The sequence below is a fragment of the Haliotis rubra genome, unplaced genomic scaffold (assembly GCF_003918875.1).
Source record: "Haliotis rubra isolate DU_JTF1 unplaced genomic scaffold, ASM391887v1 Scf716, whole genome shotgun sequence".
In the NCBI taxonomy this organism is placed as follows: Eukaryota; Metazoa; Mollusca; class Gastropoda; order Lepetellida; family Haliotidae; genus Haliotis; species Haliotis rubra.
Genome location: NW_025767431.1, coordinates 488,827 through 556,514, shown reverse-complemented (window position 1 = coordinate 556,514; position 67,688 = coordinate 488,827). Strand labels below are relative to the sequence as shown.

At 39.1% G+C, this 67,688-nt stretch overlaps 1 protein-coding gene and 2 long non-coding RNA genes across 3 annotated transcripts; 1 reads left to right on the top strand and 2 right to left on the bottom strand.

Moving 5' to 3' along the window:
- Positions 1–7,703: 7,703 nt before the first annotated feature.
- LOC124259269 lies at positions 7,704–9,539 on the top strand. The gene is made up of 4 exons (XR_006893803.1): positions 7,704–7,767; positions 8,068–8,197; positions 8,328–8,375; positions 9,469–9,539. It is a non-coding gene; the product is annotated as an uncharacterized LOC124259269 (long non-coding RNA).
- Positions 9,540–27,224: 17,685 nt separating this feature from the next.
- On the bottom strand, positions 27,225–27,977 carry LOC124259276. The gene has a single exon (XM_046693382.1). The coding sequence runs from the start codon at positions 27,975–27,977 to the stop codon at positions 27,225–27,227; it is 753 nt and encodes a 250-aa protein (XP_046549338.1).
- Positions 27,978–52,337: 24,360 nt separating this feature from the next.
- Positions 52,338–66,819, bottom strand: LOC124259297. The gene is made up of 3 exons (XR_006893818.1): positions 66,663–66,819; positions 66,414–66,521; positions 52,338–52,382 (listed from the first exon to the last, which is right to left on the bottom strand). It is a non-coding gene; the product is annotated as an uncharacterized LOC124259297 (long non-coding RNA).
- Positions 66,820–67,688: the final 869 nt, after the last annotated feature.

Genomic DNA, 67,688 nt, shown 5'->3' with positions numbered 1-67,688 from the left:
AACATCAAGGATTTTTACCTCGACCCAAAGGTCTAAACTTACGGGACTACCCAGTAGGCATCACTTGCTTGATAACGGTTTTAGCAGCTATGCCAGAGCAGTGGTGTCCCCAGTTTGCCAGCAGATATTGTTTAAAGGTTTCAGGTCACTGAACCATGCTAATCTCTTGAAACAACAGGTGATACACTTTTTAGTTACCCCTGGGCTGGTGAACACAGTTCACCTTACCACAGCGCTGAGCTCGTGAACAGAGTTCACCTGAACTGACACGAATACGAGTGAGTGATTGAATTAATGATTGATGTTATGTTTAAACTGAACACATCACTTATCTCGTTGACATATCAATCTGATAAGGTCACAACAGAACTACACAGAAATAACATTGATGCAGTTGCAGGGTGGTGGTTGTGTGAGACCTAAGAAGAACAAATATCGCCAGCTTGAAGAACGGCTAGACCGCCAGGATAGACTGTTGCAAGATGGTGTCTCACCTTGTGGGACTATGAATAATGATGTATGCTTGTGATATTGTGTATAATGTGATAGTTTGTAATAATGTATGTTTGTATCATGATGGTAGTACTAATATTGCCTAATAGTTGTATTTCATAATACTGTTGATGAGACTGATGATGATGATAATATGTATATTGAAATAAATGAATGAATGAAGTCACAGCGTCAATTTTATGGGCAGCCAAAATACCCTGGACCATATTACACACGGAACATGCCCTGCACGCTCATTCATGTGTGTCCTCTTATCCCAGGTAACCCCTGCTGCCTGTTGGGGGGTACACCGCCGAAACGCCGCTTACATTATAATAAAGAAGTTGTATATCCATATAACTTTCTCCGTTGTTCAAATTATCATGGTCTCAACAGATATTGCATTGTCATACGAATTCATGAGAGATTTTCAAGTTATTGTGTTGTCATCCACATGTTGATTTTGCTGGTTTCTTCCTCATTTCCAATTTCATCATTCTGAGTTTCACCTCGGTTGAGTATATCAGTGTGGCTCGCAAAGGCGAGGTCACGGAGCGGAACGATGACGTTTAGTGTGTCTCCGCGTTCAGTTACGTAATTTCCGCAAAGCGCCTGCGACAATTTGCGCCGAAAAAGTCGTTGTGTGCCATCCGTTGGTCTTGTGTATTGGAGTTAAACAGCCACGACTTTCAAGTGTATTTGGCTTTCCATATATACAATCCATTGATCACCCTGGGCTAGGTGTGAGATGTACAGGTGCTCGTGAGTGTGGTTTTTTTTATCGCGCAGCCAAATATCGTACATTCTAAGGAAATCTCGAATTGATTGTATTATAAGGTGTCGAAATGGTGTTAAATTCTCTTTTGTGCATTAACTTATTTGTCATGCAAAATTGGTGTGTATATATGTGTGATTGAACAACCCTGTTTACTGAGATAGGAATAGGAACTTTGACCTTTCTCAAGACGTGCACAGTTATGCGCGTATGCTCTTGAAAACCTTGTTTGGCAAGATGTGCCTTTCAATTTTGCTATTGTGTGCATGTTCATATTGTATTTCAATCTTGAACATATGCTTTAAACATATTTATATTCTCAGAGAATCTGGTTTGGTTGTATTAATACCTCACCGGTACATATATAATATAACAGAATACACAAGAACTGGACAAGAACGTCAAATTAATTCCTATCATAAGTACATAGTAGCAAACTGTCACTGACGCCTTCGGCTAGGTGGATAAAACGGGACGTCAAAATCCCCGTATACGCCGCATCACAATAGTAAACAGAAATTATCTTATCGAATGTTTAAAGACAGACAGATAGACATTGTTTTTTTAAAGTGTCCCATGTATGTGAACAAGAGATAAAATTCATATAAAATAAACACATAATGTTTTACATACATCCAGCCTTAACACTGTTATCTAGAGGGTCGAAATATACATCATAGAAAGATTTTTATAAAACCATATAAATACATAACCTTAGGCAAAAATATCTTAAATCTCTCTTCATGTAAATATTACATGAAATTCAGTCATATATTTCACTAACATGGTACTGACTAGTCGATTTGAACCACTGCTTCACGGTTCACTGACTGCCGTGGATGCATATTATCAAGGGTACAGCTTCATTAAGCCTTATGCAACCAACCATAAAATGTGCTGTTTTAAGCGGTCTGTCTTTTGGGAGGTCTATCGTATGGGAAGATACCGGTTTTTTCCATGGGGCGGGATATAAATGATTTATTCTGCCTAATGATTTGTACAACACCACCCAAGCAGTGCACAACCGTGCACCCGGCATACATTGTAATTTGTTCGGTTGTAGAAAAAAAGTCATGGAAAAAAGTCATAGATTGGGTAGGAATAACGTCATAGGAAAAAAGTCATAAACTCAAAAAAGGTCAGGATTGTAACAAGTCATAACAATATTATCATCAACAGCACTACCACATTTGAACCTAACTTATAAAATTAATGTAATCATTCAAGTAAAATATCATAACACTTTCATCTGCAACAGCACTACATCAGTCAGTTGTCCTAGCACATTTTATTTAACCATTTTATTTAACCGAATGTTCCAGCCAATGCCGTGAAGAGTTTGGATCACAGTCTTACGTCCAGCGTGTCTTATATTAGCTGCTACAAGGAAGCCATTTGAGTAAAAAGCATTAACTGATAATCCCATGAGTTCATTAATTGGTGTGATATCGTCAAGCTCAAAGCTAGTTAAACAAACAATCATGTGACTTGTGACTTTTAATCCCACAATCCGTTAAGAACTAACACTAGAAAAAAAATGGTCATATCCAAACATTTCCAATTTGGAAATATCATATATCCAAACATTTCCAAAATTGGAAATATGAGCTATCCAAAGCCTTGGAAATCTTTTGGATATATAGGAAGGATTTTACTGCTGCTTCGTTCAGTTCCTCCTTCAAAGGATCCCCATGAGCGTGTACGTTTAACGATATCATACATATTTTGTTCTGTTATAGTTCTTACTGTTGATCTACATAATGCATTTTGCATTTGACAAAATTTATTCATGGCGATTGCATGAATATGCCATCTTTGAGCTATCTATTTGTGCTTTATATTAATGTAACTGCATCTGACACGTGAAGAGATACTTCTTTTGAAAGTTGTGATCATGTTTAAAATAGGTGTTTTCTACTCGTCCTTCAACTAGGAACCAATCCTTTATATTAGTATAACTTCACTCATCTTCATCTTTCTTATTGTCAGTGTCAAAAATGTATATTGTCTGTTATATTTGCCCCAAGTAAAGGTACAATTTTCCAAAATACCGTTTTAAATGTATATTTTACTTGTTATCCACAAAAGCGGAAATATTTTTCCCAATTTGTATAAACACGAATTACATAGACCTACTTTACATCATGGATTAATTATAAGCCCTCTGTCTGCCAGGCTTAATGGGCTTATTGTGGTAGAATATACATTTAATTGGTACCCTCTAATTAGCACCTGCCACAAGAGGTGGACATTTTTAGTGGTGTATCATTGCGTAAAAAACAGTCAACTAACCATGAAATGTTGTTTTAAGACTGTGGGCTAATTTGGGTTTGTGGTCAGAGACTGTGTGGTACATGCCCGGGAAGGCTGAAATTGATGACCGGCCACATGCAAAAATGTAAATATGACTATTGACGGTGAGGACACATTTCAAGAATGTTTTGTGCATGGGCTTGTCTGTCACACTAGTACTCGAGTGTAAGACTTATCACCAGGTTTAGTTCATATATCTAAGATATATGTTTGTGCAAATGGCAACAAACTTCAACATTATCATTATTATTGTTTTAAAGATATAGGTTTATTATTATGTGTAATTATTGTATGTAAAATACCTATTAGCCTATTATATTGTGCTAATTATAGAAATAACCTAAATCACGATGCTTGTCGGTTTGGGGGTAGGAGCGTGTGCAGTTCAGTCTAGAATATTTTACCCATATATGATAATACAATATAGAAACCGGCTATAGATTGCCAACAACTGTAGATATAACACCATACTTGGGACCATGAGGACTTACAGTTCATTTGCTTCCTGCATGGCCTTGCTGGATTTACACTATCCCTTCAGCCGTTAGCAATTGAATATTCGAGTAAAAGTTGTTTACACAGAATATATACATATCACATATATATAATACATAATAATAAATAATATCTCTGCTCAATGGTTTAATTATTTCAATCGATAATTGGTTTACTTATCTAAAGATACTAACAAACCTTTGTTCGATATCTGAGATCTGACTTGCCAAAGAGTCCACCCATTCCTGTTTTGTTGTATGTTTCATACATCATTATAATAACTGACTGTATGTTTACAATACACAAACTATACACGACAGTTCAAACATTCAGAAACAACCGAAACACAACCTACCCATTGGTTAACGATATAACCAATCTCTGTTCATTCTGCTGAGTCACCAAATGTTCCTTCAGAAATTTAGGCCACGTCCATCACCTGTCACCTGTCCTTCCTATGTGACAGGTATATCATAAAAACGATTGGTCATACATAACAAATGATCAACCACTGTAATGAGCAATTGAGATAGTAAGGAGTCTTTCAGGAACGTGATCCAATCCCATCACATGACGCTTTGTATCAAGCGTTCACTCTGACTTAACCAGAGTCCCACCTAAAAGGTCTTGTTAAAACAACATTGCACTATGGCTAGGTGAGAGATGCGAGCCAGGTAATTAGCACTAGCCACCGAAGCGTGAGCCTTTGTTCAAGGGCTATAGTCTATATTATATCTACAGTGTGACAAGATTAAAGAAATATGCGAGTGTGCGTTTGTAATAATTGTAAAATCAAAATTTGGTTTTAACATATATTTATGTGTCTCCAGACAAAATAACATTTATGCGATTAACACGATTACAAAAGTACATGACATCATCTGGGTAATACCATACTGAGCATCAATAATACATATCAGTGTACATGTATCTCCCTTAAACACATTTCATGAACCACAAATATCACTAACTGAGCATTTTGTTAAAACAAACTATAACTCATATGGACGAAGTGTTATCAGAACTCTAACTCCAGTCAGCCAAACCCCACTCTGGCTTTGTGAGAGACCAGTTTTTACAGAATCTGGCTAAGGTGAGAGGACACCGTATCAAGTCAAGACAAGGAAAATGTATATGCATGGTAATATATGGTTTGCAGTGATGAAACAAAGTGACAAAGTATGAATCTGTTCCATCTTACTTCATATTCATATTGGTACTGTCCTTGAGATATATGCAATATTAATAGATGTTTTGTAAAATTAAACCTCACGCAAAGGTATGAGAGAGACAGTTTGTTTATGTATGTCTCGTGTCTTACATACAAGAAATACACACAAATGTTAATTACACATAAATGTTCGATTCGCCAAAAGGTCTACGGGAGAAACTTGCAATAAAATTACATATAACGTTGCAATATATGACAGCACACCTGCTATCTTTCAACATATACCTTTACGACACAGTTGAACAATCAAGACTTGTTTGAATGATTAGACAGTTTCCTGTTTAATCCCCTAGATGTGTAGAACACTAATTAGTCTCACCACAGCGAGCCAGGCAATCAGTGAGGGGCTCCAGGTGTTGAGCAGTGAAGCGACTCTCTGGCTTAATGAGTTCATGGTGGCAACACCAAATATATTATGTCATGAAACATCAAATTTCAACTCCAATCATGCCTGTTAAAACACACACTAGCCTTTTTATCATAAGACTTTGAAGGTAATAACCCCAATCTCATTACGGTGCTTTTTACAAACAGGGAAATAGTGTACATTCTCAATTAACACCTGTCGCAAACATTTGTGTTCATTAACAGTGTTATGCAACGGGTGTATTCACGAAATCTCATGCACTTTAACAGTAGATTTGTTGTGTTGTCAAAGATGCGAGGTTTGACAAATACTCAAATGAATTTCCTTTTAATAAATCACAGTGTAACTAAATTAATGTGACCATTTACAAGAATCATGTTACATGTTTCATTTTATATCAAATTAATTTCCATAGAAACCAGGACACAAAGTCACAGATGATTCCACAGACAGGCATACATTTGGAAGATAAGCATAACATAAGCAAACAAATGATACATATAACTTTGATAGAAATTTCACGAATCTCACTAATTGAGCTTTTTGTTGAAACAAACTATGAGACCAGTTTTACAGAATCTGACTTGGTGAGAGGGACACCGGGTGAAAGAGGAGATGTCCAAGCCAACAATGTCACAAGTGGACTCTCATTTGTCCTTTTATGTTAAACATGCATAAATCGATAAATTACTAATAATACATAAAACATAACATACATAACTGTGTGTATGTCACAATAATCAATGTCCCTGTGGCTTGTTATTAGAAGTTGGAAGTCAGATATGGCATGTCGGACATCCAAAAGTGAAACTCTGTATTTACGTTTATTTAATGATTGTTGTATTTGATATGCCATTCATATGATAGTTCATATGACGCCACATGCTTCAATTGAATTATGTATTACAAATTGTGTGGGACCGGTGTTCATATAAGTGTAAAAATTGTTCAAATTCATTTTTATGAATAATAATAAAAACGAAACAAAAAGCCCCACCCCTGAATACATGGAGATGTTTGGAGTTGTATGGAGAACTGCAATATAATTACTAAACAAAAACATTCCCTCAGTTGTGAAGGCCGTGCGATATTGGTATAAACAATCAAACAAGCCCAGTGGACCAAACCTCATAATCCATGACATACCCTTAAATAAACAACGTGCCTTACTGGCAAACAACGATACCATTTGTATGACATATATTTCTTTACTTGCTCCACAAATTGTTGTATGCACTGCCCATTGTATTTCTTCCAACAAATACAGTAGGGACATTCGTTAAGATTTGAGATGCGTTCACAAGGTGTGTATGCTAATAAATTTAAGAATCATGAGAAGAGGGTTTTAATTAGTGACATCGGACTGTTTCGAAATACAGTAACAGGTTATTCAAGCCAGATGAAACCAGCAGAAAGTTGGAGAAGCTGCAGATGGGAGGAGCAACTCATATGTAATTGGATGAACTCATGGTTCTGAATATATATATGAACACCCGATAGGAAAATGCAGTCCATTATCGCACATCAATATACTGAATTTTGTGCTATCGTAAATTTGAGATTTTGCATCTACGAAGCCGTCCAGAATGTCTGTCAGCGATATCTCTTTAGAAGACGCTATCAGCTCAGGTAAGTATATTATTGATTACACAAGATATCAGTAAGGCAATCCTGATGATGCAATGTGCTCCTTCAACAGTACAGTTGTTGAGAAATGTTACACTCAAGACTACCATACCAAATAATGACTATTTAGTATATTGAATCACAATTTGAAAACAAAAGTAACAGACCGACTAATTGGCTGTTCAAACCTTTAATGGATGTCATAAAAGTTCTCCTAAGGCTTGTCAGGATAGCAGGTTGAATATACTCCCTAATTAACACCGGCTATTTTTCTGTGGGACTGTACAGTGGCCAGAACGGTAAACCAAAGATCTGTATGTCGAATTGATATTTCAAAAATATGTCCCTATCCCTATTTTTGAATCGGGAGACAATACATTATCTTGTATGCTATGTTTGTGTTCCAGGAGTGAATACCAAATAGACACAGACCAAACTAGTACGACAGACTCTGCCAAAGGCAACCAGGTAATTACGGTGTCACAACTGCATATTCTTAACATGGTCAAATGCTACTTCTACCATGTATTACTTACTGTACTTACTGTCAGTGAAATCAAACCTCATTCTATCTCAACTAATGATAATCTTAATGTCCTGAAATAAGGGAAACATATATTCTGACTTCTCTGTCCAGACAACAGCAAACGTGTTCACTTTTTCTATCTGAGTCGATGAAAGAAAACTTGTGAAGGTATGACCAATATCCATTGTTTATTTCATTATCATGGTTCAAAATGTTGTATAAGAATGCAACTGAATTTTCAGAAATCCGGTCACCAATCACGTCCGCGAGCGACAAGAATGAAAATCAGACAACAGCGAGCAGCGGTGCCGTTCACGTCTACTCCTACGGCAACGGCCTGTGCAAATGCAGCAGCTTCATTCCTGTTATCAGGTACTTTCTCTCCGATGTTTCAATGGGTGTTCCCTCTGAATGTAGTTCCAGTAATTGTAATATAACGGCTTCTTTGATGGTTATGCATTTGATGTTTACGTGTGTCACAGGCTAATGTTTCTAATTACAGACTGCGAAACTGAAGACGATCATCAGTTTAACCTTGACAAGAGATGCTGTAAGTAGCGTTTATATATAGCAGGATTATACAAATTAGTTACTAATATAACAATATACTTCATCTTATCATTTTACGGGAAGTGCTTGGCTATAACAAAAATAGCGACGTACTTTCAGTCAACTGTCCTGATATAGAGTTTGCAAAATATTCCACGTTTTTAGAAGGTACAGTTTACACATGAACTGAAGTATCGTAAAACAAATTTGTAATGCCGAAAGGTTATTGTCAAGATTTCAAGAAACGAAGAAACTCCGTGAAATTCTTAAAGGTCACATGCAACGTAAAATACAACTTTGCAGATTCTGATACCTTTGGAATTACTGAAACAAGTCATCAAAATGCAAATTCAACTCATAAAAGTTGGAAAAAAATGCGATGAAAAAAGCCAGCTAAGTCGGAGTTCAAACGATTCACTAAATTTCCACTAGCGTTGGGGGAACAAGTGCTTTCAACAGCTGCGCTCATAACGCATGCGCAGTGAGCAGGTTCGCGGAGCTTGAAACACGATGCATATCAGGATTATATATATACAAACAAGTAAATAATATCCTCGTTGCATAAACAAAAAACATGTTGATTGTGGTAAGCAAACAAAACTCAATCTGCCTGCCTGTCTGCTCACGACAATATGCAACACACAATTTCAATGTCACTGACAACATGCAATTTGAACTTAACACCTATCGGGCTTATTACGCCATAAACAAAACCGAATGAGTGCATCAGCTAATGAACCAATAAAACGACCCCGTTACACATGAGGTGCAATCACACCCACGCTCTGACTGGGTTCGGTATGTTTGATTTTTTGGATGCATGTGAATTTTAACAAAACTTTGCACCAAAACGCAGCTGTTCTCATGCACGATATTTGCACACGATTTTCAGTTATTTGATGCATGATCCTCGTGCAATTCATCTGCATAAGGTTTGCAGTTGGTTCCCAAAGTTGTTGGAGAAATTCATCTTTGATGTAACATATATTCATATCATACAGTGAGTGCTTTATTTGAGTCTAAACTTTTGATGGGTAGTATATGACATCAGGACGACAAGGCAGTTCTTCAGCAAATAACTTTGAATTGTACAGTTTCAGAGAAGCAACACACGGAAGATATTCTACAGATAATGGAACGGAGGATGAAGCTGATGGAGGACAAATGTGGATTGCTATTGGTGCCCTGAGACGAGATGTCGCAATGAGAGATCGACAGGTATGGTGTAGCGCTAAATCACCGAGTTATAGTTATTTGTTTTTCTTTTGCGGTTATACACTTGTACATTATCTGAGTGTATGTTCCACTTGAACGAAGCTTCCGGAGAGGCCACCTGTCTATTACTTAAATAATCAACTAATCAACAGAGATCAAGGTTATTACATCCCTACGGCTTACGATCAACTAATCAAGCCTAATCAAGAATAACCCACCTTTCTCCACTGGCTTCAATCATCTCCTATCACAACAAGCCCCATGTCAACACACTGCATCAACCTCTACTGTATAAACACATACCCGTCATGTATATAATTCTCCTTGTGCATACATTGTGCATCATTTGCTTGATAACGGTGTTAGAATCTACACCGAAACGTCGCATCCACTGCAACAAAGAAGTTGTCATATCCATAAAAGTTCTTGATCCTCATCATACCAGCTTCTAAATGCCACTTAAAGAAGTAATCAAGGTGTGAACGTGGGGGCAGTTTTGGAAAATGTACTAGTTGTCAAAACAAAGAGTTACTCTGCAAAGAAAGTATGTCATTTTCAGTAATTTCATTTGCAGATTGCAGATATGCAAAACAACTGGAGAGACTGCAGAGAGGAAGGGATAGTCAAGAACCAGTGACTGGAAACAAACAGAAAGCAACTAACCATGCAAAGGTATTTCTGCTGCCATTTCAGTAACTTTTGGTAATGATTTTTAGACGATTCAGTGTTCTGACACACTTGAGTGAGTTAATATTTACTGTCACATCGGCAATATTGCAGCCATATCGTGCCGCTGACACGCAAGTCATATTTATCGGAATGTTGTATTTTTCCCCATAAATCTTTTACAGGCAACTGTGAGGCAGGCACTTCAGAATGCAGAGACTGCACTGGAGGGATGGCTCTAAATCCACAATACAAGTATGAATATACTATATATATATATATATACACACTAAATTCAAGAGTTTCAATGCATTAAACCGTTCAACAAATACAACTTCAGGTAGAATTACGACAATCTTGACTCTTAGTGATAACTTTGTCTTCCACAAGACAATAAATTTAGAACTTTAAATTCAGGTTGGAAGCAGAGCAGAACAAGGAAGTTGTGGACCATGCTTGGAACTTTTTCTAAGACAGCACTCCCTGCTATTCCGCGCCTGAATTTCAAAGGTATTGCAGTTTTGCTATACAGTTCTTAATCAGTTAATGATGCATTTACATGCGTCACTGCACAGCCATAAATAAGCAAGACCCACTATAATGTAATGATAATACTCATTTCTTGACTTTCCGAAAGTGATTTTTTGTTGCGTAGTACAAAAACCTGTTATGTTCATGGGCGATTTTATTTAACCATTGTATTTTGTGATGACTTCGTTAGATATGTAATATTCATGCGTTTTCTGCCACTGTATTGCATTTTTTTTGTTCAGTTGCTATGAAAAGATGTCTACAGACAAAGAAGGAAAGGGCCTCAAGACAGAAATGTGGCAGCCGAACAAAGCGGAATGATGACATGAGAAAATACTCCAGAAAATCTACAGTAAGTAAAAATAAAAACACAACAAGGTGTCCTAACTGACTTGACTCACTCATCAATTAACATGTTAATTGATGAACCTTAACTGACATGACTCACTCATCACTCAACAGGGATTAGGCCTTGTCAATTAGTGAATCTTAACTGAAATGACTCACTTATCAATTAACAAGGATTATGTATTGTTAAACATTGAGTTTTGTTAGAGGCTGAACATGTCCAATAAATATTAACTATTAACTGTGTTCAAATCCACTAAACATGCAACTATCGATATTACTGACCATAAGATTATCAGAATAGCCATTAATTCAATTATCACGTTGGTTTTACACTCACTTTACCTATATGGAAATATAAGTATGAGCATATTGGTTTGTTTTCTTCAGAAGAGTCGTAACAGAGTGAAGGGTATTCGAAAAGCTGACCTCCCAGCCACAAAAGACCAAGTATGAAGAGGCTTTGAAGAATGTTCAACTCATGTCATCGGAAGAAAGTGATATTGACGAAGGTGGCTTCAGATATTTTATTGTGCGACCGAAGGTCGAGTCACGAGAACTGATGTCAACAAAGAGGCTTGCTGATGAAACTTTTCAACAGTTGCAAGGTCAAGGGGCCATCCCAAAGGCAAGGCGTGTCCGTGGACCACCGTCAAAAACCAACATCCAAGAATGATTAATGATCTGTCATGGGTCAACACTGAGTATGGAATGTTTTAGATAAGTGGAGAAAGTTTACGTCGCTTTTAACAATGTTCCAGCAATAATTAATTAAGTTGACGTGTCTGGTGGCTGGTGTATAATATATAGTATAATATATCTTCTATAATATATATATTATATAGGATGAAATAGATCAGATCATTATAATAGCATAAATGACGCTTTAATGTATATATAATGCCATTATAATGATCTGATCTATTTCATCCTAAATGGTTTTCTTTCATCCAATGTTTTGAAGCTCAAATGATAACATGGAAGTGTTACTTATTCCAATCCATTCTTCAAATGGTCCAACAATATAGTCATTATGGTTACCACCGGCCTGCTGTTTAATTACATCAAGTTGGATGATATATTAAATTATGCGCACAAACCCACACAAAATATCTGTGATTTGTGAATTCTGTTTTGACAAGGAAATATAAGCATCATTATATAAACTATGTTCCCTCCCTCTGAGGAGAGCATGACATTATTTATTCATTTTTGATAATTTTATTTGCATAATAATGGGGCTATCAAAAATTGAAACAAACTCCTGTATACTACCATTGCGCCAATATTGCGATATTGACCATGGAACAATGTTAAAGGTCACATGCAACGTAAAATACAACTTTGCAGATTCTGATACCTTTTGGTATGGAGTTACCGAAACAAATCATAAAAATGCAAATTCAACTTATAAAGTTGTTAAAAACGCGATTAAAAAAGCCCGCGAAATCGGAGTTCAAACGATTCACTGAATTTCCCCGAAACTGGGGAAAACTGGTTTCAACAGCTGCGCTGCTCTCATAACGCATGCGCAGTGAATAGGTTCGCGGAGCTTGAAATAAGATGCATATATCCTGATTATATGTAGGCCTACACAAAGAAGTAAATAATGTACTCGTTACATAAAATAACATATTGATTGCAAACAAAACTCAATGTCTGTTTCATTAACACCTATATGTCTGCCTGCCTGCCTGTCTGCTAATGACAATATGCAATACACATCTTCAATCACTGACCACATGCAATTTGAACTTAACGCGTATCGGGCCATAAACACAGGTAAATGAGCCAATAAAATCATCTCCGTTACAGTTGAGTGCACGCACACTGGCTCAGACTGGGTTCGGTATCCCGGCTATCACTGACTGCTTCGTTTCGAGAGAAGTAAACCGAAGTATAAAATATTGCACTTTTGATTTGCGATTATGGGCTTATAATTTGTTTATTTGTTTTTCTTAAGCAGCAATGCATTGTATATATCATGAATAAGTGAAAACTGTGTTTTAATTATGTTCGATTTTTTGTTGCATGTGACCTTTAAGTTCAGTCGGTTAAAATGCCAGGTTCCTCGTTCACACATACATAGAAACTAAAACCTTATCACAAAACCAAATGCAAGATGTCCCTCGTTTAGAAAGCAAAGCGAATTTTAACAGATCAAGTCATCCTAAGATGGCAAGAAGATAAACGTTCCAGCCCTAAGGGGTTTCTATATTCAATATTTAAAAAACCCACTGTCTTTTGAAAATACCTTCTATTTCCAAAATCTATACATGACCCTATTTTGAAGTTTAGAACCTCAAATTTAAATCTTACAATCGAAACTGGCAGATGGCAGAACATACCGAGAGAAGAAAGATTATGTAGACTATGTAATTGCAACTTAGTTGGTGACGAATTTCATTATCTTTTTAAATGCACGTCACTTAATTCTTACAGAAAATCAAAGCTAAGCAAGCTAAGCAACTATTAGCAAGGTCATATCACCTGTCAATTTTAAACTTAGCAACTGTCTATCACTTTTTATCTCTCATTTGTATAAATTGTTACATAAATAACTCATCATCATGACGCATGTCCATATGTATACACATTTGTAAATATTGTATAGCTAAATGCTCTTGTACCACCGATGGTGGTTTTATGAGAATAAAGAAGTTGAAGTTGTAAGAGGCATATAAACTGGGAACTGGGTTATCCTTCCAGAGGCTGTTTTAACTGTTCACTTGCTAATTAACAAGACAGCAGGCCTTGTTAATTGGTGAATCTTAACGGCCTTGATAAGGTCGTTGGGCGTACATTTACCATCACCCATCGGTTATCTCCCCTTGTGGACATATAAAAATTGGAAATTAATCAACATACAACCAAGTTGAACCAACTTGTTTATGCTGAAAGATGTACATCGAAATGTATGCAATAATCAGGTATTGTTACCACATACGTGGTATGATGCCTTATGTATCCCCATACTGTTTAATGCAGTATAAGTGAAATCTGCTTCAGTGTGCCAATGACCGATCTATTGAAGTTTTACTTTAGTGAATGCTACCTAACAAAATGATCTGAGATTAAACGTCTCACTGAAAATTTGTGTAATCTTATCTCAGGTACTAAGAAATACTGAATGTTTACGTAATACATATAAATCTACCGGTACCAGGTTGATGTGTCTGGCCATGAGTAAACTAACAATGTCATAGTGATTATATAATTTTTAATTTCACCATTACATGAGTCATTAAAGCCTCATTTATGCCATTATAATGTTCTCTGATCCATTTCATCATAAATAGTAATTATTTCATTCAATGTTTAGAGGCGCAAATGATAACCTGAAAATGTTGCTGTTCAAGTTCATTTTGTAGCGTGATATTATTCAGTGGTCCAACCAGTATAGTCATAAAGGCTACAAACAGCCTGATTTTAATGACTATCAAGTTGTTAATTGGTTAATCTACGGCCTTGATTCGCTCATCAAGTAACGAGGGTCAGGTCTTTCGGCGTACATTTACCATCACCCACCAGTTATCTCCCCTTGTGCACATATCCAATAATTGGAAACGTATGGATATCTCATGTATCCATTTTGGATATGTCTTGGAAACATCATCTTTCCAAGATTGGAAATGTCTTGGAAACATCATCTTTCCAAGACATTTCCAAGCTTGGAAACATGCATTTTTTTTCCAGTGTAAACAAATAATAATCTGTTCATTTCTCCTGTTTTGATAAGATCCAATTGCTTACAGCGTCACACTAAAGGAATAATTAACTTGAAAGTGAAGTAGTATAAACAAAGTAAATAACTGGAGAACATGATGTTTTATAATAGTTATTTTTTCTATGACTTTTTTCCATGATCTTTTTCCGTCCACCATTTGTTCAAGGTCACGTGAATCAATCAGAGATAGACATTATTACATGAGGTAGGGTAAATGTGCATTGTACGTGCTTAGGAACCTTGAACTTGCAGTTACATTTCATTATTTGTGTACAGATATTGGTCTAGAATAATTTATCAATTCGTTTAGTCTTGAAGATGTATTGATGCAGGGACTCCATTATGTTCTTGTTGACATTGTTGGTAGCTAGAGGTGTTCCTAATTTTCACAGTTTGGAGTGAGTGAGCGAGTGAGTTTAGTTTTAGGCTGCACTCAACAATATTCCAGCTATATGGCGGCGGTCTGTAAATAATCGAGTCTGGACCAGACGATCCAGTGATCAACAGCATGAGCATCGATCTGAGCAGTTGGATGAGTGAGTTTAGTTTTACGCCACACTCAGCAATATTCCAAATATATGGCAGCGGTCTGTAAATAATCGAGCCTGGACCAGACAATCCAGTGATCAACAGCATGAGCATCGATCAGCGCAATTGGGAACCGATGCCATGTGTCAACCAAGCCAGCGAGCCTGACCACCCGATCCCGTTAGTCGCCTCTTACGATAAGCATGGGTTACTGAAGGCCAATTCTAACCCGGACCTTCACGGGTTTCACAGTTTTGTCTTCTTGAGAGGGTACGTAAGTCTCAAAACATTTGAAGTAAATTTAGATATACCAGGTTTATAATAGTAGGATACTTGTGTTTTTAAGTGATGGCTCAATTTGTGCACAATCGCCAACGTATGAAGGGACCATGTAAGTCCTTCTAGGGTGGGTGGGGTGAAGGGGTGGTATGGGAGCATTGATGGGGGCAAGGCAGGCTGAGCGAGGTTGAGAGGTGTGCGCGGACGTCGGAGAGGACAGTCACGCACATATGGTGAATTTGGAGTGACTGCATACCTAGCCGTGAAACAATTAAGTAATGAAATAATAGGCGAGAACTTTCAATACAACCGATCGCTCATGACAGGTAATTAATTAATGACAGATGGTCGGATTGGGGGGTGCTGATAGTTATAGCCCGGGAAAGCCACTTTTAAGAAAACAAGAGTTGAAAATGGTGTGGCTCAACCGGAAATGGGTATGGTTGAGTGATCGTGTGAATGTGGCCTCAGACCACAGTTACCCCCCTTAACTTTTACCATGACCCGGAAGTAAAATATGAGAATATAGTGCCTTGTTTAAATGGGCTGTTCTGCTTGTGCTGATTTTTTCAGGGTGACTTGTGATAGCTTAAATGAAAGGTAAGACATTGTACTTTATTGCAAAATTTTTTGGGTCCACAATCTACTCATGGTATTGACACCAGCCTTCCTTGATTTGACCCCAAGTTCAAGGCTGTCTGGTGTGTTTCGGCTCGTAACTTCCGGTGACCATTGTTTACAGTGGATACAGCAAAATCGACATGGTCGATCCAGGCTCATATTTTGCCGATTAAGTGACAAGTGGCAGGTTGGTGAGCATGCAACAGGAGAACAGCCTACGACCGATATTAATTATGGTGCACTGGCATGTCACTGTAGATAGCAAAGAAGGAAAATAATTGTGGTCTGAGGCCTGATATGGTGAAGGTAGTGCAAGTGTTTAATTTGCTATATGTCTGTTATTTTCAAAATATTCACTTGAAACTTTGCATATTTACTGCCAGGAGCATTTGAAATATGTATACATGTGTTTTCAACTGAAAATATTTTTTTACATTTTTATGAATTTATTTCAGTTTTCTGATTGCATATTGTTTTAGTGAGTGAGCGGACGCATCATATTTAGACATATTGGTTCAATTATGGTGAATGTATGTATCACTACACCGCACGTGCCTTATAGATGCATGTGATACCTAAAATGGCTAATATTCAAGCCTTTTTTCCAAAGATATAGAGCCAAGTTTGTGAAGAATTCAGTCCTCAGTGTGGAAAATGGCATATGTCATATGTGGACTGGAGCATGCAAGCACAGTGGGTATGGGGTGTTGCGGTATTTTTGCCCCATAGCCTACCAGTGGCGTACTACTCATGCTCACAGGCTGAGTTTTATAGTACACAGGGAAAACTTCGACATAGGTGATTACGACATCAGCCATTTGTGCCACAACAGTAAATGCACCTATGTCGAACACCTGTCTGCTGAACCACACAGCATAAATGCAGACAGAGTGGCCTGTGTAAAGGCCATGCACCTTTCCCAGATTGCCTTTTGGCATTGAAGTCATAGGAGAACAGAAAAACAAAGGCAAAGTATATGAAAAATACTATATCAAATAATATAGTAAAATTTTATTCATATTTCCTGATTTTCACCACAGTCACAGTTAGTTGTGACATAGCATTTATTCACAACACATAGCTTTAGAGACATTATTATGTATTTAAACTTAAAGTTACACAGTATCTGTCTTTAGGAAGTAATTAGCACATACAGTTCTGCAGCATCACTGCACATTTTCAATATTTTGAATAAGAATGTTCATGGTTTTTGCTGAAACACGGTACAGGGTCTAACTGACCCTTTCTGTAGTCCCCACTCTGCTTGTCAGTCTGTTTAGACTTCAAATGTTCACAGATCTTGCTTCCATGCTGTGTAAGTTTCCTTTTCACAACACTGGGGCTTTTCTGATAGTCTTTGTGATAGGTAGCCTCCTTGTCCATTTGTTCAAGTGACCGCACAGCTCGGCTTGAAAGTTTCACCCCAGAATGGTCGCACTTGTCGATTGCTGATGTCCCAGGGCCATTGTTGAGCCTGTGAATTGTGGAAGAAGCCCTCCCAATCATGTTCCTTGAAAAGTTTACATTCTTTGGCAAAGAAATACTCAGTGATCGATTGGCAGCTTCACATTTCTGTGTGTCTGTGTACAGTTTCATTTGTTCCACCACTTCTACACTTAACTTCATTTTGAGAATTTCATTAAGCAAGTGTTTATCATTGTCATCCATATTGAAATGAGTGATACTGTTGCAGCCGAGGAACATGGATCGCTGCCACCAGCTGTTTGTTACACCTCCTCTACACACAACTGAGTACCGGGCACACCTGGAGCAGTCGCCGCTGTAGCACTTGAGGGTTGCTTCGAGCACTCTTGGTAAGATACTACGAAGTGTTTTCATGTCACCTGCATGATCTTTCATGAGTTCTTTTAGTATCAGGCTGCACCGTGCTTTGACATCCTGGCTCAGCACCTTCTTTGCTTCCATTTTATGTGTACGAGTAGTGCCGGGGAACATATCTGGGTTAAAATCAGCTCTGTAACATTGTCGGAACTGTCCTTGAGCCAAGTGGGTTGGGTCAGCTAGCCTTTGCACCTTCCACATTGGGTCCAACACTTTGAGAGCTTTGTCTACTCCATCTGCAGACTTCGAATCCCCATCGGTTGTGGCATACTTTATGAGTACACCCTGTAGTGCGAGCTGATTACCAATGTCCTCTCCCATTTTGAACTCAGAGAATGGAGTGAAGGCCGACATGTTCGCAGTACAGTCTGGGTGCCCCCCCTGGACATTTCACATCCATGCCTTTTCCTTTCAGCCAGGCACCAGTCCAGCAGAGCTTATTCTGGAATGACGCACTGACAATGAACTTCTTGTCAGTAACAGTTTCGCAGGCGATGCCGATTGCTTGTGATGCATTCTGCCCTGGCTTCTTCCTGCTTGCTATTGTTGTCGAGTTGTATCGGCCATCCATAGCAATGTTCATCTCACACGGCTCAGTACCCCTCTTTCGATTAACTTCCTTCACTAACTCCACCTTTTCTGCCATATCCTTAGTGTTAAGTTCAGTTACAGCCTTAGCCACCTTGTTGGAGGTCCTCTGCATACTGCTCCTGCATGGGGGTGGAATGTCCATGTTGGCCATCAGTAACCTCGCTCTCGTATTTCCTATAGGTGTGTCCTGTAGACCCAAGGCAAGTCCCACGTTGGGTGCTGCTGGGTTTGGCCCAGGTTTACCCGTCTCGATTTCTTTGTATAACTTCATTTCAGGTGCTACAAAGTCACATGTGACACATTTCAGTGTTATTTTCCAGCATGCTCCCCATTTTCTCTCCTTGGCTATCTGCAGCTGAGGGTCGTCACAGTCACTGGATGTTGACCGATGCAGTCGCAGAGCTGTGTTCCATGCTTCGGCCACCTTTTCATTGTCGACTAGTCGCATACCCTCCAAGTCATCTTTGCTTGACTCTTGTTTCAGGTCATGCTTGCTCGTTGAAGTGGGACGCAGCAGCCTCACTGAAGTAGAGATGCCATCGCAGTCAGGTGTTGACAGCCCAGTGCCATCCAGCCTTGACTTGGTGACCAGGGAGAAGTCTTCTGCACTCAACCTAGTGACTGTCCTGGGTATCTGGGGTGGAGAGGCACTTTCCGACTCTTCCGATTCAAGGGTGAGACCTTTGTTCCAGGGAGTATGGCCTTTGCTGAACTGTGACTTGATTCTCTTGCGGTCGCCTTTCATCGTGATTGTGTCGAATAGAACTAATGAGCTCTGAGCACAGCATGTACTTATATATCCCATCTCTGTGTGTTGTCACTGGCACTGACAAGCAGGTATATGTATTAGAAAATGTATTGGAAACTCAAGACATACACATGTCTTGCGCCACTGGTGTAAATCGCAGTTGAGCCATACACACCTACTGACACTTTGTCGCGTATTGGCCAGGTGTCAGGTGAGAGTGGACATGCTTGGTGACTCGCTGCACTTGATTGGCTGTACTCAGCTGCTTGTGCAGCCAATCAATTTAACGAGGAAAGATAGGGCTTTCTAATGAATACAAATTTAACAGTTTCAATTTTCATTTTTGTTGAAAATATGAACTTTAATGGAATTATTTTAGTATAAAATGCATGTATGTATATAAAAATAGAAAAAATGAAAAAAATGCTTTAATGGACTGAAACAATTGTCCTTTGATAGCACATGCAATAACAAAGAGGAACACTTGATGTTTTGTCAATTTCCACCTGGTTATGGAGTTATAGACAAATTAGAATTGTGTTTGAAATTAATTCATGCCCAAAATTAACACTCAAATGCCAGAGATACAGCATGGAGTAAAAGCAGTATAAGTCAAGTTGTGTATGAGTTAGGGCTTTCAAATTTTCTGTGAGCCTTACATAGTGTCTGGGCTTAGTATTGATTAAGTTTTATTTAATTTGCAGACTTTTGGTGTCCTGATAGGCCTCAGACCACAGTTACCCCCTTAACTTTTACCATGACCCGGAAGTAAAATATGAGAATATAGTGCCTTGTTTAAATGGGCTGTTCTGCTTGTGCTGATTTTTTCAGGGTGACTTGTGATAGCTTAAATGAAAGGTAAGACATTGTACTTTATTGCAAAATTTTTTGGGTCCACAATCTACTCATGGTATTGACACCAGCCTTCCTTGATTTGACCCCAAGTTCAAGGCTGTCTGGTGTGTTTCGGCTCGTAACTTCCGGTGACCATTGTTTACAGTGGATACAGCAAAATCGACATGGTCGATCCAGGCTCATATTTTGCCGATTAAGTGACAAGTGGCAGGTTGGTGAGCATGCAACAGGAGAACAGCCTACGACCGATATTAATTATGGTGCACTGGCATGTCACTGTAGATAGCAAAGAAGGAAAATAATTGTGGTCTGAGGCCATGTGGGTCTCCCGGAAATGCGCTATTAGCTAATCCGTAAATAATGCAGATTTTTTAATATGGCTCTAAATTAGCCGAATTAAGTCAAAATGAATTGAAATTTGTGTCATGATGTTTATAAACATACGCTCATTCATTTACAACCTTCAAAACATGGAAAAACATGTATTGTGAGTAAGGGTCAATATTCTCGCCCATGGGCCAAAATGTTTTTCGCCCATGGGCGAGATTTTTAAATATCGCTCTAAATTAGTCGAAGTAAGTTAAAATGAGTTGAAATTTATGTCATGATGCTTACAAACATACACTCATTCATTTACAACCTCCAAAACATGAATTCTGATCGAAATTAAACATTTTCGCCCATGGGCGAGATTTTTTAATATCGCCCTATGTTAGTCGAATTAAGTCAAAATGAGTTGAAATTTGTGTCATGATGCTTATAAACATACACTCATTCATTTACAACCTCCAAAACATGAATTCTGAGCGAAATTAAACATTCTCGCCCATGGGCCAACATATTTTTCGCCTATGGGCGAGATTTTTTAATATCGCCCTATGTTAGTCGAATTAAGTCAAAATGAGTTGAAATTTGTGTCATGATGCTTATAAACATACACTCATTCATTTACAACCTCCAAAACATGAATTCTGATCGAAATTAAACATTCTCGCCCATGGGCCACTGTTCGCCCATGGGCAGGCCCATGGGCGAGCGAGTTTAAATTTAAAGTTTTCGATAACATTTTTTTTCATTTTTTCATCCTTGGCATATATTCATAACAACCGCATGTTTAATTTGGTCAAATCCCTTGTCAGAAAGTGCCCACAGTGCGGAGAGTTTCTGGACTTTTGTGAGTTCAGAATTAAATTGTGACGTGTTAGTGATAGTTAGCATTAGAAGCTGTTAGATATATTAATTTTCATTAATGTTTTATTTAAATATCCATATACTGATAAACCCTCAAACTGATACGGTTTATTTAAAATGAATAACATCAGAAACATTACTTCTGAGATGATTTCATCATGTGTTCGATTTTCAATTGAAAGTATATTACCTAACATGTACGTTAGCTATATGACAATATAACTGAACTGTACAGGCGCTTAACACAACTCAGATAATGGTTCCACGTGGTTTTAGTGTATATAGGATCGTTTGACGTAAATCGCAAAACACACACTGCTGATGGGTGCCTCGAACATCTTATCTTGTTCTAACCAATATGTTACGCTTCGTAGTCGTCACGTTCAAAGTCGTCACGTTCAAAGTCGTCACCTACAGGGTAAATTGTTGAATGGAACAGCTGATAACAACAAAAACGTGGAAAACCTACTTTTTGTAAATAAGAAAGTACAAAGTGCGATTTACTCTCCGATTATGAGCATGGCTATGTTATCGGTTATTTTATGTGAGTAATCATGCAGTTCTTGATCACATAAATGTCAATATACAAAGGGAATATAAATGGATCGAAGCTGAGAAACAGTAATGTATTGAAGCGCTCCGGATTTCCAAGATATAATCTGAACTCTATAATAACATTTTGGGTCAACCAGACACATTCACATCCATTCTTGAATAGCGGGAAAGGCACCTACTATTGGTTTATGTGGCTAACACTAAAACTACGTAAGATATATGACTCACCAGAAACCTGCGCGAACTACATACGGTTGATACAAGGAACATGTATGTCACAGTCTCAGTTCACAGTTAAGAAAGGCGTTTAGGGCGATAAGCAGCGCTGATGTTCTATGGTTGACTGTCATAAAGCAGAAAATCGAAAGATTACTCGCTGAGGAGTTAGTGACACAGAGCAAAACAAATACAAAGCAATTATGAAAAAAACCATTCGAAAAGCTAATCTGGAAATTGTGATCTTGTGGAATATTTCTGTGATTTAGCAAACCCGAGCGATATAACAGATGTAGGTGAGGTGAGGTGAAATTGGGTTTTACGTCGTGCTTGAGAATATTTCGCTCATATGACGACGTGCATGCGTGTGTATGTGTATGTGCGGCTGCTTGTACTAGCCCAGACTTAAGCTGGTTTTATAGTGCTAGCCCACTGAGATACCATGCCGCAGTGAAGCATGAATACCCCACTCAGACACATTGTACTGACTCCGAGCCGACCAGTCCTTATTGTACCCATTAATGACGAGCGCCAGACAGGGACCAAGAAGTACCATATTTTAACGTCTTTTGGTATGATGCGGTCGGGGATCGAACCCGCGACCTTCCACTCACCGGGCGGACGCTCTAACGACTACACCACGGAGGCGGTCTATAACAGATGTAGATGACAAGATGAAAGGTGATATGGGTAGTTCACACAAAGATAATATTATCCAATACTAGACAAAGAACTAGACTATAATATTTTATTGCACCAATCAATCGTGAACTGTCATTAAATGTAGTAAAACTCCTGGGTACAATAATGTCATTAATGGTTTTCTTAATACTAAAGGTAACCGTGAACGGTGATCCGGGTTAGAATTGATCATCAGTAACCCATGCTTGTCGTAAAAGGCGACTAACGGATCGGGTGGTCAGGCTAGCTGAATTGGTTGACACATGTCATCGTATCCCAATTACGCAGATCGATGCCCTTGCTGTTGATCACTGGATTGTCTGGTCTCGACTCGATTATTTACAGACCGCCGCCATATAGCTGGACTATTGCTGAGTGCGGCGTAAAACTAAACTCACTCACTCTTACTAATGGTATTGGTTTCTTTTTTTATTAGTGCTACGTAATTGCATATTATCAACAGGTTATTTCCAAGTGTCATATTTGTCATTCACCAGAAAGGCTCAAAATAAATTGACTATATTTATTGAAATACATGCTATTGATCTGCACAAGGTTTTCGATTATATCAACGGGGGTTGGAGCATTATGGTGAAAGCTTGATAATATGGGTGTCCAAAACTATTGATGTTACTAATATCATATCATGTAATATCATATGTATGGCGGTAGTAAGTCATGTGTAAAGAATTTAGATGGTATTTATGGAAAGATTTTCTGTCGTTCCATGGCTTTAGGCAGGTTGAAAATCTGTCACCTATAATATTTCCTTCTGATGGTTACAGGAATGATCAATATGTGAAAATCTAGGTGTCGTGATAGATAATAATTGTATATTACTCATACTAGTTGTAGACCATGTAGTACTTACAAAATAATCCATTCAGGTACTCCTACGAAATGCGCACCTCAGGACAACGGTGACAAGGGTGATATTCAGCAAGGGTGGTAGAATAGCAAAGAAAGAAAAATGGTTGTACAATGGAGGTATCTTGTGTCCTCATATAAATATCTAGGGAGTTTGTTTTCTCCAAGCGCTGTGACTCCACAGTGGGTTGTGACTATTTAAGTCTCCAAAAAGCAAGAGAGACAAGATTACCGAGACCGTTGAAGCATGTGGAATATGCAAACACAAAAGGGGTTTCACAAGCAAGTTTATACGGTCAGTAGCGAGTGTCTATTGATGCAAACTTGTCACATTCGCCTCATTGATGCCACTAAACGTCGATGAAAGTCCGTGGTAGGATCAATCCATATCTGAGGAAGGATTTGGCAGAGTTCATGCAGTGTTGTTTCAGGGTTCGGATGACAACGTAAACGTCACTCAGTTTCATCTCAGACGTGTTCAGTGAAAGACAAATTTGGAAATCGTGCGGGCCAGGGTAACGCATGAACATTGTTCTGATTAAAATGCTGCTGCATGACTCGAGCAACATGTGATCTGGCGTTATCTTGTTGAAACGTCACCCCAGAGCCGTTCTGTTGCAAAGCGGCCATTTGCAAAATCTCGCCTCAGCACCCAAGGATACAAAATGAAATTTCAACTGTCTCTTTCTTGGACCGGGGATCTGCTGTTAAAGTTTCTCGAACAATAGAAAAATATTGTGTTTAGGGCATTTCGTCCTTGCCATTAGCTTCATCCATAGGGGCGTGGCTCGCTTAGAAACAGCGTTAGGAGGACATATAGGTATATAGACCTATGAAGTAATAGGGTAGGGTCTATGTACATATATGCTTTTCTAACGCTGTTTCTAAGCGAGACACGCCCCTGTGATCTCATGTCTCTTCAAGAGAAGGAGAAAACTACATCAAAGATAAAATCAGGAACATACACCACAGTCACGTGGAAATATAAATATGCATAATATATGTTCCACATCCCCTGGTTGTCTTGTCAAAATTCGTAATTGGGCAAGTGGCACTACCTGAGGAACAGGAGGTGGGGTCATTATTTCAGTGATCTATTCACATAATGTTCACCGGTACTTTGTCTTTTACGCCCAGTGGAATAAGTTTTGGGAGATAGTTATTCACATTCTCTGGCATTAATGTTTGACAATAATTACCCTCACTGGAAACATTATATCTCGAACACGAATAGGTTTCACGCTGTACTACGGTTGGGCATAAGAACGGCGTATTCGTTGTGACGAGCCAACACGAATTCAACCCACTTGGTTTCCCCACTTCCGATTCCCTGCTGCCCTGTTGTATTCACGTTTATACAATAAACACTAAAAGCAATTATTCGAAACTATGTTTTTCTTTGTTCGCAACTAACTTACTTCCCTCGGAAGCTTTACAACAACGTTTTTCTACATTCCTCCTCGTGGGATTGGTAGTGTGCCATCACAGTCGACCAGCATAACACGGAAACCCGTAATATCAGAGCAGTTTACTAATGGCATGATGATCTGACCACATGTGAGTTATGGCGATTTGATAATGTTACAGAAATCCCATGAGCAAAAACATACATAATTTGATTACCTTGGGAAGTACGCTGTAGAATGTTAATAAATATCCTTCTATCAGTGACTGCTCCGAGAGTTGTTATGGCTACGAAGCCTGTTGTATCAATTATTAATACGTCGGGTAGAAATATGAGCCGCTTCAAAACTGGCTTTGCAGCCGTGCACATCGATATGCAAAATGTTAGTTATTGTCAACGGAACATGAATTTATGATGAGGTTGATATATAATGATAAAAGTAAAATGTAACAAACCTTAAACTCATGTACACGATGTTCACCTTTCGCCACACAATAGACGACAGGGTGTACTGAAATAGCATCAAGCAAGGGAATACATTTCCACGACTGGAAATATAAGATGATGTACTGACTTTGAACAACGCAGCATGAATAATTGATGTGATCAAAGTCGTGACGGAATTAAGTTACAAAATAGGTTCAAGCGTTGTATAGCTAACACACCATACGTCCAGGGACAAATGTGGCACTCTGAGAGTCACTTTCAAAAATCACTGTAGTGTTAGTTGTTCCACAGACATTTCAGTACAGTTCTTCGTGGTTTCATTGTTCATCATTTGTTGTGCTTTGCACAGAACACGGTGGTTTTAGGTGATGGATGGTATCTGGGGCTGATGTGCGGTCCTATATTTATGATACATAAACATTTATACATGCGTGCAGCCTAGTAATTATCTCTGTATGTTGTACTGTATCATCTATGGTTCTATATTTGTTTCAACCTACTGCTGACAGTTAAGATGGTATATTTAGGTGATAATTGTACTGTGTTTGACGAATTGGGGACGTATACCGTTGGTTATATATCCGCAAATTTAGTTATATCGCGCAAGACAATAATGACGTCATAAATCTTGTTTCTATAATCTAACAGTGTTGGTCAACAGCCCGTTGCGAGTTGTTTGAAGTAAACTTACAATTAAATTATAATACTGTTTCGACTTTTGTAGCACAAAGTCCATCCATTTTGCTATAATAGGGGAGTTAATTGAAGACCTAGGGCTTCTGCAAATGATAATGCCCAGAAAAACAGCGTTACCCCTTTCGTGTAGGGATACATTCAAAAGTGTTGGTGAATCGGTTTTCAAATTGCGACCTTATATGCTGATTATACGGTCGGAAATATATAGCATTGTCCGATCTGAAATTGTGTTACACACTAAGTTGAATTAGGATGTCCGTTAGCCTTGGTTTGATACTTGCTCTATCTTTGTCAACGAATTTAATCAATAATGTGAAAACGTATGCTTTAGCATATCATCGAAACCAGTGGTTGTACGAAGATCATATTTTCACTCTGGATATCGAGGTTACTTCCTAAACTTGACCACTGTTGCCGCTTTGTGAATATTATTGTCTCTGCCCTAAATGTCATTACCGCTGCCTTTTTGTTTTATTCTACCATTATATACAATTAATAATGAAGGGGATAGTCAATAAAAAGATGAAACTATACATACATACATACGTACATACCTACGTACATACCTACATACCTACATACATACATACATACATACATACATACATACATACATACATACATACATACATACATACATACATACATACATACATACATACATACATACATACATACATAATAATGATGGGGTTTTGTATCCCGCTAGATTCCATATTCTCGAGTATGCTCAAAGCGGCACATAGTTCAAAGGTCATAGTGTTCACGGAATAGGAAGGTCTTTAGTCGTGATCTGAAAGAGTCAAATGAAGGAGAGAGTTTAATGTTTAGAGGCAGTGTTTCAGAGTCTTGGGGCATGAACACAGAATGACTTATCACCAAACCTTGAGAAGTTGTACTGAGGAATAGACAGAAGGTGGAGGTTGTCTGAGCGCAGTGAACGTTGGGACTGGTGGTGATTGAGTAGACAGGATAGGTATGATGGAGTCAATCCATGGTAGCACTTGTACGTCAGGCACAGTCTGGCTTCTACAGGAAGCCAGTGTAGTGATTGAAGAACTGGTGTAATTGGGGAGAATTTGGACACCCTTGACACCATCCGTGCTGCAGTGTTCTGTACTTTCTGGAGCCTTTGTAGTAATGATTTCTTGATTCCAAAGAGGAGGCTATTGGCATAGTCTAGCCGTGAAAGGACAAGGGATTGGACCAAGATTTTTGTGGTTTCAGTGGTTAGAAGATGACGGATCTGGCGGATGCATCTCAGGTGAAAGTAGCATGTCCTGCAGAGACTGTCTACCTGCTTCTCCATGGTGAGCTGTGAGTCTAAATAGACACCAAGACTCTTCACTTCGTCCGAGAAATATATTTCAGCTTGTCCAATACTAAGATAAGCCTCATCCACTGACTGAAGTTGACGCTTAGACCCTATCAGTATAGCCTCGGTCTTGTCGTCATTAAGTTTGAGTTTCCTACCAGTCATCCAAGCCTTAATATCCGATGTACATGCTGTTGTGCGATCCAAAGCTTGACTTATGTTGCTTGGGTGAAAACTATCAATGAGCTGGGCATCATCAGCAAAAGACTGGTGTTTCATCCCATGTTGATCCGTGATATGAGCAAGATTTTTTGTGTAGATGACAAACAGCACAGGGCCGAAGACAGAGCCTTGTGGAACTAACACTAACACTAACATACATACATTCATGCATACATACATTTTCTTCTAATTCTTGCCAAAAATACCTACAAACACGTTATCGGAACAATGTCAAAAAGGTAATCCCTCTATGAGTGAAGTAAACATGTTATTCTTCATATCATAAATTTGAAAGGTGTCTTTCTTTCAGTCATGGGGCGGTTGGGTAGCCTAGTGGTTAAAGTGTTCGCACGTCACGCCGAAGACCCGGGTTCGAATCCCCACATGGGTACAATGAATGAAGCCCTTTTCTGGTGTCCCCGCCGAGATATTGCTGGAATATTGCTAAAAGCGGCGTGAAACCAAGCGCGGGTATTTACAATCGCCCTTAAACGAAAACGTATGCGTTACTCCATTCTGCAGGCTTTTATGTGGAAATCATTAGAATCATATTCCACACTTTGTTTAGTACGTGTATTTATCATCTAATGAAGGGTGTTATCGGTGCAATAAAGCAATCTGATAAACTTGGTATCCAAATCTGATAACTAATGCAAATTACGTCAATCCACGATACTTTCTCAAAACTCCATACATGCTGTGCGAATCTAAAAACGTTTAACATTTCATTGATGCACGTTAAATTATTGTCCTCCTGAGAGGGTACGTAAGTCCCAAAGCAGTTTAAAGTAAGTTATACTTGCCAATATTTAAAATATTTTTGTTATTTTAAAGTATGGCTAAATTTTCCTGCAATTGCCAGCGACCGGATAGATGATGTAAATCCAGCTAGGACCCATGCAGGTAGCAAATGCACTGTAAGTCTCCATGGTCACTAGTATGGTGATCTACCTTCAGTTGTTGGCGATTTATAGCCTGTTTTTATGTTGTACTGTCTTCGTAAATTCAATAGTTTTAGATTTACATTCTAGCTTTAGACACCATCCGTGATACTGGAGTTATTTTACAGTCCTTCGATGACTAGTTATTTAACAACTTATATTTATTGTGTATGGAAAACCTTTCTCGTCACTATATGGCTGAAATATTGCTGAGGTGACGTAAACTTTTAACTCACTCACTCACTCCAGCAGACCTACACCAAGAGGCTACAGGATTGATATACTGCGTATGCAGTATTGTAACATACCAGATTTGCCCATGAACCACCGGCTTTTGGCAATTATGGATTTGATTAATAAATAGTCAAAAAGTCACACAGGTCAATGAATTTCTAGCAAAATATACTTCAAAATATATTAGAAATATGCCAGTTTAGGAAAAACATTAAATTCCTAATACGCTAGCCAATGTGATCTCAAAGACTCAGGAATTATTACTTTTTATTATCACAATAGTTTAGGAAGAATGTCCAAATCTTAAAAGGCTTGAAAGGACGTCTGCACTTTCATCTTTTTATTTATCTATATAAAATGTGTCCGTCAATGTAGTGACAACCGAGATAAAGGAAATTACATATGTTTAGAACATGTTAAAACCCTGCATTGAGAACACGGCGCCAATGGTAACCCAATGCTTGTTTGATCGACATTCTTGAAGTACAGCTCTACAGAAGATAAAGTGTACTACACCCAGGTGATCAGAAGTACATGTGCATAGTATCTTCTTTGAGTGGCATTTTTAGAAGTTAGAGAGTCAGATAATGACAAACTTTGTGTCTTGACCATTGTTTTACATGTAGTGAATCAGATAAAGGGACCCCCTTCTGTCAACTTCCCTTACGACAAATCTGTTACTCTGTGTAAGGCACGAAAAGAGACGTGCCTATACAATATGTGTCATAGCTAAAACATTTTGTCAAAAAATATTATTTTCTAGAGAGCTTTTTTTTATTACAGCAGAAGTTCAATAACAAGATATAATAATAATTATTATACAAGCGAATACATTTCACGTTGAACCTACATGTATGTGGTATAAAAGACAAACACTCTCAATGCCATTTCGACATGTGCGGAACATGACATAATGTAAGCAATACTGTCATTTGTATCACTTTCAAACCCTGTTTGAAGCAGTTGAGGCGGTCCAGTGGTGATATATAATGCAGTTTGTAAGGCGTTGTGAAGCCGTATCCAAGAGCTACCGCCGGTGAAAGTTTCTGCTGGATATTAACACTGATCAATGCAACTCTGACATATACTTTTTAAACACAGTTACAACATGACATGTAAAACAGAAAATGCATTTATACATAGGCATTTCTTTTGTATCCATTCCATTGCAATGTATCAGGTAGAAGACTGGCACATGTAAATATAACGAGATGTGTTAACAATTGTCAGTGTCTTTACTTGCTGACGTCAGTATTACGAGTAATGTGTCTCTTTTACAGTTCAGGAGTAATTTGATACGGGAAGAAATCACACTCATGATATTCAATTACAGTCATCAGAAAAGCCCAAGGTTGCCCTGTATCCTGATGTTTGTCTTTCGCCTGTTGCCATAGAAATGTTATCGAAAATCAAATATCGGATTACTGTGCGAAGTGGTAAATTAATGTTATAGATTGTGGGGTGTGGTAAAACTATTATGACTCTTTAGATGAATTAGGAGACTTTGATTTTTTAGTAGCCAGTGTATATGAAACGTTACTGAAGTTTCGTTGGTCGTATTAACATATCCAAAGTATGGACGACCGTGACAGTTAAAAACCTTTGACAGTGAAATCCAACTTACTTGGACAATGCATCTATTATTATCAGGGCGGTGGGGTAGTCTTGTGGTTAAAGCGTTGGCTCGTCACGCCGAAGACCCGGGTTCGAATCCCCACATGGGTACAATGAGTGAAGCCCATTTCTGGTGTCCCCCGCCGTGATATTGCTGGAATATTGCTAAAAGCGGCGTAAAACCAAACTCAGTCAGTATTATTATCACGAAAAGGTATTTCTGTCACAAATGTTCAAAATATGCTATTTAATATAGGAAATGGAAATAGATTGGAGTTAAAGATATATCCTAAACGGTGGTATTATTTAAAATAGTCCCTTAAACATAGTATTTAAGCTTTCAAGAGATGTGTCCCGTCGAATATCGATAGTAGTATATATACTGCTATATGAATTTCGAATTCGTTGCAAATTTGTTCGTATGCCCGTCGATCGTACGGATTGTTCACTGCATCCCACGCTTTGTCCTGTGGAAGCGGAGCTCTGATTTCTTTGAGGATACGTCTTATCTGATAGTACACATGAAACATAAACACAGCCCGACCCAGCGGGCCACGTCGATTGTCGCACAACGCCAAGCCGCACCCCGTTGTAGCGCACCACACGGCGAAATTGAATTGATTCTGCCAGAACTGCACAGAGTTGTGCACCGTTTTCACATTCGCCACCGAAACCCTGTAAGTTTTAAACACATCAATAAACTGTGCTCTGAAATGTAAACCATCCGCATCGACCACGGTCTTCATGTTCGTGAAATCTATATCCATTTTAGGGTAAAACACTCCCGGTTTGTACATTTAAAAAAATATTATATAATGGGTATATATACTTTAATATGTACGTGACACTTCCAGGAATAACGAGCGGTGAGTCCGTTCAACTGATGCACGCAATCGATAACACGTCGGGTCAACTCGAAGTCGCACTCTGCGATATCACCTACCTACGGCGATGGACCAACATTAACAGCAGCAACAACAGGCTGTTCGTCAATGATAAACTTAACCACATAACGGACGGCTACTACAGCGTATGCTCTCTCAGCGATGAAGTCTTCGAACCCGTGGGAGTCGAACTCAAAATTAACGACTCGAACTGCACGGTCGTGTTAGCCAGCAACGGAAGAAACGTCTTGAGACTCAGCCGGACGTTGGCGAGAACATTCAGGTTGCCGTCGAGCGAAATACCCCCGACAAACACCGTCACAGGCATGGGATTACCCGACCTAGTTCCATACCGCGAACTGTGCATTCATCTCGACCAGCTGAACACTACGGACAACATTCAAGGTGAACGCTGCTGAGAGCCGTACCGGTGAAAACGGAAACGTACAACGACGGCAGAACCGAGTCGTTTTCGTCACGGCAGTACAAGAAATTAACGCGAGGTACCATCTCGGAATTGAAAGTATGTTTTTTAGATATAAAAAAACATCCTATTGATATAGGGTACCTCAGCATAACGCTGCACATACGATAATGACTAGCGCTCAAGGACCCGGGACGCGATTAGGAAAATGTTCCAACCTAGCGATCTCCGACCTCGGGGACACACGCGGGTTCTACGCCCCAGGAATAGACGGTAAACTGTACGCCTTGCAGCTTAAAAATAACATTTACAAACGCGTTGAAGTCCCCGCCGGGGGGTCCGACAGTAACTTAAGTGATATCGTTGATACCGCAGGAGCGAACAGCAACACTCGGTACGTCCTAGTACGCAGCGGTGGGGATAAATGGATGATATACCCAGCGTTCGGGGGCAAAGTGTTCGACCTTGACGACGTCTAGGCCATGGTCGTCGCTCGAAACAAGCAGTACAGCCTCGTCTTCACCGACGACGACAAATTTGGGTTGGTACAATCTCGAACCGACTGGTTTCTCAACATCACGCTCGGCTCTCCCTACGTGTTCACAGAAAACAAAGACCACTACCTAAACAAAGTCGTGAACGGAACCCTGGTCGTGGCTTACGTCCCGACAGAGAGGCGCAGTGTGATCATCAGCGCAGTCTCAAGTACGACTTCCCACATGCTATCGAGTAAACCCGGGGAGCAAAACGTGGGGGTGCAAATAGTGTCTGAATTCGAGGGCGTTGTCAACATCCTTGAAAATCTACCGGATAATTCCACGCTGGTCATCAAAGTCTACCTCGGTGAACCATCATCACCAGTCGAAATCGTGAAAGGAATCAAACTCCGATGGACCAAACAACAACAATACAACCTTTGATCTGTTTACGTGCGGGTTGACGTCGATTCCCACACCAGTCTGCAGGGGGTCACCGTGGCCGTGGAAGACACGATATCACTCACCAAACTTTTCCTACCCTACAACATACATTTCATGGGGTTGAAGTGCACACCTGAGAAATTATCAGAAAACCAATTGGAAACTATTTTAAAACATTTTATATAGACGGTGAACAATCATCTTCCCAACGTCACGCTTGGCGATCTAGGAGACACGGAGGGGTTCGATTGGCCCGGCGAGGAAAACGCCTTGTACGTCCTGCGTTTAATAGACAACTTGTACGAGCGGGTGTCTCTGGCAGACTTTAAAGAACCCAAATGGTTGATCAACATAACCTTCACCGCACCTTACATCTCTTTAAACAAAAATAGGCATTTCACCGAAATTAGGAACAACGGCGTCGTTCTCGCGTCTTTCATTCCGAATTCTGATGGTATAAGAGTTTCCCGAATACAACATCAAACACACCGTTTCAAACGGGGATTTAAATTTTAAGCTCCACTTACCCGTTTACCTATCAGATCTTATAACTATGAAACCAGACACCACACTCATCATAGAAGTCTTTCTCGGAGACGCTATGGGGGGTTCAACCCGGCAACTTTTTACATTGCGCAGACATACATTGGGCCCTACGTTGCCGTATCGTCATACAACCGGGATCGGAACCCTTACTGAGATTTATACCCCCCGTAGTAACCCTCTATGGGTTTCGTATAGACCAAGATTTACCTATTAGTCTTTACAGTATTTTCCTGTACGATGATCTAAACTTTATAAGCCTCAAATACATTGATCGACCATTAAATAAAACACAATTAAAAAATATCTTATAAAATACATATATATACACAGGAGGGGGCTGTACCCAGTCGTGGAAGAAGAAGCGAAAACACTGGAAACCATAGACGGATTTCGTTTGAGTCATTTATGTGACATAAAACGTCAACTGGAACAAGATCGCGACATACGGAAAGCATTATGTAAGACATACCATAGAGCTTTCAATGTCGTGGATGGGGTTGATGCCTCCCTTATGGCAGCCAGTATGGGGTTAGGTGCGGTAGGTGTCGGGTTATTGTCCACCATCGTGGCCGCACCCGTGGTGCTAGGCATCGAAATAACAGCTGGAGTGTCAGGGTTGGTGGGATTGGTGTTTAAGTTTGCATCCCGCATGTTACAACGTAAATCATTGAAACACGACGAGATCAGAGTTCTAGCTGAAGCAAAGTTAAACATGGTAAGTGACCATATCTCCACGGCACTCACTGACAGTAAAGTCTCAGAGGGTGAGTTTCGTTTGTTACTCTCTGAACTCGCCAAGTACGACAGAATGAAACAGGAGATCCGGACCAAGTCTCGTAAAAGCACCACCATCGGTGAAGACGAGAATTTTTTTTTCATAGAACAGGGTCGACAACAAATCATCACGAAGACCAGAAAAGTCATAGGAGATTCACGATAAACTGTTTTGCAGATATCATCATAACTGTACGGAAGCGCTGAAGGGACCTGATGAAATATAATTTATCTTGAGCGCACAAGTTAGTATATTGAGCGCACAAGTTAGTATCTTGAGCGCACAAGTTAATATCTTGAGCGCACAAATAAGTTATCTTGAGTGCACAAGTTAATATATTGGGCGCACAAGTTAGTATCTTGAGCGCACAAGTTAGAATCTTGAGCGCTCACGTTAGTATGTTGAGCGCTCACGTTAGTATGTTGAGCGCTCAACTTGGTATCTTGAGATACACTGCTCCCTAAGCAGTTCATGTTGAAGCAAGGAAGAGCGGGGACGCGAGCTGATTCATGCTTATTTCAGTCTTGGGTTCCAATACAAACACATAACACATCTTCTTGTCAAAAATCATGGTATAGTATAGTACGCCATTCGAAGCGTATTCTGAGGTGTATGTCCCTCTTTCGCACCAGATACCAGATTTGCTGATGTTACAGTGAGTGAGTGAGTACGGTAACACCGCTTTTAGCAATATTCCAGCAATATCACGGTGGGGAACACGAGAAATGGGCTGCACACATTGTACCTATGTGGGGAATCGAACCCAGGCGTGGCGAGCGGACGCTTTAACCAAGAGGCTACCCCACCGCCCCGCTGATGTTACATACTTTATTGCGGACAACTTCGACGATCTGCACAAAGACATGGTTATCATTGATGCATCAGAAATGTATCCATTGCGGTTTAATCGTGAAACAGGATACTGTACGGTCGTTGTTGGACCCGGATGGTGTTGAATTTCGCTCAGGACACTGTCTTCATCGACGTGTTTATTCTTCAACTTCCTGTGTTGTTAAAACACACACACGTATACATAAGAGATTGATACGGAAGAAGTGAAACGGGGAACACGGTATTATAGTAAGAAATAAAGTCGGTATATATGCTATACGTGCACATACTAATGGATCAAATAAATCAGGCGGGTTTATATGATATTGTACAGAGTTAAACTGTCATTGTACCCACGTTAGGAAACATTACTGATACATGCAAACCAAGACTACAGACTATAGTTCCCTGAAAGTGGTCGACTTTACTTCCAATACATCAGACATTAGCTTTATATTTAAGATAATGAAGTATAACACTCAATGTTTACATTTTTCATGGTCATGTAATACTATATATACATAATAAAGCCGTAGCACAAAACAAGTTATCCAAGCTTTAAGCTAGTGTTCATAATACTATGTACCAATATAAGAAGTAAGTAAAACCACTATTTACCCCTGCAATCAACTCCAACTCATGTTTATGTTTTAATTCTTATTATGACATTACACATACCTAGGTCTGCTTTATGTAATAAAGCAAAAAGTGGTAAAATCAGATACAAAGAATAGTATTGACAAGCATAAAGACGATGAACGTTTACATGATAAACATTATCAATGTTCATGATACATATGCATACTTTTACATAGTCTCATCATAAACACCTATAAACACCTATGTAGTTAACTCCGACTCTGCATCGTTTAAAATCTTCCAAAAAGGATATAAGTTTGTACATTTTAGCCAGCAGTCAAGTAAATGTGCGTTCCATTAATGCCATTAGATGCTAAACACAAAGTTGAGCGTTCATGATATTAACTTGTGCGCACAAGAGACTAACTTGTGCGCTCAAGATATTAACTTGTGCGCTCAAGATATTAACTTGTGCGCTCAAGATACTAACTTGTGCGCTCAAGATATTAACTTGAGCGCTCAAGATATTTACTTGTGCGCTCAAGATACTAACTTGTGCGCTCAAGATAACTAACTTGTGCGCTCAAGATAAGTAACTTGTGTGCTCAAGATATTAACTTGAGCGCTCAAGATAAGTAACTTGTGTGCTCAAGATATTAACTTGTGCGCGCTCAAGATACTAACTTGTGCGCTCAAGATAACTAACTTGAGCGCTCAAGATATTAACTTGTGCGCTCAAGATAATTTTTATTTCATGAGGTCCCTTCAGCGCTTCCGTATAACTGAGTAACCGAGGAAGCCAGAGGTATTAATCATACCCAACGGTACAATAGTGTCACGTGACCAGGAAAGTGTTGGCCCGCGGTCATAGTGACCAGGGCCCGGTTGTTCAAAATTCTTTTAACCAGCCGTTAAGTACATTTAACAGACCGTTAACTTATAACAGAGGGTTATCTTGTTGTTCAAAACCCTGTTAACTTTAAACAGGTTGTTAACGTGACGTTAAGTTAACACACCTAAGGACCGCCGCTAACTTTTTAACAGTGTGGTTAACTCGCAAATGGCGTTCATTGCTAACACTGCTTTCATGAGGCCAGTTCAGCAAAGAAAGGATAGGGTGTATCGTGGACTGGACTTCGATACTGGAAATTATTCTGACGAAGAGTTACATACGAAACTGTAAATATGCACTTCATAGGAACTAAAATACACGTTGTACAAGAACATGATGCCTACGTTTCATCTTTTAACACTTGTGTAAAGGTTTATATGTTTTACTACACTAAATGTGTGAATTTCTTCTGTAAATATTATTCAAACAAACACTTTTAAGGAATCAAACACGTACACCCTACACCCACGTATGATATGATATTGAACAAGACTAAATGTAGATAATTAAATTAGTTTCATGAACAAATATCCGAATGATTACATTATGATACTGAAAGTGTAATCTGCGGGATATGGTGATTGAGTATACTCTTATTCTACCGACCTTCACCTCAGAGAAATTGCCAAATATGTACAACAATGTTGACGTATGACATCGCTACCGTTGGGATTTCTTAAAAAATGGCGGCTGACATGGGTTTTGCGAGGACCCTTCCCTTGATTCAGGGATCGTTTGTACATAAATATGAGATGTAAGTAATCAGAATGATTCTGACTATCTGTGTATTGTTACATGTTTTTATCGTTTTCATTCTAAGAAAGAGAAGAAGCGGCCAGAAATGCCGATTATTACCGTTGTCGTTCTGCGTGATTTTGCGTCAGTCATGGCGTCACGCTGCACAGAAACTTAATTGACAGTTTCGTATAAACATATCACATTCCTGTATTGTATCTATTTTTAATTTCCTGTTTCTTGCTACTATGCTCTTTCCATGCAAATGGGTGTCTGAAAATTTGATACACAGTATAAAGTCTGAAATTTTCTTTGTTTACATTTCAAACAGGTGTTGTCTTTCGAGCACAGCATTTGTTTCCACCTCCAATATCTTTCGTTTCAGTTTATCTAGACACTTGGTATTGATGACAAAGACCAGTTGTAATTAGATTCTAAAATGTATGAGGAATTCAGTAGGGCTGGGACGAGTAGGAAAAAAAGGAATCGAGTACCCGCATGTACTTACCCGAATCGGAATCGAGTCCCCGGCAATGTAAGAAATACATTCGGGTCAACCTCTGAATATTCAATCACGATTTGACAGAGACTATGATAGAAAACTTGAAAAAGTGGTAATAAGACATTAAAACTAACCTCAAGCTATTTAATTTACGTCTGTTTAACCAATATAGAGTAACACCATTACTTACACTCCTCGTTATAACAACGAACGTTTCGTTCCTGCTGTACTGCTCATGCACAGATAAATTACAGTCATTAAAACTATGCTACATTAATCGGACAATACCAATGATGTAAAAACCCGTGAATTTCCGGGTTAGAATATTGATCTTCAGTAACCCATGCTTGTCGTAAGAGGCGACTAACGGGATCTGGTGGTCAGACTCGCTGACTTGGTTGACAGATGTCATCGTATCCCAATTGCACACATCGATGCTCATGTTGTTGATCACTGGATTGTCTGGTCCAGACTCGATTATTTACAGACCGCCGCCATATAGCTGGAATATTGCTGAGTGCGGCGTAAAAGTAAACTCACTCACTCACTCAATGATGTAAATGTATGTTACGTCAAAAACGAAAAAGACAAGCTATTGTCTGCCCTTGTCATTACAGAGCTCTCTCCCTTTCCGGGTACCCGATTCCTAGAAATAGGACTCGATTCCAGCTGTACCCGACCCGGATTCGAGTACCGTAGTACCCGTCCCAGCCTTAGAATTCAGTGATGCATTTGTCGCCGCTGAATATGAAATATATGTGATGTAATTAACGTCTCAATACCGGCCTTCGCGAGTGAGTGATATGCAGACTTCGTAGTCACTTTGATTAAATTTTATATTTGAATATCGAAACCCTTTTTGTCACAGCGAACACAACACTATCTCTTGTCATTTTACACGATAATGTTTGGAATTTTAAACTTATTTCATAACAATATCTGAATGCTAATGTTATACACTGATGTATTATATATAAGGAATACAATGGCACAATAGTATTTTTCTGCCGAATCGTTGCAGCGTTCTATAATACACTTATGAAATATAATACATGTTTTCCGTCCTTGAAGAAATTGAAAAGAACTATCTATGCATTTTCTATAGTCACTAAATGGAAGTTCATCTGATCAATGAGTATCGAGGAAATTATGTTCATCTACTACAGCGTTCTATAATACACTTATGAAATATGATACATGTTTTCCGACCTTGAAGTTATTAAAAAGAGTTATGCATTTTCTGCAGTCACTTGTGAATTGAACTAAATGAAGGGTCATCTGATTAATGAGTATCGAGGAAATTATGTTCATCTATAAATTAGACGCAGCTTCATGTTTTTCAAGACATCTTTCCGGAATATGCGTCTGTGAAGGCGTTCAGATAATGACGATATTGCACAGTTTTATTTATGAGATTCCTGTCAACGGTAAGGTCGAATAATATATCGATTGTATTCAGCAGTGTTGGCCCTGGGGCCTATAGTACAATTACAGTTTGATTACTTTCACGTGGTGCTAGTAACATATTAAATTTCTATTGGTATTCTATTTCAGATAAAAGGCTAATGGTATTATTGTCACAACATTTATATTGTTTGATGTTAAAAGCTTTGGCAATGTGTGTTCATACATTACAATTTTTGACAGACTTGGCAAATAATTAATAAATGATATTGATAGCATCTTAATGACTTGGCCATACAGTCATGACAATTTAAGGAGTGAAAACTGAGCGATAGGTCTTGTGGCAATTCAAAGATTCATTAAGACCATAGCCGTCTAAGCGTAACTCCTGTGTGTAATATTTGTAAATATTCTATCCACTGAAAACATGCTTCTACTATTAAAATTACATGTATTTTCATAGATTCATCATATTTTATCTAAAGCTGTGCTATAGTTTCTCATTAAAATGTCTTGTGTTCCAATTGTGTTCCAATACAAGCGTTCGTAGCGCTACGACATTCGCATGTCTATGATAAACTATAGAGTTGGTCTCAACCATTGACTGGATTGCATTCTCATCGTCAGCAGAGAAATTTCGACTTCTCCTTGGGGTGCAGGCGACATTTCGCGATTCCATTTTGGGTAATCCGGAAGTAAACAGAAAACGGAATTGTGGGATATATGAAAGCTAACCACATTCGTCACCACTCGCCCCTTTCCGTAACCTCCAAGAAGCGGTATTCGGTTTGTTCCGGAATAACACGAGTGGGTCACGAATGAGCTAACCAGTGACGTTAACCACACTATTAAACTTTGACGGCGACGTTAGCTAACGGCATGACTAACCCTGTTTTGAACTACGCATATTTAACGTTCGGTTAACTAACGGCCGGTTAAGGATTTAATCGTCCGTTAGGAGTTAACCGGCGGTTAAGATAACCGAGTATTGAACAACCGGGCCCAGGAAGTTTTGGGGCGAACAAAAAGTGGTTATATACAATAGCGGTACGAGATTAGGGCCTGATAAAAGGTTTATTTGATAAATAGAGGCTTATGTCAAAAGTGATCTCGTACCCCTAGTATATATACTACTATCGATCGATAATTAACGCAGAACTCTTTGTGGGCCATACGAAACAGAATAACTCAAGACTTTGGCACTTAAAGATCTAAATGATAATAAATTCCTTACACGGCCACTTGCAAGGTAACCCAGAATGGTAGGGCCCATTTGAATCGTTCGGCCTCGCGAAATACGGATTCAAACGGCCTTGGAAATAAACAGGTCATTCTATTGTTACGGTTTAGAAATAATTTAGATAAAAGGTTTGTGAGTCCCCGTTTGTGAGTTTGTGTGTACCGAACGTAGATCATTTAGGCCTTATTGGAAAGGTTCCAATCTCGACTTTTACCATTATCAGATGCGTCAGGCTAAACGTGTATGCAGAGCTGACAATAAATCTAAAAATAATACAGGTAATGCATACATGTACAGGCAATACAAGAAGACCAAATGTGTTTTAGACGGCAGAAACGTAGATCTGAGAGACATTGGTACAAAGAGAAGTATTGTGAGATCGATAAGGCTGCTGAAATGGACATAAATGAATTCTATCGAGTAGTTAAAAGACAAAGAAACACAAAAGTTCTCAGCTCAGATATGAAATACAAAGGCATAACTTCTAATTCAGACTTCTAATATGGGACGATTACTGCAGTGGTTTCTTTATCCCATTGTTCAACCCAGTCTATTATAAGACGTACGCGTATGTCAATAACATTGCGAACAGGCCTTCGAACATAAATCAAGATTCAACTGCGACTGCTGCATATATCTTGAAAAAGGTCATCGTCCACTACACTGAAAGGAACTGTACAGTTTACGCCTCTTTCTTAGATGTCTAAGCGTGAGTGAGTGATCGTTAACGAGGAAGCGTTTGATAGGATATGGCACAATGGTCTGATTAAGTTGTACGAACTTGGACACTCCTACCACAGTTCAACAGCATGTATTAAACATCAAAGGATGTACACGTCACGTCTTTTCTGTTCTTCAAGGTGTAGGACAGGGTTGGGTGCTTTAATCTTGGATGTTTTTGGTGTACTAGTATATATATGAAACTAAACTAATATGAATCCATATACTAAATGACTGTGGACTCATCATCGCAAGCGAGCTTGTTCCATCTGTTTTGCTGGCAGATGAGAGATTTGCCAATGCAAAAAAGAGTTGCAAACGTATCTTCCCAGCAGGTTCTAAACGTGGCAGTAGTTATGTGTTCAAAATCAATACAAATGGCATTCCTGTTTACGCAGAATGATACATAGACACTACGAAAATAGACAGTAGGACCAGGAAGGCATGTTTCAATGGAAGGAGAATCTGCGGTTCTCTTAAAGATATCGACTTAAAGGCTGGAGTCGTTAATCCCGTCTGTTTGTGTTAAGATCAGTAATGGAAATTGCTTCACAACTTTGGTTTCTGTTACAAAAAAATAGACTCAGGAAATAGACGTGCGCTGTGCGAGAGGTCTGATATTGTTCGACTAAGAAAACAATTCTTAAGCACAATACAGAACAAACGAAAAGAGGGTTACGAGCTTGTATACTTAGACGAAACATGGGTAAATGCTTCCAAACCACAGGGACACAATGGCTCGATAACACCTCTTCAGATTCCTGGTTTACAAGAATCGGCGATTCCTACCTGGCTGCTTCCTAGTCTTTAAGGCAAAATCCAAAGACGGGGTAGTGTGCCTAGAATAGGTACGAAATCAACTGGTACCAGTACTGCACACACCCCTTCTCTCTTCGGCAAATTCAAACTTCGGCATGTACAGAAAATTGTTCAACAATCAACAGACACCATCGCGCAGGAATTATGGCAAAAGTGCGTTGAGAAAGTTGAGAATGAAATAGAGAGACATTATTGGGAACAAAGTGGACTGAACCATGTCACCATCAAGCCAGTCATCATCAGGGTAGACTTTGACAGCAGTGACAACTATTCGGATCACAGCGACACCGATTCCGAATGCAGAATCACGGCTTCGGAAAGTAGCAACTCCGACGCCGAGTGAACATCCAAAGTGGTAACCAGAAAACGGCTTTTGAGATGACTCCCGTTTTCACTGCACACGCGTGTTGCCTACCTGGCTGTTCTACCAGCAAGTGATCCCCCCTCATCAAAATAACGAAAAGTAACAACAAAATAATGATCGTTTGTTAAACAACTTTTTACACGTCTCATCAGGTAACTGGCAGTTAGGACTATGACGTCGTCACTGACGTCGGAGTATTCACAATGTAAGTGACATCACTCCTTCATCGGGTAAATGAATCATTCACCTGATGAAGGAGTAAGGATATACTCCGAAAGGTTGTGTTCCTCATAATAAAGAAGTTGACATCCATACAAAACTCTCTTCCTCATGTATATCACTTCTAAATGCCATTCAAAGACAAGACATAAATATATTCTCATAGGGATGATAGTGAGTGAGTGAGTGAGTTTATTTAACGCCACACTCAGCAATATTCCAGCTATATGGCGGCGGTCTGTAAATAATCGAGTCTGGACCAGATAATCCAGTGATCAACAGCATGAACATCGATCTGCGCAATTGGGAGCCGATGACATGTGGCAACTAAGTCAGCTAGCCTGACCACCCGATCCCGTTAGTCGCCTCTTACGACATGCATGGGTTGCAGATGATCAATTCTAACCCGGATCTTCACTGGTATCAGGGTTTACGGCACATAAAGCTGAAAAGCTGATTTCTTGACGTTTGCAAATGTATCGTTATTCATAGAAATGCTCTCATTTCTAAGCATATTATGTTTGTTTTGTTTAATGCTGTACTCAATAATTTTCCAGCTGGATGCGGTCGGTAAATAATAGCGTCTGAACCAAATAATCCAGTTGGTTGTAAGTATACTAAATCATTTGGTTACATTTATGTGTAAGCCTAGTATATGTTATATTTAGGATTACACTTTCTCAGTAACGTAATTTTGTTGGCTTGAGTCCCATCTGGGATTCGAACCCACACCCTAAGAGCCAGGCACCTAATCGACAACACACAAGGCCAGCCGCCTAACCCGCTTAGCCACTGTAATCCCAAGTATAACATATGTTACATTTGACTACTTTCTAAATGGCAATATGTATTCATAGCCTAGTTTGTGTATGTTTAGAAATGTTGTGGAAATGCATTTACACCAGTGTCAATTCAACTCCATTATCCTGGCAAGTGTATTTTGTCATATATGCCATAGGGTAATAACACGTGGCCCGTGGCTAATAAAAATCCAGCCTGGCCAGTATATCTCCACAGTCACTGGCCCGAGTGGCTAGTGAATTTTCATGGGTTCATTTTCTAAATACATCACTCTCTCCAACTTGTTGAGTTTGATACACTTTTAAATCATGCAAGATTATAGCCTGATAAATGATGGTATTTTACCTTTCTGTAATATTTTGCTTAGTTTCTACATTCTGATTTCGGGCTTGTGAATTATTTTGTGGGCTAGTAACTCTCAGGCATAGCTAGCCCGACTGGCTAGCAAAATTTGGAAACGATTTCTTACACTGGTTATGACAGTGGACTAATCTATAAACTCTGAGGGGCAGTGGGGTAGCCAAATGGTTAAAGCGTCCGATCATCACGCCGAAGATCCGGGTTCGATTCCTTACATTGGTACAATGTGTGAATATTGCAAAAAGTGCTGTAACACTTAACTCACTCACTCACTCCATAAACTCAGGAGTCGTGGTCTCATTCAACCAATACCTAAGTCAAATACCAAGGACAACAGACCCTATTGCTTACCGGGGTATAACATTTGCATAATGTGTGTACAAAGAAGGGCAGAAGTACCGTTGATCATTTAAAAGATCTGACTAACATTATAGAAACAGAATAAAGAAGCTAACCCCTGCACCGCCTTCGTATGCTTGCCCTATGACTCTGTAGATAGAACTCGTCTGTGAGGACTATATACAGGAATTGTAGCGCTTGTCTAAAAGTGAATGGTTATGATTCTGAGCGGTTACATGCAAACAACAGGTGTGAAACAGGGATGTCTTGTATCCCCTCTGATGTTTAATATATTCCTAAACAACTTAATATTGGCATCCAGATTGACAATGAACTTAAAAATCTTCCTCTGAAGAAACGTGTGTCCCCCCCTGTGTATGAACCCCAGCACTGGAGACGAGATGCATGTATTGCTACATCGCCTGGTGTATGATGTCCTCACAGATTAGTTATACCAAGAAGCAAGTGCCATATTTCCGTGCAGCGTTTGCCCCAAACCCTTAAAAGCTGCAGGCCCTAAGGACCCAGAACCATAAAAGGTTGTGGGCCCTGATCAGAATGTGTAGGCCCTATATTTTGGCGACAATATAAGTAATTCACAGGAAACAGTGAGTGAGTGACTTAAGATTTAACGTCACATCGGCAATATTTCAGCCATATCGTGACATACTTGTCTTTCCTGTTGTTTCTGGTATTTCTGAAACTCAGGGACTAAATTTGATAAAGATGAATGCTTGGCGAGTGTTTCGCCAAGCTTATTGGCAATTTCGGCCTTATTCGTCAATGCATTGTCACCATCCTTCAGATGGTGGACACTGCATTTGGACCCTTTACCTTTAATCTTCTTCACAATATTCCATACCTTAGAAATAGGTGTACGTGAGTTAATTTTGGAAACATAGTGTAGCCATGACTGTCGTTTATTTTGTTTAAATGTACGACGAGCCTTTGCGTTTGAAATTTTAAACTGATTTAAGTAATGGACTGTTTGATGTCGACGGAAATATTTTTCTGCCTTCTTCCTAGCCTTTCTAGCTTGTTTGCATTCAATATTAAACCATGGCTTACGGATGTGTGGAACCATGGAGGACTTTGGAATACAATCATCAGCAGTCATATTTAATTCATCAGAAAACACCTGAATAGGATCAGACACATTTCGAAAGAATTCGGGTTTTAATCTGTTATTGCATAAGGTCTCAAATAAAGACCAATCTGCCTTGTTAAAGTTCCACCTTGACGATGGGGCGGCATCACTTGGGTTTATGGATGATAGAATAGTGGGAAAATGGTCACTTCCACAGAGGTCATCGTGGTCTGACCATTCAGATTCATTGTATAAAGTTGAATCCGCAACAGATATATCCAGAGAGGAGTATGAACTAATTGCAGGATGAAGATATGTGCTAGAACTATCATTAAAAATACATAAATCGGTATTTGTGAAGAAATCTTCGAGAATGTTTCCTTTTGTGTTGGTGTGATTACTGCCCCCAAAGCGGGTTATGACCATTTAAATCTCCCATGATAATGGGGAGTTGGTCATAAAGCATCTGAAGGTCAGACTGCTGCAGAGACGATGATGGCGCAATGTACAGTGAACACCAGGTGACAACAATATGCAGAGTAACACGAACCGCATCTGCCTGAAGAGGGGTATTGAGAGGAACAACGCTGTGAATAGTTCCATGATTAACTAAAACAGAAGATCCTCCAGTTGCCTTATCACCTTGAGACGAAAAACAATTGTAGGAATCATATTGCCTTAAATCAAACTTATCTGTGGATTTGAGGTTTCCTGCAAACATAATGCTGATGGTTTAAAGTCTTGAATTAAAAGTTGCAAATCATTAACATTGTTTATTAATCCTCTACAGTTCTACTGAAGAATATTAAAAGAACAGTTCATGGAGGCTTAACTGGAGATCGGGATCTTGGGGTAGATCATCTCCGTTGAGTGGACGGAGATGTATTTACTTCCATGTCCAAAGGTTCAAAGCTGTTATGAACCTCTATGGAGGATGTTAATGGGGAAGACACCTCAACATGTTTGAGGGATCTTAATTCTTTCTTTTTTAATTGTTTTCTTTCCTTACTGGTTAGTTTTACAGGCTTTTGTGATTTTTGTACTGTCTCAATTTCAGTTTCTGGTTCAGTCGAAGTCTGAGGCTCAGGGTGATATCAGTCTGTGATGCAGCTGATGGTAATTTGTTGACGTCTCGAGCAACTGAAGACATGGACTGCTTGTCTGTGATCCAGCAGATGTCTGTCTGACATGCTCTGTTAACTTTGGAGCGTGACGAAGAAACGACAGCAGAGTAAGAGATTGAGGATGGAGTAATATGAGTTTGTGTAGCCAGTAATTTAGTTGCTTCAGAAAAGGAAATAGTATTGGTATGCTTTAGTTTGAGTATCTGTGATTGTTTCTGGTAGAAAGGGCAAGATTTTGAGGAAGAAAAATGCTCACCGTTGCAGTTAGCACATCTAATCTCATCTGTACAGGTAGAACTGTCATGATCTTTGCTGCAACGGGAGCATACTGGAGATTTGTTGCACGACCTGGCCCCATGTCCAAACTTCAGGCAGTTATAACAGCGAAGTGGGTTAGGTATATAAACATTCACCTCAATGTTAAATAGCCAGCCTTGATTGAAGATGGAACTTTGGGGAGAGCAAAAGTGAGAAGATAGGTGGTTGTGGGAACAATTCTGTCTTGAGCCATCAACTCCATCGACCACTAGAAAACGTGGCCATGAGTCAACATTATCTTGTGAAGTGCTTTCATCATCATCAGAAGAAGTAGTATCAATGTCTAAATGCCTTATTTTATTGTTTGATCGAGAACCAGTATATCGTACGCGTAGTGTTGCCATGGTAATAGGAAAAATTCAACATCCCTGCTCCCCGCCCACCATGGAGTGTCAACAAGGACGGTGTCGAAGTGGAAACCGACTTCAAACACCAGGGTTACAGGGGTGCTATACTCCAGCAAAAGAGACACAGGTAGCTACAATAGTCAAACAGAGTAAAAGTAAGGCTGGTTCCGCCCTAGACAGTTACCTGAAGACCAATAGAACCCGGAGGTCAATTATGCCAGATTGGCCCATGAGCCACCACCTTCTGGCATAGGACTCTAGGCAATACAATGTCATGAATAATTTGAATTTAGAATAGCCAAAACCAAAATAATATATCAAATATGTGCAATAATATTCACTATGCACAGGGCCTGGCGTGACCAGCCGATTGATTGAACCGGGCCCATTCAACCACCCGTATAGGTGAAGTAAGGGGCGAAGTGGTGTGTTGGGCAGCAGGAACACCTGGTCCTGGTTCCAGTGCCCTCAACCACCAGACTCCCGTCCTCCACCGACACAGGGGAGCAACCCACGGCAAACAGGTTGCCCAATTCGGTCTTACGACCAGCAATTGGGTGCTGTGGACCAAATATACCCCCGGGTCCACACGGGGGATCGAAGAGATCTTAGCGTTACCCAGCACCCACCACGAGGAGGTGGCTCTTCAAGGGTGCCAGTGAGTGAGTGAGTTTTGTTTTACGTCGCTTTTAGCAATATTCCAGCATTATCACGGCGTGGGACACCAGAAATGGGCTTCACGCATTGGAATCGAACCCGGGTCTTCTGCGCAACGTGCGGACGCTTTAACGACTAGGTTACCCCACCGCCCCCTCACAGCAAACAAAAAATGTGACAACAAAAACAAAAGAGTTCAATTAGAAATGTTAACTAGAAGTTACTGAATGACATGTGTCAACCAATGTACTCTTAGTTATCGGGGCTGAAAAAGCTGTCGGTCATAAGGACCTGCAGGAAACAAAAGCTGTGGGTCCGAGTGGTTTTCAGTTATCTACGGGTCGAAGGACCGACGATAATTTCGAACGCTGTTTCCACGCGTAGTCAGATAGTGACAAGCTCTCAGCATTTTGTACCAATAATGATACATGTTTAAATGTGCAAAAACCTGTTTTAATATTCTCAGTAGACGTAAGTATCTATTATATAGTTTATATGTAGTTTACCCTTGTATTCTATGTGGTGTACTTACGTTTTATATTGTCGACACGAGACTCTCATAACTCTTACAAAGTGGTTCATGTATTATACCATTGTATTCCCATGTCCTTTTACGAGTAAATATGAGATGAGACTCAAATAAAGTATCTGCCTGTCCGTTTTTATACATCAGTTATGTTCATTTATCAAATCTCTTGAAAATCACAGGCCCAAACTGCGGATCAGAAAATCGATAAACTAAGCCCTGGTTTACTATCCAGCCCCCCTACTTTATAACATGTAAAGGTTCATCACAGAAATACTGTGACATGATCGAAAACCGGACAATTACGCACACGTCAATGAATATATCGTATTTTAAAGGTCTCACAAGTATCAAAAGCTCTTGTCCATATCTCCAATGTGTGTAGGGGGCATATATATGCGCTTTCCGTTGGGATGCATTTGATGGCTTTTATTAAATCGCCCAAGACCGAGTTGCTGTGCCGGAAGTATACAAAAATAGGTCGTCAGCGCTTGACTTCACTACCTCCGGCGATCTGATTGGCTAACACATCACACTGAATGAATGGATTATTATGTGTTTAATACAAAAAATTATTTGTATTCGTTTTTAAAATTATTCTTACCAAGATAAAACATCAGACCGTGACATCTTGGATGAAAGACGTTTGAGTTTCCCTCTCATTTTCCCAATTTGACTGCGCTGACGACCTAGTTTTGTATACTTCCGGCACAGCAACTGGCCTCAGACCACAATTATTTTCCCTATTGGCTATGTACAGTTACATGCCAGTCTACCATAATAAATATCGGTCGTAGGCTGTTTTCCTGTTGCATGCTGACCAACCTGCCACTTGTCACTTAACCAGCAAAATATCGGCCTGGGTCGACCACCTCAATTTTGCTGTATCCACTGTCAACAATGGTCACCGGAGGTTTCGAGCCGGAAAAACACTAAACAACCTTGAACTTGGGGTCAAATCATGGAAGGCTGGTGCCAATACCATGAGCAGAATTAAATTTATATTCATTAGAAAGCCCTATCTTTTCTCAATAAATTGATTGGCAGCTCAAGAAGCTGTGTACAGCCAGTCAAGTGCAGCGAGTCACCGGGCGTCACCACTCTCACCAGGCCAAAGCCAAAGTGTCAATCTGTGTGTATAGCTCAACTGCATTATGACGTCATAATGGTTTACAGTTATGACGTCATAATGCTAATACCCTATGACGTCATAATTGTAAACCATTATGATGTCATGCAGCTTGCAGTAAGCTGAGAATCATCACACTGTACACAGTTTCTATCATTAGTTCAGTTGAAGACAATCACCATGAAAGGTGACCGCAAGCGAATAAAGTCACATTTCAGCCAAGGCCATACTCCCTGGAACAAAGGTCTCACCCTTGAATCTGAAGAGTGTGAAAGTGCCTCTCCACCCAAGATACCCAGGACTGTGACTAGGTTCAGTGCAAAAGACTTCTCCCTGGTCACCAAGTCAAGGCTGGTTGGAACTCAGCTGTCAACGCCTGACTGCGAAGGTATATCTACTTCAGTGATGCTTCTGCGTCCCACTTCAGCCAGCAAGCTTGACCTGAAACAAGAGTATAGCAAACATGACTTGCAGGGTATGCGACTAGTCGACATTGAAAAGGTGGCCGAAGCATGGAACACAGCTCTGCGGCTGCATCGCTCAACATCAACTAACTGTAATGACCCTCAGCTGCACATAGCCAAGGAGAGAAAATGGGGTATGTGTTGGAAAATAACACTGAGATGTGCCATGTGTGACTTTGTAGAACCCGAAATGAAATTGTACAAGGAAATCCAGACGGGTAAACCTGGACCAAACCCAGCAGCACCTAACGTCGGACTTGCCTTGGGTCTACAAGACACACCCATAGGAAATAAGAGAGCGAGGCTGATTATGGCCAACATGGACATTCCACCTCCATGCAGGAGCAGTATGCAAAGGACCTCCAACACTGTGGCTAAGGCTGTAACTGAACTTAACACTAAGGATATGGCTGAAAAGGTGGAGTTAGTGAAGGATGTTAATCGAAAGAGGGGTACAAAGCCATGTGAAATGAACATTGCAATGGATGGCCGATACAACTCGACGACAATAGTAAGCAGGAAGAAGCCAGGGCAGAATGCATCACAAGCAATCGGCATCGCCTGCGAAACTGTAACCGACAATAAGTTTATAATCAGTGCATCATTCCAGAACAAGCTCTGCTGGACTTGTGCCTGGTTGAAAGGAAAGGGCATGGATGTGAAATGTCCAGGGGGGGCACCCAGACTGTACTGCAAACATGTCGGCTTTCACTCCATTGTCTGAGTTCAACATGGGACAAGACATTGGTTACCAACTTTGTGCAAATTTATGTTTAAATACATCTCTCAACTTTCCGCGAATCAAGTATAATACCATTGAAACGGAGGTATTATCATTAGTACATTAGTGTACCAATAAAAGTTTACTATATTATATGATACAGTATTTTTAACATACTTTGTCTTTGTTATTGTGTTCATCTATAGCTTCAATTCCAAAAGGCAATCCGGGAATGGTGCATGCCCTTTACACATACCCCTGTTTACACAGGCCACTCTGTCTGCATTGATGCTATGTTGTTCAGCAGACAGGTGTTCGACATAGGTGCATTTATTGTTGTGGCACAAATGGCTGATGTCGTAATCACCTATGTCGAAGTTTTCCCTGTGCACTATAAAACTAAGCCGGTGGGCATGTGTAGTACGCCACTGGTAGGCTATGGGGCAAAAATACCTCACTATCCCATACCCACTGCGCTTGCACGTGCAGTGTAGTGATACATACATTCACCATAATGGAACGAATATGACTAAATATGCACTATAAAAATAAGTTGGTTTCCGGAACACTGAAACTGAGAAGAAACGACATGGAAACCACCATTTCCAGTTGGTTTCCATGTAGTTCCCTGTAGTTTCATTGTGGTTTCCATGAAAACTGAAACTGAATTTTGCACCATTTCCGGCTGGTTTCCAGTGCGATTCATTACCCACCCCTCCAAGCAGGATCCAGCTGGTTTCCGTGTTTTCGTTTATTGTAGGTTTCAACCTGGTTTCCGTGTTTTCGTTTATTGTAGGTTTCAACCTGGTTTCCGTTTTTTCGTTAATTGTAGGTTTCAACCTGGTTTCCATGTTTTCGTTTATTGTAGGTTTCAACCTGGTTTCCATGTTTCCGTTTATTGTAGGTTTCAACCTGGTTTCCATGTTTTAGTTTGTTGTAGGTTTCAACCTGGTTTCCATGTTTAGTTTGTTGTAGGTTTCAACCTGGTTTCCAAGTTATAACCTAGTTTCCATTAAAACTGAAACTACATTTTGCACCAGTATCTGGATGGTATCCATGTCGGGACTTTACCCACTCGTCCATGGAGGCTCTTGCTGGTGCTTAGTTCATTGTTGTTTCCAACCTAGTTCCCAGCTTATAACCTGGTTTCCATGAAACTGAATCTGTTGTGCCGGCCCCTTACAGGCTCCTCCAAAGTGAGTGAGTCGGCAATATTTCAGCCATATAGTGACGAGAAATGTTTTACATAAACAAAACAAAATAATTGCTAAATAATCAGTCATCGAAGGACTGTAAAATAACTAGAGTATCACAGATGGAGTGTAAAACTAGCATGAACATGTAAAACTATTTTATTTATGAAGACAATACAATATAAAAACGGGCTATAGATAGCCAACAACTGAAGGTAGATCACCATACTAGGAACCATGCGCTCCTCCAGAAAAGAGGTTGTGTTTCATGCAACACACATACAAAATCAGGTATTTTATACAATTGCACAATGGTAAAACCATCAGGATGACAAATAAATAACAGAATAAAACACAAAGTCATGATAGGTTTATTTACATTCAACAATTTGCTGATAAACAAATGATATTTGGAATGTTCACATTAATAAATTCACATTTTCAAAATGCATAAATAGACTCATGCCAATAATGGTTGTCACCCCTTCAATTTGTTTAATTGGAGAGGGGTGTGGGTGTAATTGGGGGGGGGTGACAACCATTATTGGCATGAGTATAATTAAAAGCAATTTGGGAATAAATAGCAGTGAGTATTGAATGTTTTCCTTAAACTCATCAATGTAGATGAATCCATATTATTTGGTTTTCCAATTTGAGAAATGTTAACTCTTTCCCCAAGAGAGGAAGAACGTTCTGCTTCTTCTTCTCCGGCCAGTCAATCGTTGTCAGGACCTTCTTCCTGCTTTCCAGCTTCTGAAATTTAGAAAACAAAAAACAATCAGTACAAACAAGCATTCGTCAACAATTTCGCTAGCTGGAGAAAGGAAAACTGTCCAATGTTCCTTAAGCTTGAGGAAAAATAAACTGTAACCACTGTCCAATAAGCACGAAGTTCAATAAATCAAAACTGATCATTTGACCTGAAAAGTGATAAAAGTTTCAATCGCAGAAGAACTTAGTGAAATTTGTAAGAGTAGAGAGACAAGCGAGAGAAGGACATATTTCCTTAGCTTGGGTTGGACATTTGATGACTGACAAAAAAAGATTTTCTTTCACTAAATAACAGTTGTGACTTATAGAAAACATTGACATTGAATTAATAACATCTCTTAGGAATGCACACTAAATTCATACTATCATTGCCTATTTTTCCGAGAAATTCTTATGTGAAAGCTATAACTTATTTTCTGAATGTTACATACATTATGCTTTGATATCATATGTATAGAACTGCGAATTATCCATTATTTTGAAAATAATGTGAAAAGAAATTTTTGGGTTTAAAAAATAATGTGGGGTCATTCTGGCAGACAAGAAATTGAATGGGGTCAGAGGCGGACCTCCATAACTAATATCTCATACTGCTATTGACAATGTGTTTGCAGCTACTATTTAGTGGGGTGTTGTTAATAAATTGTTAATTGATGTGTGCAAGGTGAAATATGTCCAGACCAAAACATAATGTACATTGGCGCTTTACTATATACTATTTAAAACTCCTTTAGCTGCATATTTCTAATTATACATTGCACGTATTAAACAGTGTTTATTTTGAAAGCTCTTTGGAATATCAGTGTACATTTTCATGAAATTACATTAAAGATCACATATACTCTAGGGGGGTACAATAAATAAATCACTAACTGGCATCGCTATAAATGAAACCCCGTCATTAAAACTACTCACTTCGATCTTTAATCAACTTAAATCGACCTTTTTGACAACAGAGCACAATTCTAACCCGTGACCGAAATTTCAACCAATCAGAGCGGGGCGTCTCTGTGACGTCATATGAGGAATAGATATGAGGGCCGATGCAGAATTCATCTACTTTTCAGGGGGTAAATTATCTTGTTAACAGGTTTGTATAAACCTGAAATCGTGACAACTGTTTTGGAAAATGAAAGCTATATGTTCTCACAATCTTCTGTCATATAATTTTGTCTCCTGCTTTGCCTAGTTTCCGAGTTACAACTTGTTTTCATAGACGATTCTGTCAAAATCGCTTGGTGTCGTTAGGCCTTATTTGTATAATGACTGATCCAAATTGATCCCATTTCTGTTTTTTTTACCTCGATATTTAATCATGTCATGTAAAAATATGACGCCTATTACGCGTGATATTAAAAAATGACATTTGATTTATTTGAATCGGTAAACTAAACAACCCTATTTTGCCATTGCTAGAAGAATCTGAAATTTTACTTAGGTAAATAGGTACATACAGTTTTAGCACACAGCAAATGCTTATATGTATTTCTTATGCAACAAAGAAGTTCTGTTTGTATTCTCAAAACAGTTTCGGCCCATAAGTTTTCACATGCAATTAAAATTGCATGCAATACAGCAATTAATACTCCCTCGTTGTAACCCGTGTTAGGTGGTATAAACCTACACATGTTATTTGTCATCATTCACTTGATGGTCAGTTAATGAATTTATAACAGGTATAATTAGTGGTAACACCACTTAGATTACCCGACAAAGGTTCCCATTTGGCATTTCTTGTGTCTGGAGTAAATATTCAACATTATAAACATCGATCAAAGGATTAACCGAGAACACGCTGATTGATTGATTACTTTTATCTTACACAGCGGATTTGTCAAAAGGTAGTGTTTATGTATGTAGATTTATAAATCTATACTGAATACACCCTGTCGTGGCTGTGTCTGCTTAAAAACAACGTCCTTCCTTCAAAGGATTAACCGCCAATACAGTGATTGATTGCTCATTATTGGTTAACTAAATTACAGTTTTTAAAGAATGGTGGACATTATGCAATCAGTTGCCAGGTGTGCTACCTTGGGTGACCAATGAGACTATACACCAATGTGACATACCTGAAACTATATATCACTTTTTCGTATACTAGACTGTTGAAAGACACATCACTTGGAACAGCTGCAGATGAATGGCATATCACTCGGTTTTTTTATATATTGATGGATACATTCCTCGAACAAGGTAATAGCCTGACATTGTTCCTATAAATTTATTCTGTTTTAATTTTAATATTTGCATTTTGTTTTTATTCATTTGTTGTAGCATTCAACAGAATTGTTGTTTTCGCCATGAAGTGTAATGAGACATACTAGGGCGTGTGTGCGAATTATGATTCACATTGGCAAACTATAAAATGTCCAGATATTACAGTCCTGTTATAAATGCACTATAAGTATCAGCAGATCGTCTGCTTTTTATTTAGTTTCAAAATGCATACAAGTATGATAATAAACTAATTAGGATTATAAGACCAAATATAAAGACGTACATTGACTAGTATATACATACTGGTGAGTGGACGTTAACCACGTGAATGTAGCAAGAAAGTTATCGCGCAGTATTGTCACGTCGACCCCCCCCCACCTCGCTTCCGTGGAAGAAATCGTTATATTATAAGTTGTGTCATGCAAAATGCTTTTGGTTATGATTCAAATACATATTTAACTACGAGTAGAAAGTAGTTTAGATTTTCTAACTTGATGAAAACAAACCATAATCTCATTAATTCTAACAGACTTTAGCCCGTGACTTCACGATTTTCAAAAATGGCGGCGCGCCCTGTCGAGAACATCCGCCAATCTGAGTATAAATGCTATTTAGGTTTGTTTTCACCGAGTTACAAAATCAAAACTTCTTTCTACTGGTAGTAAAATATGTATTTGATTGATGGTCAATAGGATTTTGCATGACATAGCGTATAACATAACAATTTCTCTCGTGGAGGCGAGGTGGGTGTCAATATAATACTACTTACAGTATTATTGTTACTTCGACAACAACCTCGCTTCTGAGGCAGAAATCGTTATGTTACAAGTTGTGTCATGGAAAATCTTTATGGTCATCAATCATATACATATTTTACTACGATTAGTAAGTAGTTTTGATTCTTTAACTTCCGTGAAGCGATCTGAACACAAGTAAGATATCGTTTCAGGCTTCCACAACGCTCGCTTCGCACTCACAAACATAACCCATTTTGCACGAACTGCGGGGTCCTGTGGAAATCTGTGCATGGCGACACCATCGCCCGACCTCTAGGAGCAATTGACGACAACGCAACGATTTGGCATGTCTTCGTTGATGTAGAGAAATCATCAAAATGACGAGCTTGCTACACACTTTCTATACAACTAACTGAAAATCCTTCCTCATATGACGTCACTGCAGTGCTCTGGCGACAGAGTTACGTAACCTGTCTGTGGTTTCGTTGGCGGGCGAGAGTGAAGCAGGCGACTTTTTTGGCAACTTTTAATCGCTCGGTACTAATTAACCACAAGTTTTCAAAGAATGAATTTGGTGTTCCCCATAAGACTGACCACAAATCTTTCATATGTAATAGTTAAAAGAGTAAAAAAAACAAAGTTTAATTGTTCTTTAAAGTTAAAGGTCTCTTTTTTGGTAAATCAAAATTTACTGGCTGCCCTTTCCAAGACATTTTGTATGTGTATCTTAAAGAATTGACCAAAGAATTGTACTCTCTCTCCTAATTCTAAATGCTTTTGTTTCTAAAGTTTTATGAGAGTGCTGATTATGTAACTAAAAATAATAGGACAGAATGTAATTTAAATACTTGAAGATGTTCAATTATTGACTTAATTTCAAAGTATGTATCAATATATGCAATTAGTAAAACTTAATGAGTCCTAAATCAAACGAAACAAGGCAGAATAGTATATAAATCATTGAATTAATTTCAAAGTATGTATCATTATATCCATATCTTAATACTAAATGAGTAATAAATCAAATTAAAGAGATTATATTATTTAACAATTTAAGCCCAAGCTTAAAGCTTAAGCCCAAGCTCATTAATTTTGACAAGAATCTAAACATGACATATTAAGTCACGTCTGGGCGTTTGCTCGTCATGCACACCAAAGACCCGTGTTCGATTCCCCACATGTACAATGTGTGAAGCCCATTTCTGGTGTTCCGCCGCGGTGATATTGCTGGAATATTGCTAAAAGCGGCGTAAAACTCATTATCACTCACTATTAACGATGGCAACGATGTCATATGCATGCTTCACATGCTTAGATTTATATTATGTCTTAAAATAGTACTAGTCCGAAACATCCACGAAAATTAATCGAAGTCGAAATGTCGAAGCAACGAGAAATCATTCTGAATTTCTGCATTTCAAGCTGTTAAAAGTAACTTCAAGTAATGAGAAAATACTTGACCAATTAATAGAAGCAATGAGAAAATAACTGAAATAACGAGAAAATACACGAAGCAATGAGAAAACTAATCAAAGGAAAGAGAAATGTCGCTGAAAAACTATCTTATCTTACAAAAATGGCTGCTTTAGGCTTTCGTAATTCAAAGGAACGCTAACATTTGTGACATGTTAGAAAGCATAGATGCTTGAAACTATTGCATCTAGTTTTTCGTCTGACAGTGGTTGAAATAATACACCATCAATAATTAAAATGTATATGAGTGATTGACATATATTACTCCAGATGCAACAATACTTAAACATAATCGCGGCGGACTGTGTAAGTGGGAGATCACAAGGCCATCATTACGCCATACTCTCACCTCCATTTTTCAATGCAGGAAGGTTCTCCTCTTCGAACTTGTAGTTGGAGCCCTTTGGCTCCCCCACAAATTGTGGAGCAAGTATCCACTTCTTTGCCTTGACCATTTTGATGTGATCCTGCTTATCTGTGTTCCCCGATCTATATTTATTGAGCCGCGGAAATGACACAGCAGAAAACACTGAGTGTCCAGCAACGAACACATTCGTCTAAAGTTCGGGGGTAATTTATCAGCAAATCTATGCATATTTGCGGCACTGTGGGTTGTTGGTGGAAGGTCATGTGTAGGCATCACAAGTGTTCTCTTCAAAATCTGCAACGCAATATGCTGGAGTGTAGTAGGATAGGAATGGTTTCTGACCACAACGTCCCAGTTTTCCTGTGTGGATACGATAGGTGGTCATGTAGCGATGTGCTGATGTAATGTTGACTGTCACTAGAGGCACGTGGTATTGTGTACATGTTCTGGTTGTGATTTATGTATTGGGGAGTTCACCGTCTGAGATGAAACGTGGAACTGTGTGGTCTCAATATTGGACATGACTCAACAAAGTTCGTACATGCATTGAGGGAGAGAGATAGACTGAGCATCAGTTATGTATCATGGTAAGAGTGAGTGCGTGACTTTAGTTTTACGCCGCTTTTAGCTGTATTCCAGCAATATCACGGCGGGGGACACCGGAAATGGGTTTCATACATTGTACCCATGTGGGGAAGTATCATGGTAAGTGTAATGTATGGTACTTAAGAATCATATTCCGATTTAGTCATAACCATTCCAACTTTTATATACATCCCTAATCTGATTCCTTCTTTGGGTGCCTGTACAACTTTTGTGTAAAAGAACGTCACTGATGTACACAACATGGCTACCGATCAAATATATTGATGATGTCCAATCCATGTGTAATCTTTGTGTTCACAAGCCATCCTAACTTAATGAAGATGAAACATGGTGTCAGAAGTGGGATTCTCTCAAATGTGAGTGTTTAAAGTGAAAATGCAACTAAAATAGACATTCAACCTCTGAACTTTGAGTCAAATAATTTGGCGGAAAATTGGAAGAAATGGAAACAGACAATTCAACTATTGTTTGATGGCCCTCTTACAAACAAGCAAGACAGTGAAAAGTTTAGCTACTTTCTGCTATACATTGGTCAGGATGGTCGTGATATTTACAATACATGGACAATTGGGGAAGGTGATAAAGGAAAAGTGAAAACTTTGATGGAAAGGTTTGAAGCACACTGTGTACCTAGACAAAATGTCACCATCAACAGATACAGATTCTATACAAGAAATCAGGCCCCAAATGAATCAGTTGATCAGTATCTCACAGATTTAAGAACATTGGCTAAAGACTGTGCTTTTGGTCTAATTTCTGAGGATATGATCAGAGACAGAATTGTGTGTGGGACTAACTGTAAACAAATTCAAGAACGTTTACTCCAAGAACATGATCTTGATCTGACAAAAGCACTCACAACCGCCAGAGGTGTAGAAGTTAGCAAGAAACAAATGAAAGAAATTAGTGCAGAATCCCAGGTCCATCATGTAACACAGAAGAAATCAGAAAAAAACTCTAGACCCCCAACACAAGTGAATAGAAGACAGAACTATGGTAGACGTGAGAACCTACAACCACATTGCCCGAAATGTGCTATGCAACATGCCAGGACAGACAAATGTCCAGCTGAAGGTATGGAATGTTTCAACTGTCATAAGATGAACCACTTTGCGTCAGCATGCAGATACAAGTCGTCACATAGGCCACCTCCCAGGAATTCTGATAAACAGACATATTCCAGAAAAAACAACAAAGGCAATCCTGATTCTCAAGTTCATGCTATAGAAGAAGACTTCGAGGATGATTTTTTTATTGGTAGTATCAACAACAATGTGGACGCAGTTGATGAAGCTGACAGAACAGAAGTTTTCGCAGATATAGTAGTGAATGATCATCATTCCATCAGCATGAAACTTGACACTGGTGCACAAGTAAACATTCTTTCAGAAAGTGACTACAACAATTATGCTGACACTCTAGGACCGCTGGAGAAAGCAAACTCAAAATTACATGCGTACGGAGGTAGATGGCTGGATGTTCGTGGAACTGCTAGACTGAAATGTACGTATGGAGGTACAAGTGACAATCTCAAATTCTTTGTTGTGAGTGAAGGACCTTCCATATTGAGTCTGAAGTCATGTGAAGACATGAAACTCGTAAAAGTTCTACTATCGGTAGAAGCCAAGAGAAGCTGTCATTCAAGTAAAGCTGAAGACATGATCAAGGAATATGAACATGTATTCAAGGGACTTGGTCATATGAAAGAAGAGTACAGGATACAGGTGGATGACAGTGTGTCACCTGTTATTCATGCACCGCGAAAGCTGCCTATAGCAATGGAAGAGAAAGTCAAGTTGGAACTTCAGCGTATGGAAAACCTACAAGTAATATGTAAGGTTGATGAGCCAACACAATGGGTAAACTCAATAGTGGTAGTCACCAAGCCCTCGGGTGACATTCGTTTGTGTCTGGACCCTGCAGATCTTAACAAAGCAGTTCGCAGAGAACATTACAAAATGCCAACAATAGAAGATGTTACAAGCAAAGTAGCTGGGCACAAGTACTTTACAGTCCTTGATGCTAAGTCATCATACTGGCAGATTCCCTTAGACCACGAGTCATCACTGTTGACAGCATTCAACACACCGTTTGGGCAGTATCGCTTCCATTCGGAATTAAAAGTGCAAGTGAAGTGTTCCAAAAACGTATGGACAAAGCATTTGAAGATCTGAAAGACACTCACCCTATTGTGGATGACATTCTGATATCAGGCAGAACTATTCAGGAGCATGACGAGAACCTGAAAGAAGCACTGGAAACAGCAAGCAAGAAGGGTATCAAACTAAATGTTGACAAACTTCAACTGTGCCAAACAGAAGTCAAGTTCTTTGGCGAGCTTCTTACTTCTGAGGGCATGAAGCCAGACCCAGAGAAGATTGAGGCGGTGAGACAAATGGAAACACCAACCTGCAAGAAAGAGCTTGAAGGATACCTGGGTATGTTTACTTACTTAGCCCAGTATGCGCCATCTCTATCAGAGAAAACACATGTCCTCCGTGAGCTCATTAAGAACGACTCACACTGGGATTGGACATCAAATCATGACAGAGCTTTTCGTGAGATAAAAGATCTCATCACAAGGTCACCAGGGCCTGTGCTGCAGTATTTTGATCGAAAGAAAGATGTGATTCTTCAGGTCGATGCATCACAAAATGGCGTTGGAGCCGTGTTGTTACAGGAGAAAGGACCTGTAGCATATGCCTCAAAGGCAATGACAGATTCACAGCGTAATTACGCACAAATAGAAAAGGAAATGATGGCAATCGTGTTCGGGTGTGAAAAATTTCACCACTACCTCTTTGGAAAAAGCTTCAAGGTCATCTCCGACCATAAACCACTTGAGACAATATTTAAAAAACCATTACATGCTGTTCCGCTGAGACTGCAAAGAATGCGTATTCGTCTACAGATGTACGACATGACAGTTCAGTACACACCTGGGAAGGAGATCCCAGTGGCAGATATGCTATCGAGACACTTTAAAGAGACAGACAAACTGCTCAACATTAACTCGCTAGATGACGATGTACAAGCATATGTACACATGGTCATATCCAACCTGCCAATCTCCAACGACAAGATGTCTGACATCAGAGCTGCAACAAGTCAGGATACATCGCTACAAGCAGTAGCAAAGTATATCCACAATGGATGGCCTACATCGGTCAAGGAATGTGTCTCAGAAACCCGTGACTATTGGACATTTCGTGACGAATTAAGTCATGTTGAAGGAATTCTGTTTATAGGGAGAAAAGTAATTATTCCCACTGTAATGAGAGAGCAGATGTTGGAGAGAATTCATACAGGTCACATGGGCATGCAAAAGTGCAAAGATCGTGCCAGGGATCTTCTGTACTGGCCTCGGATGTCCAGTGACATTGAGAGGATGGTAGATCTGTGCAGTGTTTGTCAACAATATCGAATGATGCCAAGCAAAGAGCCTATGATTCCCACAGATATTCCAAGTCTTCCTTGGAAAATGGTGGCAACAGATCTCTTCCACTTCAGTGGGCGTGAATACTTGCTAGTTGTTGACTACTATAGCCTGTACATAGAGATCGCTGCACTGACAAACACAAAGGCATCTTCTGTAATAACCCATATGAAGTCAATCTTTGCACGCCATGGAGTGCCAGACAAAGTTATCTCGGATAATGGACCCCAATATGCGTCAAGTGAATTCAAACAGTTCTCACGGTCATACGACTTCAAACATGTGACATCTTCTCCAACCTATCCTCAGGCTAATGGACTAGCCGAGAAGTCTGTTCAGACAGTCAAAAGAATGTTGCTGAAAGAAAAGGAAAGAAATGAAGACCCATACTTATCACTCCTTGCATATAGGAACACCCCTGTATGTGCTCTTGGATCGCCTGCTCAACTGCTGATGAGTCGAAGACTCAACACAAACTTGCCTTGCCATAATGAGATGTTGCAACCGAAAGTGGTCAACCCAGAGAATGTTCGGAAGGCAATAACAGAGTCGCGAATGTACCAGAAACATTATTATGATCGAACGTCCAAAGTTCGACAACCCCTGTATCCGGACGACAAAGTGCGAGTGAAACTTGGAAGAGATTGGGTACCAGCAACGATCACAAAACCAGCTGATACTCCCAGGTCTTACCATCTGAAAACTGTGAACGGTGTTGCATATCGGAGAAATCGACGTGACATAAACCCCACCAAAGAACTCTTTCAACCAGACCAGCCCTCAGTATATGAAAGACCAGTAATTCCAGACCAACCAACAACACCTGAACCAACGTCAAGCTCACCGATGAAGCAAGACTATCCAGTCCGACCTCAGAGCATTCTGATGAGAAACCCAACTACCTACACGTCAAGTGGTCGACCAGTGTTCAAACCGGGGCGGTTTGAAGATTGACATTCAGTTTAAAGCATTCTGTTGAAACATATTTTGAAAGACTGTTAATTTTAAACTATATTTTTTTTATCAATGTGAAAGTTAAGTGTTAAGAGTTTAGCCTAAAGTTTTTGCAGTTACAGGGAAGTTTGAATATTTTATTAGCTGCTTATGTGTTAATATGAATAAGTTTTGGTAAATTTTAAATGAAGGTTTTCTTTAGTAAAACGAAGGGGATGTAATGTATGGTACTTAAGAATCATATTCCGATTTAGTTATAACCATTCCAACTTTTATATACATCCCTAATCTGATTCCTTCTTTGGGTGCCTGTACAACTTTTGTGTAAAAGAACGTCACTGATGTACACAACATGGCTACCGATCAAATAAATTGATGATGTCCAATCCATGTGTAATCTTTGTGTTCACAAGCCATCCTAACTTAATGAAGATGAAACAGTAAGAAAGATCAAAGTGAGGCTGGTGAAGGTTTGCTCTCCTGGTAACATGCCGTAGTATGGTGCAGTCAAACCATGGATCATAACCAGGTCCAATCTGGGATTCAAACCTTCGGAAGCATTACCATATGCATGTATATTTTCCTAAGCCGCCCTTCAGATGTCCACAACCTTAAAGAACAAAGCCTCACCCCAAGGATGTATGACAAAAAGGATTATGTCATCTTCCAAGTTCCAATAGTAAACTTTCTCTTAATGTCGAGCAATATTCCAACAGCACCAGCCTTTGGTGCTCTCATTTCGCAACTTTTGAGGTACAGTCGAGTATGCTCAGTCACCAGGATGTCAAAGATCTTTATATGACTCTTGCTCAGAACTTGTTCGATCAAAGTTACAACATTCAAGGCCTAAGTAAAGCTATCCAAAGGTTATATTATACTCACATGGGGAAAATTTCTAAATTGGATGCATCAGTAAATAAATGATATCCGAAGCAATCCCCCAATATAACTTGTACCATGTGTTCATGTGTTTTTGGGGTGAACAGTTGTCTGGCTTTACGCGTGTGTGTGAAGAATACCAATTGTTATGCAGGATACGTTCAACTGTTCGCGAACAGCTGATATCAATATTTAATAAACATGAACACATTGTTTTAATCGGAATCGCACAATCGACTAGGCTTTTGACACATATTAGTTTTGATGTGGAACGTTTTTCTATTTCCAGGTCCTTCACGACTGTCGCTCCCTTCTCGTTTTCGAGACTTACATATCTGTTATATTTTCTACAAACATGGCTTTACATTTTTCTTACATCTTTTTACGACTTTTACTCTCCTCACAGTTTCCTGACTTACCCGTCCTTTGGGACATTTACTTCCTCAACGTTGTTCATATATTTCCGCTTTGAGGAACACTATTTCTGCAAATTGTGTACCAGTAGGGCAGGACATGCTCGCCTGGTGTCAAATACATAAATCACTAACTGGCATCGCTATAAATGAAACCCCGTCATTAAAACTACTCACTTCGATCTTTAATCAACTTAAATCGACCTTTTTGACAACAGTGCACAATTCTCACCCGCGAATGAAATTTCAACCAATCAGAGCGGGGCGTCTCTGTGACGTCATATGAGGAATAGATATGAGGGCCGATGCAGAATTCATCTACATTTCAGGGGGTAAATTATCTTGTTTACAGGTTTGTATAAACCTGAAATCGTGACAACTGTTTTGGAAAATGAAAGCTATATGTTCTCACAATCTTCTGTCATATAATTTTGTCTCCTGCTTTGCCTAGTTTCCGAGTTACAACTTGTTTTCATAGACGATTCTGTCAAAATCGCTTGGTGTCGTTAGGCCTTATTTGTATAATGACTGATCCAAATTGATCCCATTTCTGTTTTTTTACCTCGATATTTAATCATGTCATGTAAAAATATGACCTCTATTACGCTTGATATTAAAAATTGACATTTGATTTATTTGAATCGGTAAACTAAACAACCCTATTTTGCCATTGCTAGAAGAATCTGAAATTTTACTTAGGTAAATAGGTACATACAGTTTTAGCACACAGCAAATGCTTATATGTATTTCTTATGCAACAATGAAGTTCTGTTTGTATTCTCAAAACAGTTTCGGCCCATAAGTTTTCACATGCAATTAAAATTGCATGCAATACAGCAATTAATACTCCCTCGTTGTAACCCGTGTTAGGTGGTATAAACCTACACATGTTATTTGTCATCATTCACTTGATGGTCAGTTAATGAATTTATAACAGGTATAATTAGTGGTAACACCACTTAGATTACCCGACAAAGGTTCCCATTTGGCATTTCTTGTGTCTGGAGTAAATATTCAACATTATAAACATCGATAAAAAGGATTAACCGAGAACACGCTGATTGATTGATTACTTTTATCTTACACAGCGGATTTGTCAAAAGGTAGTGTTTATGTATGTAGATTTATCAATCTATACTGAATACACCCTGTCGTGGCTGTGTCTGCTTAAAAACAACGTCCTTCCTTCAAAGGATTAACCGCCAATACAGTGATTGATTGCTCATTATTGGTTAACTAAATTACCGTTTTTAAAGAATGGTGGACATTATGCAATTAGTTGCCAGGTGTGCTATCTTGGGTGACCAATGAGACTATACACCAATGTGACATACCTGAAACTATATATCACTTTTTCGTATACTAGACTGTTGAAAGACACATCACTTGGAACAGCTGCAGATGAATGGCATATCACTCGGGTTTTTTATATATTGATGGATACATTCCTCGAACAAGGTAATAGCCTGACATTGTTCCTATAAATTTATTCTGTTTTAATTTTAATATTTGCATTTTGTTTTTATTCATTTGTTGTAGCATTCAACAGAATTGTTGTTTTCGCCATGAAGTGTAATGAGACATACTAGGGCGTGTGTGCGAATTATGATTCACATTGGCAAACTATAAAATGTCTAGATATAACAGTCCTGTTATAAATGCACTATAAGTATCAGCAGATCGTCTGCTTTTTATTTAGTTTCAAAATGCATACAAGTATGATAATAAACTAATTAGGATTATAAGACCAAATATAAAGACGTACATTGACTAGTATATACATACTGGTGAGTGGACGTTAACCCCGTGAATGTAGCAAGAAAGTTATCGCGCAGTATTGTCACGTCGACCCCCCCACCTCGCTTCCGTGGAAGAAATCGTTATGTTATAAGTTGTGTCATGCAAAATGCTTTTGGTTATGATTCAAATACATATTTAACTACGAGTAGAAAGTAGTTTTGATTTTCTAACTTGATGAAAACAAACCATAATCTCATTAATTCTAACAGACTTTAGCAGCGGCGCACTGTCGAGAACATCCGCCAATCTGAGTATAAATGCTATTTAGGTTTGTTTTCACCGAGTTACAAAATCAAAACTTCTTTCTACTGGTAGTAAAATATGTATTTGATTGATGGTCAATAGGATTTTGCATGACATAGCGTATAACATAACAATTTCTCTCGTGGAGGCGAGGTGGGTGTCAATATAATACTACTTACAGTATTATTGTTACTTCGACCACAACCTCGCTTCTGAGGCAGAAATCGTTATGTTACAAGTTGTGTCATGGAAAATCTTCATGGTCATCAATCATATACATATTTTACTACGATTAGTAAGTAGTTTTGATTCTTTAACTTCCGTGAAGCGATCTGAACACAAGTAAGATATCGTTTCAGGCTTCCACAACGCTCGCTTCGCACTCACAAACATAACCCATTTTGCACGAACTGCGGGGTCCTGTGGAAATCTGTGCATGGCGACACCATCGCCCGACCTCTAGGAGCAATTGACTACAACGCAACGATTTGGCATGTCTTCGTTGATGTAGAGAAATCATCAAAATGACGAGCTTGCTACACACTTTCTATACAACTAACTGAAAATCCTTCCTCATATGACGTCACTGCAGTGCTCTGGCGACAGAGTTACGTAACCTGTCTGTGGTTTCGTTGGCGGGCGAGAGTGAAGCAGGCGACTTTTTGGCAACTTTTAATCGCTCGGTACTAATTAACCACAAGTTTTTAAAGAATGAATTTGGTGTTCCCCATAAGACTGACCACAAATCTTTCATATGTAATAGTTAAAAGAGTAAAAAAAAACAAAGTTTATTTGTTCTTTAACTTGATTTTTTTCTCAAAAAAGGTTTTCCTTAAATGTTAACCTGTGTAACATTAGAATTGAGAACGGTTAGAATTTACTTACACATATGAATCTTTTGCTGTTCTTTGCGGACAAAGGCCTCTGCTTTCCCACTTCTTTGTCTTCTAGGTGAATGAACCCTCTTGTTCGTCCAAAACCGCCAAACTGCTTCTGAAAGGAGATGTGTATAAGTGGAAAATATTTCCAGTTGGAAGTTACGAAAAATTTTATGTATTTTTCTGATTCATAGGATTTACATTATTTGGATAATTTTATGTACATCATTTACTGAAGGGTTTGGATTACACATACCTGTTGCAGGTCAAGATCAGTTAGTCATCTTCAGTTTTTGCAACACTGCCCCAATGGAATGCTGGGAATGTAGAAATTAAGGGGAAAATCGGGAACTATCTAAGTGATATTGTACTCTTGATTACAATAAGGCATGAAAATAGAAGAATAAATATCAATTTGCAAGGTGTAGATATGCTAATATCAAAAGAAGCAAAATTAACAAGTTCATATAATTTTAGGTTGGCAATGTACATCAATGTATCCCCAACATATCCTATTAAACGTTCTATATATCCAACTTTCTTTACAAACTTCTTTTGTGGATCTAACAAAATCCACATCTCTTCATTCAGAGTTAGATATCTTGACATTTTAAGTGTAAAATTGTTTACATCAGATGATTAACTTAAATTACCTCATACATCGATCAGTAATCTATCCTATACTGACTTGAAAACCTTTTAAAAAACAGTTTCCAAATATATTGTGTTGACAATTTATCCACTCAACAGCATTATAGTATCATGATAAATATCGTCTTAAAAGTTGGCTGGAAAATATTGTCGATTTTTTTGGGTCATAGGCTGTCTTGTAACTAGACAAAGAATTTTGAAACTTCACTCTAACCATGCACCAAATCTGGTCAGAGAATTCCTATAAATGCAAAATGACTCACTATCCCCCACTGTATTGTTTTCAGTGGTACAAATATCAAAAGGAATTTGCAATAACAAACTTTAAAATAGAACTTCCAATCATTGGATTTCTTGCAATAATATTCGAATACTTCTAAATACGTTTGGAAGTTATTTTGAGTCGTGACATTGCTGGATATATTTGTGGTTCATATTGTTCTTGCAAAGATAATACTTCATACATTACGATAATGAACCATTTAATCGTATGTGACCTGATCCAAATCACAATCGAGTTCTTGAGTTGACTAAGTAAAGGAAGCCATATCTCTTGCCAACATTTCGACACGCAATTGCTTATCGAGTTCCATCAAGTCAAAAATTTTGATTTCATATTTATTGTCCTAGC

Coding starts and splice junctions, on each gene's coding strand:
- LOC124259276 (XM_046693382.1), bottom strand. CDS start 27,977: ATGAAACACCAGTCTTTTGCTGATGATGCCCAGCTCATTGATAGTTTT.